This window comes from Alnus glutinosa, chromosome 14 (assembly GCF_958979055.1).
Source record: "Alnus glutinosa chromosome 14, dhAlnGlut1.1, whole genome shotgun sequence".
Taxonomy (NCBI): domain Eukaryota; kingdom Viridiplantae; phylum Streptophyta; class Magnoliopsida; order Fagales; family Betulaceae; genus Alnus; species Alnus glutinosa.
Window position 1 is genome coordinate 2060664 of NC_084899.1, and position 66425 is coordinate 2127088.

The 66425-nt window shown below is 34.9% G+C and overlaps 9 protein-coding genes across 14 annotated transcripts; 5 read left to right on the forward strand and 4 right to left on the reverse strand.

Moving 5' to 3' along the window:
- Positions 1-473: 473 nt before the first annotated feature.
- LOC133857983 (protein NDL1-like) lies at positions 474-4920 on the reverse strand. 2 transcript variants are annotated; one of them, XM_062293385.1, is made up of 11 exons: positions 4761-4920; positions 3202-3301; positions 2813-2868; positions 2586-2674; positions 2297-2357; positions 2125-2211; positions 1960-2037; positions 1807-1863; positions 1592-1647; positions 1335-1470; positions 474-990 (listed from the first exon to the last, which is right to left on the reverse strand). In XM_062293385.1, exons 1-11 carry the CDS (start codon positions 4818-4820, stop codon positions 769-771), a joined length of 1002 nt encoding a protein of 333 aa, XP_062149369.1. In that variant the 5' UTR covers positions 4821-4920; the 3' UTR covers positions 474-768. The 2 variants fall into 2 exon arrangements, with proteins under 2 accessions (XP_062149369.1, XP_062149368.1); XM_062293384.1 differs by having other exon boundaries at positions 2813-2910.
- Positions 4921-11616: 6696 nt separating this feature from the next.
- Positions 11617-14229, forward strand: LOC133857467 (pentatricopeptide repeat-containing protein At1g31430-like). The gene has a single exon (XM_062292742.1). The coding sequence runs from the start codon at positions 11617-11619 to the stop codon at positions 14227-14229; it is 2613 nt and encodes an 870-aa protein (XP_062148726.1).
- A 2652-nt stretch (positions 14230-16881) lies between these two features.
- Positions 16882-22322, forward strand: LOC133858001 (pentatricopeptide repeat-containing protein At2g03880, mitochondrial-like). 3 transcript variants are annotated; one of them, XM_062293405.1, is made up of 5 exons: positions 16882-20413; positions 20618-20758; positions 20866-20947; positions 21075-21442; positions 21542-22322. In XM_062293405.1, the coding sequence occupies exon 1, from the start codon at positions 17265-17267 to the stop codon at positions 20286-20288; it is 3024 nt and encodes a 1007-aa protein (XP_062149389.1). In that variant the 5' UTR covers positions 16882-17264; the 3' UTR covers positions 20289-20413; positions 20618-20758; positions 20866-20947; positions 21075-21442; positions 21542-22322. The 3 variants fall into 3 exon arrangements, with proteins under 3 accessions (XP_062149389.1, XP_062149388.1, XP_062149390.1); XM_062293404.1 differs by having other exon boundaries at positions 21075-22322; XM_062293406.1 differs by lacking the exon at positions 21075-21442 and having other exon boundaries at positions 21484-22322.
- Positions 22323-23038: 716 nt separating this feature from the next.
- LOC133856553 (uncharacterized) lies at positions 23039-26103 on the reverse strand. The gene is made up of 5 exons (XM_062291608.1): positions 25167-26103; positions 24823-24875; positions 24135-24301; positions 23905-24056; positions 23039-23814 (listed from the first exon to the last, which is right to left on the reverse strand). Exons 1-5 carry the CDS (start codon positions 25972-25974, stop codon positions 23363-23365), a joined length of 1632 nt encoding a protein of 543 aa, XP_062147592.1. The 5' UTR covers positions 25975-26103; the 3' UTR covers positions 23039-23362.
- Positions 26104-27336: 1233 nt separating this feature from the next.
- On the forward strand, positions 27337-30341 carry LOC133856469 (uncharacterized). The gene is made up of 7 exons (XM_062291502.1): positions 27337-27749; positions 27896-28006; positions 28317-28385; positions 28652-28783; positions 29632-29709; positions 29802-29930; positions 30010-30341. Exons 1-7 carry the CDS (start codon positions 27552-27554, stop codon positions 30196-30198), a joined length of 906 nt encoding a protein of 301 aa, XP_062147486.1. The 5' UTR covers positions 27337-27551; the 3' UTR covers positions 30199-30341.
- Positions 30342-30733: 392 nt separating this feature from the next.
- Positions 30734-34879, reverse strand: LOC133856467 (probable protein arginine N-methyltransferase 1). 2 transcript variants are annotated; one of them, XM_062291500.1, is made up of 9 exons: positions 34527-34879; positions 33996-34006; positions 33733-33888; positions 33534-33597; positions 33290-33432; positions 32355-32442; positions 32033-32148; positions 31718-31868; positions 30734-31169 (listed from the first exon to the last, which is right to left on the reverse strand). In XM_062291500.1, exons 1-9 carry the CDS (start codon positions 34747-34749, stop codon positions 30964-30966), a joined length of 1158 nt encoding a protein of 385 aa, XP_062147484.1. In that variant the 5' UTR covers positions 34750-34879; the 3' UTR covers positions 30734-30963. The 2 variants fall into 2 exon arrangements, with proteins under 2 accessions (XP_062147484.1, XP_062147485.1); XM_062291501.1 differs by lacking the exon at positions 33996-34006 and having other exon boundaries at positions 34527-34812.
- Positions 34880-36317: 1438 nt separating this feature from the next.
- LOC133856466 (uncharacterized) lies at positions 36318-45341 on the reverse strand. Its single transcript, XM_062291499.1, has 16 exons — positions 45034-45341; positions 44858-44907; positions 44458-44518; positions 42044-42139; positions 41824-41970; positions 41388-41519; positions 40882-41009; positions 40392-40434; positions 39992-40075; positions 39547-39588; positions 39336-39406; positions 38686-38739; positions 38475-38580; positions 38266-38334; positions 37140-37283; positions 36318-36705 (listed from the first exon to the last, which is right to left on the reverse strand). Exons 1-16 carry the CDS (start codon positions 45166-45168, stop codon positions 36568-36570), a joined length of 1500 nt encoding a protein of 499 aa, XP_062147483.1. The 5' UTR covers positions 45169-45341; the 3' UTR covers positions 36318-36567.
- Positions 45342-46018: 677 nt separating this feature from the next.
- On the forward strand, positions 46019-47906 carry LOC133857468 (1-aminocyclopropane-1-carboxylate synthase 7-like). The gene is made up of 2 exons (XM_062292743.1): positions 46019-46040; positions 47056-47906. Exons 1-2 carry the CDS (start codon positions 46019-46021, stop codon positions 47904-47906), a joined length of 873 nt encoding a protein of 290 aa, XP_062148727.1.
- Positions 47907-56153: 8247 nt separating this feature from the next.
- On the forward strand, positions 56154-59230 carry LOC133857344 (1-aminocyclopropane-1-carboxylate synthase 7-like). 2 transcript variants are annotated; one of them, XM_062292580.1, is made up of 4 exons: positions 56154-56172; positions 57210-57420; positions 57526-57815; positions 58151-59230. In XM_062292580.1, the coding sequence occupies exons 2-4, from the start codon at positions 57250-57252 to the stop codon at positions 59028-59030; spliced, it is 1341 nt and encodes a 446-aa protein (XP_062148564.1). In that variant the 5' UTR covers positions 56154-56172; positions 57210-57249; the 3' UTR covers positions 59031-59230. The 2 variants fall into 2 exon arrangements, with proteins under 2 accessions (XP_062148564.1, XP_062148563.1); XM_062292579.1 differs by lacking the exon at positions 56154-56172 and adding an exon at positions 56794-56974.
- Positions 59231-66425: the final 7195 nt, after the last annotated feature.

A 66425-nucleotide genomic window follows, 5' to 3' on the forward strand; every position in this document is an offset into this window, starting at 1 on the left:
ATACTATTTTTTTATAAATAAAAGATTCTAGAGATAGAGATAAAGATACAATACATTTACAACTTTTATACATTGACAAATTTGAGAATCGAATATGAAACAAAGATATGATAGGTTTACAACTTCTATACAAGACTGATTTGAGAATCGAATGCTTTGTTTATTACATGGGGGAATATGGTTAGGTCAGGCCATGATTCTAAAATGAGCTGTAATTTTAAATCAAACAAATGAGTCCTGAGATTCCCGATTAGAATTCATTATAAATGGGTTGGCTGGTAATTGGTATATTATTATGAGCCTCTGCCATCACAGCCGTTGCACTCATTCATGTGAAATATTAAACATATCTTTACAAAATGCAAGTGACCCATATCAGCCGCTGCCCTCATTTATAGCCAAGCCATGATTATTAGTGCCAAATAGTAATGAAAATTGAGGTTGCAAGAGAGAGAGAGAGAGAGAAGCACAAGTTGAATAATGGAGATTCGGAGAAGCTCCTCTGTTATTGATTGCTCGTCATCATAAATAAATCTCAGTCCATTATAGAATTTACAGGCACAACTCAATGATTCCTTTGACTACAAATGAATGAAGGAATGCAAGTCTGATCCCTATACGTATTCTGTAATATTCTTCCCTTCTCTATCTACAACCCCTCCAACCAATCTACTTTTTTTAATTGATTCACAAACAAAAAAGAACAAAAAAATTGAACATCTTCCGAATCATGAGTCAAATTAATTCCAATTCTACCTCTCTTCCGCCTTAAACATCGAGCGAAATACGCGTCTTTATCGGTTTTAGCTTCAAACCCATGCTTTCTGGAGAGAGAAGTTCTGGGGAGATGCAAGATGGGCTGAGCGGACTCCTCGGGCTGTCGCTGAAGTGGCACGGCCTATACAACCCGTACCCCATGAAGAAGAACTCCATGGGTATCAACATTGCATGCGGTTGCTCCTCTGTCACCATTGATCCACAAGCCTGGACCTGCACTAACAATACATCCATTAAAAAACACAGCCTTCGCACATTCATGCACATTTATTCGACTGAATCTGAAGAATAACATGTGATTAGGACATTGTGAACTTGGAATTCTGGATTTATCATCAAGTTTACAATAATTACTCTGGAAGGATATCATACATAGTTTCCAAAGATTAATCAATCAGTAAAAAAGTCCCAGCAGTCATTGTAAGCATTGAACCCTTGCTAACAAGACCCTAAGTGGTCCACCTATAAATAAGAGAGAAATTACCCTTCTAAGTGGTTCCTTGATAGTGTGCATTTGCATTATACAGATATTCCTAGAGATGCTTTGCAACACATACCTCAACTAAGGCACTAAATCTCCGGTCCAGTTTTGAAATCATGTCGAGAGCCTCAGAATGGAAAGGAGAGCTATCCCCAACAAAAATTAGCGTACGGCATCTTAGTCTCTTCAGCCCTTCAGCGATGTCTGGTCTCCTGCAAGTTGGCAATACAAAATTGCAGCACAGAAACATATACATTTAATATAATCTTTGAAGATTTTATACACGCCCACAAAGAAGTACGACTGGGGAAGCAGCTATGCAACAGTTTTTACCTATTGATTGCTTGAAGAAACCGGAAAACATTTATGCTCTGCCTCTCATCGAGTAACTGAGGAAACATATATGTCATGGGGATCAAACAAGTGTCACCTTTTGAAAAATCCACTATTTTAAGAACGAAAAGGGATGGGAGAAAGAAAGAGAATCAAATTCAAGAGAAGGTAACAGTTTTGGGTAAAGGAATTTAAAAATTAGCTTAAACACTGACTCTTCTGCATGCTTGGACTATATCTGATTCTGGAACTCCCGCATTACCACGAACTTCCTGTTAAAATTTATAGCAACACCATCACCCCGTGAACCTAATAAAACCATGTAGTATGAGCAAGTACACTTCACCACAGTTGAAGCACTAGAATACCTTGCTGAAGTACCGCTGAAGCAAACACTCTTTCAGCAAACCACACATGCCATAAAAATATAGCAAATTTGACATCACCTACAGACAATATGCAACTTTAGTTATAACAATTGAAATATATGCATGTTTACTTGTAAGAATAGCAATACGGCATCAAGAAGGAACCTTATTATATATCCATTCAGTCCAAGAGGGTGCTTTGCATAAAGGGGACACAAGTATTAAACCAAGAACACGTTCCCTATATTTCATCTGTAACATGAAACCTTGATCAGTGGACCAATAATTGAAGAAGTTTGAAAACATACAGGTCACAATATTCCAGAAGGGCACATACTGCAAATAGGGTAAGGATGTAGGCACCCGCTGTTACCCCCATGCACATCACTGCACCGAGCCTGTAGAAGGATATAATAATGTAATAAGAAAGCAAATTAAAAACACAGGATCTCATCTGAGAAAACACCAGTGAAGACATTTCATGCGTAAAATCCCCCACCGTCTTGTTAACAAGCATGACAAAAACTTCACCTTGCATACTATTACAACTTCAAATTAAGAGCTTCAAATATAAAAAAAAAAAATTACAATAAATCACCAAGAAGATTTTTTAAAATAATATTTACCCAAAAAAGTTGAGAACCTCAATGATCTGATCCGCTAAATCATCAACAGAAGGTACAGAATCTTCAGGACAAATTGCAGCAGCTCCTAACTGCAAGAACTCTTATGAAAGTTCCAGAAGAGAAATTATGTGAATAATAACATTCAGTCGTAATGCATGCAATACATTTTCCAAATAGTTAAATCAGCTAAATTATAAAAAATACAGTCAAGTAAACCAATTACAGACCTCATGCCCAGGGGGACTGATATGGTAAATGCAGAAGTTGTGGAGCAACAAAGAAGCTGCTTCAGGACAGAAAAATAATCCTTGAAAACAAGACACGTCTGCTCAAAAGTATTGATAACTAGATCAATAGCTGTGATAATGTTACATATATAAAGGAAAAAGATTTGCACATACTAATTTATGAAAATTATTACTGTAAATTAAAGGGTCGTGAACCAGATATTTACAAGAGCAACCAAAGGAAAAACAAGAAACTCGTGCACTTTTTTTTTCTTTTAAATTTTAAAAAAATAGATTTACAATTTTAAGCCTAGTTCCCAACCCCAGGACACCCACCCCATGCCCACTACAAGGCCACAGCAACTGACTCCATTGCAGATTGCACTTACGATTTAAAGCTAAATCAGGATAAGTAAGTAGTGCTGGCTTGTCTTGGTCTCCATAGACTATAACAGACACAGAACCACGGCCAGTTCTTATAAGATGTTCCTGTAGTTGACAAAATTATAATAAAAGTGTTACGAACAGAGAAATAAGCACAGAACTATATATACACACACATCAACATGTAGAGCAAAAATTCTAAGAAATCATCAAAGAGGTGCACTTTAAAACTGTTTCATCACCATAATATCTTCAATTGCGCAGGTATTTTGTGAAAAGAGTCAACCTCCAGTTAAGTAAGAGGAATCAATTGTTTACTATACAAGTAAGCGAAAAATGGCAGCTTTATCCAGAGAATTTAATTCCCCAAACGAGCTTCCCCATGTGCATTCACCCCTTTTTCAGACGACCCAAAACTAACTAGCCACATCATATTGACATAACTTCAAAAGATAGATGAAACAAAGAAGCAATTCCAGATTTCAATCATTGTATTCTTTTCTCTTTTTAATAAAAAAGGGGTGACAGTTAAAAAGGAAGGCACGGAATCTCACATATTTAAAGAAGACATTGACTAGACTGATCGAATGACCAATAAAAAATAGGAAAAGAAAGTGAAACATAAAGAAACAGCTAGACGTCTCCATATAATAAAAAGAAATAAGACAGAGAAAGGTGTAGCTTAGGTTTCTTCAATGAACTGTAACACAATTTGATCCAAAGAATGAATTCACCAAAGGATCCGATTTCTTTTAGGCTAAAAAGCATCATACAAGAAGAAAGGAATCTCAACCCCCCAAAATAAAAATCTACAAACAACAAGAAGGAATCAAGAAGACAAAATCCTCGTAACCCAATTCAGATTGAATACCTAATAAATAAAGGTTTATAAATCATTCTTTCCAAATTATCAAATTGAACCCAAACATCAAATACTTTTCCATAAAAGGGAACAAAATTAAAGGACACTATTTACGATATATATATATATATATATATATATATATATATATATATATATATATATATATATATTGACAGAGGAAACTGCGTCAGCAGCTTCACCAGAAGAATGGGATTTGTGAAATTGCAAAATTAGCAAATAAATATGAGCATACAACCTAAAAAAGACAACTGGGTACATTAATGGAAAGAATGACTCTTCCCATAATGCCAAAAATTAAAAAATAATAATAATAATAATAATAAATAAAATAAAATTAGGAAATAAAGAATGCCCAGATTCGGAAATCATAATTTCCGAACTTCTATACCCCAAAAATCAAATCTTTCCATAAGTTGGGAAAAAAAATAAAAACAACCCATCATTTGTTGCGAAGAAAAACCAATGATTCTCACTCTTTGATTTTCCAAACAACAAAACAAGCCCATTTCTTTTCCAATCTTTCTCGGCAAACAAACAAGGCATCACCCACAACCAATCCACTCAAATGCAGTACAGCAAGGTCCCGGAAAAATGCAAAAAACTGCTTGAAATTGATTCATAATAAGCGAAAAAACAAAAGCGGTAAAAACGAATACTTTCTTGCAGAAAAACACGAACCTTTCCACCGAGATAGATCTTCTCCATATCAACGGAAACGGAGTCGTTGGATTCTGCCATGGCCGTAGTTCTCTGCGTCTCAAAGCCCCACAGCCTCTCTCTCTCTCTCTCTCTCTCTCAAACTCTCTCTCTGAAATTAGCCTTTGGCTTCGATGGCTTATATACAAAGCGATTCTCTCTCTTAATTTATGTCTATCTCTCTCTCTCTCTCACTATAAAAAATAACCTACGGTTAACCACCACCGACGCTCTAACACCGTCCATACTAACTGAATTTTGCCCTGTGACCATGGTCAATTTTTTTTTAACCGCGCTAGCTATGTTGTTAACTTGTTATTGACCTCGAACCAGATTACACGGCGTCGTTTGCATTCACCATTCCTTATACAGTTATATATCAGAATATACCTTTTATGGTTAATATTAGATTTTATTCCTCATACATATTACCGCATAATAAATATATAATCCCATCATTTAAATTTTAAACAAATATAATACTATATAAATTATTAAATATAATACAATAAAATCTAAATCATAAAATAATTTCTTTTTAATTACTCGAAATGAAAAAAAAAAAAAAATCATATTTTCTTGTAGTCAACATAATTCTTAATTTTTAGTTACAATTTTTATTAGGCATATAATTCTCGTATACATTTAAAAAAAACGACAGAAACTTTTTATAAATTGATTTGTAAAAAATTCATAAAAACCAACCAAAAATAGTGATGTGTATCATTTGCATATGAAAAGCACAGTTTTTTTAATTGCATGTACACATCGAGTAATTCTAGACGTCATACTCATGTCTTTTTTGTGTTCCTCTAAAAATAATGTGTCTTTTAAAATTACAATTTGATCAAAATTTAATAATAATATAATAGACACACGTCATTTTTAGAGACTAATTTGTATGAATTTCTTACAAATAATTTTGTATGAAATTTGTGTCATTTAAAAAATACACATGAAAAACACTACTCTAAAACGACACCTCCCTAAACTTTATCCTACCATAAATAGATTGGGATTTGTAGTAATTATAAAAAGAAAATAGCATATATAAGATTCATTTATCTAAATAAATTGTGAACCGTCTGAAAAATTAAATTTCATATATGCCCTTTCAAATTAAGTGGTTAATTAGAGAAATGAACCGTTTGAAAACTGCGTTTTTAAAAAATTGCGATTTGAAAACGCAGAAAAGTGCTTATTCAAATCGCAAGCAATGTGGTGCTTTTTTGAAAACGCAGTATTTTAAAAGGCTAAACTACGATTTTAAAGGCCAAATTACGATTTTGCAAAACGCTTAACTGCGTTTTTAAAAATCACTTTTTTAAATCGCACATTTTAAAATCGTTATTTTTAAATCGCACTTTTTAAAATCGTAAATCTAAACGAACCCTAAAAAAAAATATCCGAATAACAGAGGATCCCTGCCCGTGGTGGGATGGCGTGGCCCCATGATTTTGGTTTGACTGCGAGAGTGTGTGGTGATGCCCTTGTGATGTGGACACCTGTATTGGATGCTCTTTTGGGGGGTCCCATCTGGGGGTCCACGTGGTTTAATTGGGGATTTGACGTGTGTCCCAAAGGGTGCAGGGGAGGGGGACTTTAGAAGGTACAAAAAAAATTGAATAGTGGGTTGGCCGGTTGCTTGCCTTTGATTTGACTCAATGATTACTCATCCCATCCTAATCATGCTGATTTATAATGTTGATCTCGTTTTTGGCAATTGTGTGGCCTTGGTTCCTCCTCCACCAACCACCATTGCTGTACCATCTCTGTACAAAAATGGACGAATTCATTTTGTTTGTTGTCAAAGAGATTGTCAAAATCAAAAAATTTTTTGATGCCCAAATTTAGTGTTAGTTGGTCTAACCACCAAATTAATGTCATGTTCTTTAGAAAAGTTTGTAAGTGTACGTGTATATTAAATTTAGAAGTGGATGCTCGTGAACCAAACTAGGTGTGCTAAGGTGTGTATAATCATCGATGAAATCAGCACTTTCCCCCTAAAGATTTGTATGGACCTCAAAACATTATATTGGTACAAAAAAAGGGACAAAGATCCTCTCTATTTGATCTTTTTTATTTACTGTAACAGTGATGACATAATTATCTTCTCACATTTTTATGGGATGTGAAAAAATAACTACATCTTCACTTTTACAATAAATTGAAAGGATTCAAATTTCAAAAAACAGATGTTAGAATCGGCAAAAATCCTTTATTCCGATTGCAGCTCATTCTATTACATTTGTGAGAGTTTTATTTTTATTTTTTAATAGAATTTACATGTCTAAATAGATGTCGGACAATTTGACATTTGTGAGACCCATCAAGAGCCTATCTCAATTACCTGACTAATTACAATACAATTGGTACAAGCAATTACAAAAAAAATCGGTTGGAAAAACACTTGCAGAAATCCCCATTCCTTTGCCTCTCTTCAATATAAGCGGCTTGAAAGTGATCAACTGATCATAAAGGACTTGACTCGGTCCCAAATTAAATTTTTTTATTTTTTATTTTTTTTTTAAAAAAAACCTATGAGCTTTGTCTGTCTTATTTCTCTTACCAGTGAACTTTTCCTCAATTTTTTTTTTTTTTTTCTACAACTTATAATTCAAATCTACCGCGCTTTGCCCACGTGCCTCTCGTACAGCATCACTAGCATATGCAGCTTCTATTGGCACCTCCCAATTCAGCATTTGCTCTCAACGTGCCACCGCGGGCTGCCACTTTCACCGCCTCTTTTTGGTCTCCACGCCAAATTGTTAGCTTTCTCCTTTGCTTCTAGACTAAATATCTAGAGCTGGTATCTTATTTTTGTCTCTGGATGACACAAGATCTGGATCCAGTTCCTGTTTTGGTATCCGTAATGCTTTCCGTGCTAGGTACCTCCCTCACTGGACACCGAGGGGGAGCTTCTCTTTGATGACTACTGTCCAACCAGTTTCAGTGCACTTTCCCCCTACTATGATGCATCTTTTCGTTTGCTACAGTAATTGCTGTGTAGGTAGTTTCGTTTCACGAATATTGCATTTTCGAACCGTCCCTCGCGGCGGCCAATCCAATGAGTTGAGTAATTTATTTGACCCATTTCCAATAATTTTAAGTAATTTCTAATAATTTTAAGACTCTTGTTTAGGTTGCCCACACTTTGTTTGCATTTAGTTTGTTAAAATCATTCCTTTCGCTTTTCTCTTAAATTGATTGTAAAAAAAAAATAAAAAGCTTGGACTTTTAATTTTAATTGAACTGAAAGAAATAAATAATCGCATTCATGATTTTAATAAATACATTTAAAAATAATGATTTTAAAATATATAATTTAAAAACACAGTAAAATATTTAGTAGAATTGTAGTTTGACTTTTAAATTTTTAATTTAACATTTAAAATCATACGTTTTTTAAAAAATATTCCTTCCTCACAATTTTTTAAAACACACTCTTAAACAATACATTTGTTGTAATTTAATTTAAATTTTACATTTTTAAAATCGGATTTAAAATAAATTAATATTAAATTTTAATCCTATATTACATCACATCTAGAAGAATAAGATTAAGAAGGGGAATTCTTTTATTCCAATTTTTTCTTTTTCTTTTTCCTGTGAGCCCTGGAATGATGTAATAGACGGAATTGGACGGCGAAATTTGCAACACCGCTTGTGAAGCACTTGTTAGGATCCTTCTAGAGTCACTTGGAAAGCTTTAAGTGCTTCCACGTTAAGAATTGGATCAACCCTGTTGAGGAATCAAACTATCGGATAAGTTTGTTTAGTGGATTGATGGGAAACCTATTCTCACTTTCCTACACACCCTTTGCAATTATTCTCCAACTTTTAGAAGGAAACATGGGTGATGGATCCCTCAAATTGTATGGCATTTTCACTTTTTCCCTCCATTAATACTTTTTTTTTTTTTAATTAATTTGGATGAAGAAAAATACATAGTAAGACTTAAAATGTTCTTTATACTCTTGTAAAATTATGAAGGCATCTCCCCATGTGTGATCCAACTTATGGGGGAGGCCTTGGTTGCTTCTCTTGTAGTCTCTTTGGCAATTTCTTTGCAGCACACGGATTTCATTTTGGAAGGTGACTCACAAATAGTGATTACGGCGTTTCAACACCCTTTCATTGTTCAAGATTGGAATAATACGTATATAATCTCTAATACCATCGTTGCTATTCTTGTTTCTTCCTTTTGGAATGCAAAAAAAGTTTATAGAAGTGAAAACTTCTGCGTCCATCATATGACTTATTCGGCCGTAGCTAAATCTCACTTTAGCTGCATTCCGACTCATTTACCTCATTCCCCTTTTTTTCCTATTTGTAGCGGCAAAGATCCACCTCCTTTTAATTAGCTTTGTAGTTTATGTTTATTTGTTTTTCAGTTATACTTACAAAAATAATAGTAACATAATTTTTTTTAAAAAAATAAAACTATAGGAAGAAACGTACAACTAGGTTAGAAACCCGCGATTTAGTTGTGGGTCTCTATGGTCAGGAAATATATATATATATATATATAAGTATATTTCTAATGGAATAATTGTATTTTTTACACATCTAATAGGAGTGTAATGATTTGATGCATCGTTATTGAAGTTAACTAGAAAGAGTGAAGTGAAAGTTCTTAATAATTTTAAAAGAATAATGATTCAATGCCACCTAAATATACAACTTTTTACCACCTTACCTATGTGGCAAGGTGGTCCCCCACAACTTTTTGAGTATTTTTATTTTTTTAAAATAAATTAAAGTGGGGGACCACCTTGCCACATAGACAAGGTGGTGAAAAGTTGTATATTTAGGTGGTAGTGAATCACTACTCATTTTAAAATGAATAATGATTCAGTGCCACTTAAATATACAACTTTTTACCACCTTGCCTATGTGGCAAGGTAGTCCCTCACTACTTTTTGAGTTTTTTTATTTTTTAAAAATAAATTAAAGTGGAGGACCACTTTGCCACATAGACAAAGTGGTGAAAAGTTGTATATTTAGGTGGTAGTGAATCATTACTCTTTTAAAATATTGATTTGTCACATTTTAAAATTTGGAGGTTGATTGCAAATTGAATGGTAGTTCAAAAAAATAGGTGTATTTTTTTTTTTTCCATGAATTTAGTGTATGTGTTGTAGCTTTTTTAAGGGTTCAGAACTGGTTCATGAAATCCATCTCCAATGATTTGAACTATTGACTTCATGATCAAAATCACATGCTAAGGTGACATATCTTTTTGTATTATTTTAGTTCCTAAACTTCTCAGCAACATGGAAATTTGGAACCGTCAATGAAATATAGAAGCCCATGTTGATCCCAGAAATAAGTATAATTAAGTTTGCATAATTATAATTACATAGATGATGTTAGAATATTAATTAAAATTTTAGACTAACGGGCGATTTAACATAATTTCATAATATAAGTCCTTAATGCAAACCATAATTCCCACTAGACTAAAATATCTGTGTTATGGTCTAAGTCTAAGTCTTGAAAAAAAAAATAGATGATGTAGTCAGTAGACTTATATTTGACTTTGTAGGACTAATATCTTATTATTATTATTATTTTCAAAAAAAGAGGAGCGGAGAAAAGGAGTCCAACGCTTTGTTTGATTCAAAACATTCATACTTTTAATATTACATTAAATTTATCGATCACTTTTTATTACTATTTAACCAAAAAATATATTAAAAAGAACATTTTGTTCACTTTTTGTTACAAAAATTTCATTTTTTCTTTTTCTACTTCATATTACATCGATCACTTCTTATAACTATTTAAACAAAATTTTTATTACAAGGTCATTTACCAAACATACCTATTGCCACTTATATTTTATATTGTATTTATGCTGTAAGATTGTTGGGAGGAGTGCAAAAAGGATAGATCGCTCGAGCGGTGGTCCACTAAAGACGAGTGCTCGACTGGTGGTCAACCATCGCTCGAGGAGTGGTCCATTGAAAAAGTAATTTTTTATGTTTTCAAATCGTAATTTTTAAAAAACGCAATTTTTATACGGTTAATTTTTTGCAATTTGGTTTAAAATAACATTTTTTGTCTACGAAAATCACAATTCCAAACACACCCTTAGACGATCCTCCAAGTTTGGCAACAATACAATTCAATCTTTTTGAGAAAATGATCTGTGGAGGACGTTTTACCGTCCCATGTATCAGCTCTCATCTTTTTGATTTCCTCTTTGAATTTTGTTTATTTTTGACATTAGACTTTCCATATTTCCTACCGTTGTACCACTTTTGGAGACTTTCCATCTTTAGATTATTTCTAGCATCAGAATTGTCTATATTTATCTAGTTTTTCATATTTTAGTGATTTTACAATCTTAAAAATATTTTATTGTTTTTTGAACTTTTAAATAATGGTGACAATTCGTGTTAAGTTCAAGTCACTTAATCATAATTTGTTAATTTTGTGTTAAATTCATAAATTACGTACAAAATTATTAGCTCTAATTATTGCATGTTAGGCTCAGATTGTATCGAAGCTTTGATATAAAACTAAAGATTAACCTTAATACGATGTATGTAATTAAACGGATGGAACCACTCAATTTTAATTCATTAATTTCGTATAAATTTAATTTTACTTTCTTTTTTTTCAAGAAACATTTGAAATAATTCATAATAAAATTTAGAATTTTTTCTCTTTATTACAAAGCTATTTGCTTCGTTTGTTTTAGAGCTTCCTCTGCGTCAATTTATTTCCTACACTCCAGTATGAATGAATCCCGTGGCTACGAAATAATCGCCGGAAGTTTGAAGTCTCTCGGTTGATCGAAGTTACAGAGGGAAGAAGTAAATGAACGGAAATGCTTCTAAAAAAGGAAGTGAAAAACCCATTTTTCAATAATCTCTTTCATTGTTCTTGTTTGGGATTGCGATTGCTAAAGCCTCGCTCTGTTTCTTTTGGTACTGCAATACCATACGAAAAAACCAGTTCTTGTTTCACTGATAGCAAGGAAAACTCGGCGGCTTGTTTCGATGGGCGCTTTCAAAACATACTCGGGAAGTTATCAAATCATAATCTTCTTAAACCGGTGCCTTCAATAGCTGATGCGAATTTAGATAGCAACGAGAGGCTAGGATTGTATTCTGAGGTGCTACGTAGCTGTGCTTTGAAAAGGGGCTTGAATGAGGGTAAGGCAGTTCATGGGCAGGTGATCAAGAATGGGATGGACCCGGATTCCCATTTTTGGAGATTGGTGGTGGAAGTGTATGTGAAAGGTGGGAGTTTGCAATGTGCACATCAGGTTCTTGATGAGATGCGTGAACGGGATGTTGAGTCTTGGACTGCGCTTGTTAAGGGGTGGATAGATAAAGGGTACAGCCGTGACGGTATTAGATTGTATAGCGAAATGCGGAAAGATGGTGTCAAGCCGAATGGACAAACTTTGATGAGTGTCTTGAAAGGTTGTTTAGAGTGCTTGGAATTGGATATTGTGTCACAGTTGCATGTAGAAGTCATTAAACTCGGGGTCTTTTCGGATATGTTTGTTGGGCCTGCTCTTGTTGACCTTTATTCAAAATGTGGGGAGATGGAGCTTGCAAGCATGGTGTTCTTTTGCATTTCTGAGAAAAGTGCTGTGTCATGGAATGCTTTGCTTGATGGATATGCTCAGACAGGTGACTGGGAAGAGATTCTGAAATTGTTTTGTGCAATTAGAGAATTAGAATTGAAGTATGATAAGTTCACCTTATTAGCTGTCGTTAAGAGTTGTGCACACTTGGGAAATTTGAGAGGGGGGCAGGCAGTGCATGCTCTGGCTATCAAGATGGGTAGTGAGTTTGATAAATTTCTGATTTGTTGCATTCTTAATATGTATTCAAAGTGTGGGTTGCCAGACTATGCACTCAAAGTCTTTGAGAGGATCAAAAATCCCAAAATAGTGGCCTGGAGTACAATGATCAATTGCCTTGATCAGCAAGGACAGAGCGAAGAGGCAGCGGAGATGTTTTGCCTAATGAGACGTAGAGATGTTACACCAAATGAGTATACTCTTGCTAGTATCGTCAGTGCTGCTACCAGTCTAGGTAACTGGCAGTATGGTGAAAGTATTCATGCTTGTATATATAAATACGGTCTTGAATCTGATAATTTCATCAGCAGTGCACTTGTTACAATGTACATGAAAACTGGATGTGTGCATAATGGTTGGCAGGTTTTCAATACTATGAATGTTCGAGATATAGCTTCGTGGAACGCCCTTTTATCTGGATTTCATGATAACAAAACTTCTGATCAGGGGCCAAGAATCCTCAAAGACATGCTTGTGGTAGGTTTCAAACCTGATATCTACACGTTTATCAGCATTTTAAAATCTTGTTCCAACATCTTGGATGTAGATTTTGGTAAGCAAGCACATACCCATATCATAAAAGATGGCTTTTGCAGTAATAGATCCATAGGAACTGCTCTGATTGACATGTATTTCAAATGCTGGTGCTTAGAAGATGCAGATATACTTTTGAATGAACTGACTGAAAGAGACCTCTTGACTTGGACAGTCATCATATCTGGTTATGTACAAACCAATCAAGGGGAGAAGGCTGTTAAGTGCTTCAGTCAGTTGCAACGAGAAGGCTTGAAGCCCAATGCATACACTCTCTCCTGCTGTTTAAGTGGTTGCTCCAGTTTAGGATTGCTCGACAGTGGCCGGCAGCTCCATTCCTTGGTTACAAAATCCGGATTGTACAGCTCCACGTATATTGCTACTGCACTTATTGATATGTATGGGCAATGTCGATGCATAGAAGACGCTGAGGCCATTTTTAAGAGCATGACTTCTCGGAATGCAGTCTTGTGGAACACAATCATACGTGGATACTCACTAAATGGGCAAGGAAAGAAGGCTCTCGAGGCTTTTAGGATAATGTTAGATGAAGGGGTTCTGCCTGATGAGATTACTTTTATAGGAGTTCTTTCTGCGTGCAGCCACTTGGGTTTGATTGAAGAAGGGGAAAAGCATTTTAACTCATTGAGCAAGGACTATGGAATCACTCCTACTATTGAGCACTATGCTTGTATGGTCAATATCCTTAGTCGGGCAGGCAAATTTAGTAAGGTTCAAAGCTTTGTTGAGAAGTGGGAGCTTACCCAGAATGCCTTGATTTGGGAGACTATTCTTTGGGCCTCTAAAATGCATGGAAATGTGGAAGTTGCTGAAAGAGCTGCAGAGAAACTATTTGAGCTTGAAACCGATATGGACTATAATTATGTAATGTTATCTCATATTTTTGCTACCAAAGGAAGGTGGGATGATGTTGTGAAGGTTAGGACATTGATGTCCAATCTAGGAATCAAGAAGGAACCAGCGTGTAGCTCCCTGGTGATTGATGCTCAAGCCCAGAAGTTCTTTGCTCATGATCTGTCACATCCAAAGATAAAGGAAATCTGTCTATATTTGGAGGGGCTGACAAGATGAAGAATAAGTACATACTGTTAAAGAAATAACCCACACAAGTAATGACAAGCATCTCAATGAAGACATTGAAGATGCATTCAGAATTGAAGACAATAATAATGAGATAGTTGAAAAGATCTCACAATACATTGAATATAAAACGTTAGAAGATGTATAGTGAGATTGGAGGTAAATAGTTGTAACCATTCATAATTGTAATAGAAGTTCAATGGTTGTGTAGTTTTTATAAATATCAATACAATGATCCTACAATATTCATGGAGAGAAATATGTAGTTCTAAAATCTTACACAGACTTCTTACGAGGATTGAGCATGCGTCATGGGTCTTGTATGCTATCGGGAAATCTAATAGAGAAGTTGCCACCTGAGCTAGCTAATGGCAGAGTTTGGTAGGTTCTTGAGTTCTGCTAAACTTCGAGGAGATGCTGATTTTGAACAACCTGCAAGGAGTTGGTTGCTCTTGACCTGTCCAATGCCATTGCTAAAAAGATCCACATACATCTAGGAAATTCTACAAATCCTAAATTTAGGGTTAGTAAGACATGAGACCCTAAATTTTTAATTTTTTAATTGAATCCTTAAACTTCTAAAAATCTTTCAATTCATCCACTTTCAACCAAACTCTGTTAACTCGTTTTAAAAACATGTGTGCCAAAAAATGTTGAGATTGAGAGATAATACACATTCATCTTTTGTCAAATTTTTACCTATCTTTTTTGTAAATCTATCATTGAATTTGTTAGACAGCATGTTGGTTCCATGGAGTAATTCTATAAGTCATTTTTATGTCCCTCCAAGAATGATGTAACTTTTAAAATCGCCACTTGATCAAAATTTAATAGTAACCAATCACAAGTTCAATGATAATTTTAAAAGTCACATTATTTTTTAAAGGATACAAGAGTGACATGAAAATGAGTTCTAGCATTACTTGGTTCAATGTGGTCCCATATATTAAATGGTGGATCTGCCCATTTCTTATATGTAAATGGACAAGAGATAGACAAAAAATGGAAACCAAACATTTATCTTTCTAAAAAATGTTTGGTTGAATAATATCGAATTTGATTTCTTCCAAACTAGTTTAGAGAAAATCTCTTTCCTTTCAAAAGCTGACCATTTAAATTTAGAATCAATTTTGAATCCAAATTCTTGTTTATAATATTGAGAGATCTTTGACTTTTTTTTTTTTTTTTTTTTTAAAAAAAAAGATCAATAATATTTAATAGACTGTTATATGTATCATACAACTGGAATAATGTGAAAGTGAAAATCTTGATTTTTTATTTTATTTTTGTAAGTTTGGTTTTTACTACCACATTATCAAGTTGTATGATAGTTATACCAATTTAACAAATAACATTGCTGAAACAAAAATGACATTCTAAACATAATTTCTAATTGAGATATGCTATTTAGTATTCTTTTGTTATTTTCTATTGACATGACATTGTCAATCCACCTTTATATTAATCTGAATTAAAAAGAAAAAAATCTAATATACTGCCACATTAGCATAAAATAATAAAAAAAGACAAAAAAAAAAAAAAACAAATAAACAAATAAACAAACAAAGTAACATTTATCTTTCGACTATATTCCTTGTTTTATTTTTCGTTCCCAAAATTTTGAAAACCCTCGAATGAGGTTTTTGACTACTACTCAGCAAATGGGAGATTGTTACATCATCATAAAAGTCAGTTTACAGTTACCTGTGCCAGCGTCACAGCAGATCTTTCACCTCACCTGGGCTTGACCATTATAATTTAGGGTTAAATAGAAAATTGCACCGTGGTTTAACTTTTTTAATTTTTGTTTTTTATGGTTCATTTTGTATCGTAGATGGTACTTTAACTTTAAGAAAAAACAAATATGGTACTTCTGTCTAAATTTCAGTAAAAAAACTAATGATAGTCCATATGTCTACTTTTAGGTGTTGACACGTGTCATATACATTAAAAAAAATTTAAAAATAAAAAATAAAAAGTTTGAAAAATTAATAAAAAATTAAAAAACTTAAAATAATAAAACTTAAAAAAAGTAAAAGTATTAAAAAAATTGAAGAAAAAAAGAAGAAGAGGTGGCTTTGGCCAAAATGGGGGCCATGGCCGGTATGGGGTGGTTCGGCCACCCCCAAAGAGAAAATGAGAGTGGCCAAAAGGCCCAAAACCACCGCCAAGAGTATTGTGAGTGGTTTCAGCCACCCCAATGGCCAAATTCCCTTAATTTTTTTTTTTTTTTTTTTTGGCTCTTTGGCCCTTGGGCCATGGGGGTGGTTTAGCCCTCCCCGTACCGACCAAGAGGGTGGCTTCCTCATTTTGTTTTTGTTTTTTAATTTTTTTAAAGCTTTTAATTTATTTTTTTTTTAAGTTTTTTTAATGCATGGGACACGTGTTAATACCTGAGAGTAAACACATGAACTACTGTTAGTTTTTAGACAAAAGTACCATATTTATCTTTTTTCAAAGTCAAAATACAATTTGCGATAAAAAATGAATTACAAGAAAATAAAAAATAAAAAATTAAACCACGCTAGACAAAAAGGTGATTAACCCAATAATTATAGGAAAAAATATTCTTGCACAATAACGTTGCCTTATTTGTGCATAACACAAGGCATATAAATTTCAACCATATATCTTGTATTGTGTACAAATTGTTCGATACTGTTGTAGAAGAATCACTTTCTCTAATTTATAAGAGGATACCCTCAATTACTCGAAAGATGACACTCGTATTCGCGCTTCTTTGAGAGCCACAGCCAGCCGACTCCACTCGCTGCCTCTCTCTCCTAATATCCGCGTCTCGTTGATTTAAGCGATTTTCTGTTGTTATTTTCTTTGTTAACCTGTTTGGTTCCCGGGAATCCGTAGAAAACGAAAAGAAAGTGGAATCGTGGGTCCTACCTACAAGTTTATTTTTCTTTGTTTTTGAAAAGAAAAGCTCTCAGTTAGGCGGAGTAGCGGTCTGAGTTTCAGTCTGTAATGCTTTTTCTGTCGCTAGTGATGCTCTTTTAGTTTTGGCTGTGTATTTGATGCGTTTGATGATAAAAAACTGCTTCAGAGCCGAAGCTTGGCGTTCAAATTTGATGGAATGCGACCTTATTGCTCTGATGATGCGTAGCCCACCGCCTGGTTTTCGATTTCAGTTCACCACTAAGCTTCGTACCAGTTCGAAGTCACCGTTGGTTTCTGTTAGATTGAACTGTTCGTCTTCTGCTGCTTTAGATGTTGTAGAATTGAACCCCACCAGTGATTCGGATTCCTCCGATACCCGAAACTCGCCGAGTCATTTTCATGAAGGGTTTCAGAGAAAACCCAGAAAGGAAACGGTTCGTGATTGGGATAATTCAGTCTCGTCGAGGGAGAAGATTGAAAAGAATGTAAGAAGTAGACCTCTGAGTTTGGATGGTAAGGAGAGGTTAAGACGTTATTCTGGGATGCTGCGTACTTGTGCTTCGAAAGGGTCTTTGAATGAGGGAAGAGCCATTCATGGGCAGGTGATCAAGAATGGGATAGACCCGGACTCTCATTTGTGGGTTTCGCTGGTCAATGCTTATGCAAAATGTGGGAGTCCCGTGTATGCGCGCAGAGTGCTTGATGAGATGCCTGAGCGGGATGTTGTGTCTTGGACTGCACTAATACAAGGGGTTGTGGCCGAAGGATTTGGTAGTGATGGTGTTAATTTGTTTTGTGAGATGAAAAGGGAAGGTGTAAGGCCTAATGAGTTCACGTTGGCTACTGGGTTAAAAGCTTGTGCTATGTCAATGGATTTAAAGTTTGCGACACAGGTGCATGCAGAAGCAATCAAAGTCGGGTGCTTCTGGGATTTGTTTGTCGGGTCTACTCTTGTTGACCTTTATGCCAAATGCGGTGAGATGGAACTTGCGGAAAGAGTGTTCTTTTGCATGCCTGAGCAGAATGCTGTCTCATGGAATGCCTTGCTTAATGGTTATGCCCAGGTGGGTTGTGGGAAAGAAGTATTGAATCTGTTTAGTAGAATGAGAGAATCAGAAATGAAGTTCAGCAAGTTCACCTTGTCTACTGTCCTTAAGGGTTGTGCGACCTCAGGGAGTTTGAGAGAGGGCCAGGCTGTGCATTCTGTGGCAATTAAAGTGGGGTTTGAACTAGATGAGTTTTTGGGTTGTAGTCTTGTGGATATGTACTCTAAGTGTGGGCTGGCATATGATGCACTAAAAGTATTTAAGATGATCAAAGATCCTGATGTAGTAGCTTGGAGTGCAATGATCACTTGCCTTGATCAGCAAGGTCATAGCCAAGAAGCCGCTCAGCTATTTTTGTTAATGCGATATGCAGGTGTCCCACCAAACCAATTTAGCTTTGCAAGTGTTGTTAGCGCTGCCACTGATTTGGGATACCTTCAGTATGGTGAAAGCATCCATGCTTGTATATGCAAGTATGGGTTTGAAAACAATACTTCAGTCAGCAATGCCTTAATTACTATGTACATGAAAAATGGATGTCCACAAGGTGGTGCCCGGGTGTTTGAGGCAATGACAGATCATGTATTGGTTTCGTGGAATGCCCTTTTATCCGGTTGCCATGGCTACAAAATCTGCAATCTAGGACCAAGAATCTTCTATCAAATGCTTGTGGAAGGTTTCATGCCAAACATGTACACGTATGTCAGTGTTTTAAGGTCTTGTTCTAGCCTGTGTGATCTAGGCTTTGGAAAGCAAGTACATGCCCATACAATAAAAAACAGCCTTGATGGTAATGATTTTGTTGGGACAGCTCTTGTCGACATGTATGCCAAAACCAAGTGCTTGGAAGATGCAGATGCTGTTTTCAATAAGTTGATTAATCGAGACCTCTTCACTTGGACTGTCATCATCACTGGTTATGCACAAACTGATCAAGCAGAGAAGGCTGTTAAGTACTTCAGTTTGATGCAACAGGAAGGTGTAAAGCCCAATGAGTTTACTATTGCCAGCTGTTTAGGTGGTTGCTCCCATATAGCTGCCATGGAAACTGGGCAGCAGCTCCATTCTATGGCAATTAAGGGTGGGCAGTTTGGTGACATTTTTGTTTCTAGTGCACTTGTTGATATGTATGCAAAATGTGGGTGCTTAGAAGATGCTGAGGCTATTTTTCAGGGCTTGGTTTTTCGGGATGCTGTTGCGTGGAACACAATGATATGTGGATATACGCAACATGGACAAGGACAGAAAGCTCTTGAAACCTTTTGGACAATGTTAGATGAAGGCACCATCCCAGATGAGGTTACCTTCTTAGGTGTTCTTTCTGCATGTAGCCACATGGGTCTAGTTGAAGAAGGGAAAAAACAGTTCAACTCACTGAGTGAAGAATTTGGGATTACTCCTACAGTTGAGCATTATGCTTGTATGGTTGATATTCTTGGTCGGGCTGGAAAATTTGATGAAATGGAACACTTCATCAAGAAGATGGAGCTAACACCACATGCATTGATTTGGGAGACTGTTCTCGGGGCTTGCAAAATGCATGGAAATGTGGAGTTTGGTGAAAAAGCTGCAGAGAAACTTTTTGAGCTTAAACCTGAGATTGACTCGACTTATATACTGCTGTCCAATATTTTGGCAGCCAAAGGTAGGTGGGATGATGTCAAAAAGGTCCGGTCATTGATGTCTATTCGGGGTGTTAAGAAGGAGCCTGGATGTAGCTGGGTAGAGATCAATGGTCAAGTCCACATCTTTGTGTCTCAAGATGGTTCACATCCAAAAATCAGGGATATTTATATAAAATTAGAGGAGCTTGGCCAAAAACTAATATCAGTAGGTTATGTCCCAAAAACAGAACATGTGCTTCATAATGTCTCTGACAGAGAGAAAAAGGAACATCTTAATCATCATAGTGAAAGGTTGGCTCTTGCTTTTGCCCTTATAAGTCCCAACCCTGTAAAAACGATTAGAATTTTCAAGAACCTACGCATCTGTGAAGACTGCCATGATGTTATGAAGTTCATCTCAGACATCACCAATCGGGAAATAGTTGTTCGTGACATTAATCGGTTCCACCACTTTAAGGGTGGCACCTGCTCCTGTCAGGATTATTGGTGATTTGGCCCCAGAGGTGTTTAGCAAGTTGACCCGTGCTGAAATTAAACTCTAATCCTTGGTATTGGAGTAACCATGCCCAAGTGCTAGTATCCAGGGCAAAAAAGACTTAAAAACTGAGAATCCAGGTATTTTCCTTCATGAATTAATATCCCATGTCATACACAGCATAAATGTTTGGACACCCCCTCCCCTCCTCCTCCAGACCTCCACACACACACACACACACAAAAAGAGGAAAAAGAGAGAGAAATAGGTCCATATGCATACACTACACATCCATGTCAACTTTTAGTGTTTGTTAGTCAATAATGTCCACATATTCCATCCAGGTTTTTGGAGCTCTCCTAGGTTAATTGAAGTTGAATATTGCAATGGCACTATAGTTGCCCCCTCAGTGCAAGTTCCCTATGACAATGGCCTGTCCTTGTAGGGACAGCCTTTTCATTGGATTGATGGGAGCAAATTGAAAGGTACAAATGCCTCCAGTTTTATAGAAGTCGGAACGCCTTTACAATCTGAAGTTCTTGTCCTTTCTTTTTTCTTTTTGGGTTTGAGATGTTCTTTCCCTTTGTTGCAGTTATTCTACATGATATCGTGCAGGCTGATGCTGCTGTTTTGGATTCTTTTGATGCAAATTTTGTTCAGAAGTCAGAACCAAGGTTAGCACTGTTTTTTTCGTGTTAAGGTAATTTAATCTGGTTGTTAAGCATGCATATCCATGTACAATACATACGTCCATGTATACTGTGATTCGATGTGGTTTTGACCAGTTTTTTTTCGGAACAGGGGCACAGGTCCAATATATTTGCATTTTCTTAGAAGTGAAGATATGTATTAGCAAATCTTTGTCTACTTGAAGTTCTATGAAACATGTGCATTGAAGATTGAGTTGTATTATTTGCTGGACTAAACAGAAGTTCACTCTTATTAAGTAACCTCTCTAACAGTTGACATGTAATAGATGGGTAAGATGAACGGAGAGAGAAGACAGCACACTCTAACATCACTCTGACAACCTATTACAAACTGTTGTTTATTTCAAGAAGAAACCATTGTTTTGCTGACTGAACTGAAAACTGCCTGGCTTCTTTGTCATTTGAAGCTTGACAGCTGCATGTGGATCTTGCAAATGATGTGGTAGACCATATGTGCAGGTATGTCCTGTCCAGAATTTGATTGATATAATTTTTCACAGGTGATATGATATTGCCCCCCTTGGTGCAAGTTGCCTATGAGATGACCTGTCTTTGTAGAGTCTTTCCATTGGATTGATGGGAGCAAATTGAAAGGTACCAATGCCTCCAGTCTTTCTATTAGATACTGGCATGACAAGTAGTTTAGGATAAGAACTTCAAGGAAGTTTTCTCAGATTTGTATAGTATAACTCGCGTTAAGAATCCTTCTATGGCGAATTATTTCAAGTTATGTAGTGGCTGGCATCCGTGGAACATAAGCTTTTATCAGAGCGGCTCAAGATTGGAGGGTGAATGTCTTTGCTTCGTTCTTCAATTTGTTGTACTCATTTAGAGGGAGACGGGGTGGTGAAGACAAGCTTTGTTGGGTCTCTTCCGAAATAGGGATATTTGACGTTAGATCATTCTAGAATGTCTGTGTCCCACATGATGGTACTTCCTTCATATTTGGCAAAATAAGGTCCCCATGAGAGCTTCATTCTTTGCTTGGTTGGACGCCTTAAGGAAGATCCTTACCATGGATAACCTAAAGAAACGACATGTCATAGTGGTTGATTGGTGTTATATGTGTAAGAGGTATGAGGAGTCTATAGATCATCTTTTTCTCTACTGAGAGATTGTTAGTGCCTTATGGAGTGCTATTTTCAGTTGTGTAGGGCTATCTTGGGTTATGCCTAGTCGAGTGGTAGACTTTTTACCTTTTAGTAGTCCTCATAGTGTAATATTGTGGAAAATGGTATTGTCCTGTCTTTTGTAGCGTCTTTGGGGGAAACGAAATTATATGAGTTTCGAAGACTGCGAGAGGACAATGGTGGAACTAAAGACTCTTTGCCTTTTTTTTTTTTTTTTGGCAATACTCTTCATCATTGGATAGCTACTTTAGACTATCCTAATTTGCTTGGTTTTCATGATTTTCTTGACATTTTTTTTTTCTTTCTAACTATGTATTTGTTTTGTATATTTTCTGTATGGTTGGATAATGCCTTTTGCGATTTCCAATGATATTTCGATTACTTACTAACAAAAAATAAAAAACAAAAAACAATGTATTTTCTTAACCCTTTTTTTTTTTCCTTTTATTTTTTGGGTTTGAGATGTTCTTCAGCCCCTTCATTGCAGTCATTCTATATGATATTTGGGCACTGTATTTTTTCATGTTTAAGGTAATTTAATCTGGTTGGTAACTATACATATGCATGGGTACATGCTGTGATTAGATGTGCTTTTTGCCTATTGTTTTCCAGAGGGGCACAGGACCGATATATTTGCTTTAAGATAGACGGTAACCTAATTATATAAATAGAAAATTTTATCAAAATTGACAAGATGCTTAGTGAGTCGACAATGAATTTTCTAAACATTTATCTAAAATAGCTAACCAAAGCTTCTTTTTCTTTTCCTTTTTTTAAAGAAAAAAAAAAAACTAATGGCTTTTTAAATTCATGCATTATCCGATTGTCTATTTTTTTTTTTTTTTAATATAATTTAAATATTCTTTTCTTATTCTTTCTTTATTTTTTAATCCAAACAACATAGAAATATGAGATAGAAATGTCATTGACGCAAAATCCTTCTCCAAGTTTAGCTCAAATGCAAAATGCACTTGGTTAGAGAATAGATGTACACATTTTTTAAGCTTTTGGTTAGCCATTTTACATTCAACTCTAAAATATATAAGCCACTGTAAATGATATAAGGCAGCTCAACGGGTTCTTTGTCAGCATCTCCAGCAACCTAATATAACTTCGAGTGGTTGCACATACTTGCATCATGAAATTGGTTGACGTTCTTATAAATACACATTAAGAAATGGTAGGGAGCACAACAAAAATTGAAGTTGCTAGAAATAGCATGATTGAGGTGTTCCTGCAGAGAACCTTCCTACTCCTTTGTTTCTGTATCCTCATCGGAGTGTGGATTCTCAACTTCACTCTCGCTACTAAAACCACCATCATTACTGAAAAATGAAGGCCTTGCTCTGGCTGAATCAGAATTTTGACAGAGGTCATACTTGACAAATTTGATCTTCTTCTGTTCAGCACTTCTCCCTTCTTTCCGTTTTCTTCCGCCATTTTCTGTCAACTTCATTGTGTGGGCAGCAGCGACAAATGCAGTGCTCGTGGATTCGTTCTTCATATCCTCATTTGCATCTTCGTCTTCCCCCTTATTATCAATGTAAAAGAGAACATCATCATCTAGTTTTTTGCCCTCCAACTTAGATGAAGGCTGTTCAAAGTCTGCTTTGGAGATATCAAGAACTAATTTGGTACGACATTTTGAAATGCTCTCGTCAAATACTCTTATTCCTCGATCCTCAAGGTTTAGAAGCCACTCTGAAGAATGAGATCATTCAAAATTAAAAATTAGATTTACAAGTTGGTCATAACTATAGAGTGCACCAAAAATGTATTAGAGCTACTCACTAATAAGAGCTTTAGGTGAGGATCCATTTGATCGATTCGCATTTTCCTCCAACCCATTCTGGCTCGTGAGCCATTTAATAATTTGGGAAGGTAAATGTGAACCGGCGAAGGCGTCTATGTAAGAGATGGCTCTCATCTGATCCCCAACTTCCCTGCAGCAAGGCCAATATTCGATGAGACTTTGCACTTGGGGTTTCATTAGAATTTCAACATCACTCATTCTTTAGTACCTGAAAAATTCTACAGCCTCATGTGTAATAATCAATCTCACCATGGCAAGACATTTCATGTGCTCAGCAGGTACATAAATTGCTCTCTCAGGACTTAGAAAAGAATACTCCACCAATATAACAGCATCATAGAGGACTTTTCTTAACAAAACTTCATCTTCAGAACTCTGCATAGACATATTTCCATGGGACGCTCTTTAGAATTAGGACCATCCTCAAGATATAGATGCTTACTTCCATGGTGAAATGAGAAACGTTTTACTAATAAATGTACTCTGCAACTAAAAGCTCAACATTCCAAGAAATATATGCCCAAGAAATAATTGATAACCTTTAAAAATATAGAAAATGCATAGGAGCTCAAAATAAATGCTATGACTTCAATGATTCTGCTCAAACTGATATTTTCCTCCAAAGTAGCAAATTTGTGGTATTGATAATAAAGGACAAGATCCTAAGAAAGATTGGCTGTGCTCTGAGGAGAAGTAAAACTTATCAATTCAGATCACTGGTTTCATCAACTCAAGTTCCTATTAGTTTAGATTGTAGAACGACTTAAACAATTTGCATACATAATTTGACATGCATATGCACTCACACACGCCGACGCACCTAGGAAGCGAGAAAACATACCAATTATAGGGAATACATATTAGTAGATTAAGCATTCAAAGAAAGACATACTAACCAATAGGGAAGTCACAGGTAAAACCGTCTCCAGCAGCATTCGGACAAGGGTCTCTGTCGACAAATAAACCGGTATGTAAGCATATCAAAGTTGAAATCAGACAAAATCATATTGTAATAGGACATGCTAAATTATTTCATCGAGTACAATGCATTGAGTTACAGAGAAGCTGTTCAACAGTGTTCCAAAAGTGAGACTCTACAAACAATCCTAAGTAAAAGAGGAACATCATAAACGTTAATGTATACCAATAAGAAAAACAGTATATAAACATATACAATAAGAATCTTGTTGTGAATTTTCCAAATATTAAGCCAAAAAATATAAAAATGAAGACTACTAACCGAAAAAGTAAAAGTTCCCAAAGCCAGTAATTGAACCAACAGCCCAACTCCTCAGCTTCTTCTCCAACTCTTCCCTCGCAATCCCAGCACGGAAGCTCACGCACAGTTCCAATAGAAACACCTCTGCAATGACAACTGCAGCCAAGTGACCAACTCCACATCCTCCTACACTAAGCCTTTCACAAACTTCACCGCTCACAAGCGGCAAGAAAGACTCTATTCCGTCATTCGAATCGATCCAAACGCGAACTAAATCCACAAAAGGAGTCATCAGATTCGAACCAACCGAACTGCATTGCTCACCATAATCCTTACAGCAAGACACATTTATGTACCCAAGAATGGCTTCCACCAAAGACTTAGCCTCCCTCATTGCCTTCCTCTCTCTCTTCGAACCCGAGTCCTTTCCCAACAACTCAACCACCACCCTGTACACCTCGAACACCACCGGAGCGAGCAATGCTATGCTCTTCGAAGCACCACACGAAACCGAACACTCCGATACCAGTTGAAACAGGTCCTTTGAGGCAGAAATCCGATCCAAAAGGTCATCTTTCGGTGAATTCCGGCCACGAAAGGTTAATCCGGCGTAGACCCAGATAGATTCGAGAGGTGGGTCAAGCTGGGCTTGCATTAACTCGTGGAATACATGAATGAAATGTGAGAAATTGGGGGCTTCTTTGTGGGTTTCGGCTAAGAGGTTTCGTATTGACTCGTTTAACGTGAGCTCGTAGTTTTTGCCTGTAATGGGATCGTTAGAGTTTTGTTGAGTTGTGGAATTTGTGGGTTCGATTAGAGTCAAAGACATGGTGCTTGTTGTTGGGATTGAATGGGAGTGAATTAGAGAGAGGAGCCAATGCTGAAAGCAAAAACCCTAACAAAGCATGACATTAGGGTTTAAGGGCCGAAAGTAATTGTAGCGGCGACCTCAAAGTTCGAATCATACTGCTTTGAAAACAATTTCTGCAGCGACTTCACTAGCAGTGATAAGAAAAGAAAAAAAAAAAAAAAAACCTTTTAAGTCGACATCTTTAATTGATTAAAGTGAGTATTGTCGCCTTTTAAGCGATTGTTTCGACCTAAAATATTTTTTTGAAAATATATTTTTTGTATTTGTTCTTATAAAAAAAACAAAAAAATTACTCAACAGCTATTTCTCAAAAATATCTACAAATATATGTAGTATGAATGTTCTTTAAATAAATGGATAACTTCACAAAAGGGTATTGAATTATACGTCGTTTTGAGATAAGGATACTGAACTAGCAAACATCTCAAATTGAAGTATCCACGTTTTCAAACGTCTCATTTAAGGGTATTCCGTTATATTTTTTTTAGGAAAAAAAAATGTTAGGATTTAGGTGTTGGTCAGAATTTAACGGATTTTGCTAAAATACCCATGCCTTAATCTTTGAAAAAAATTTATAATTTTTTATTTTTTAAAAATGGGTATTTTAGAAATTTTGACAGGATTTAACACAAATCCTAACGGAGTACTCTTAAGTGAGACGTTTAAAAGCATGGATACCCAAATTTGAAACGTTTGCTAGTTCAGTACCCTTATCTCAAAACCGTGTATAATTCGATATCCTTTTGTAAAGTTATTCCAAATAAATTAGAGAAATGCTTGGTGTCTCATTGTTTACGTGGACCACTAATATGAGAGATATTAGAAAGAATGATTTTTTAAAAACATTATTAATCCGCATAGATAGAAATGAGACACCGAACATTTCTCAATAAATTAACATAATACCAAATCTTTCTCCGAAAGCATTTAATTTTTCCTTTCACAAATAAAAAATCTATCCCTTCAATATATTGATCCTCTAGTTTTTCTCCATGTTATATCTTTAAGTGATTAAAATTATTAATTATATAAAGTTATGAAAAAAATAATTAAATAACTTCATAGCAAAAATTAATATTCCTTACACCAATCAATAAATTTTGACGCGGCTATTCTTTGGGTCAGGGTCAACTTCTTCTCCTACTCGTATAATTTTTGTTTTTTGTTTTTTTGTTTTTTAAATAAAACTCCAAACACGTGTTATCTCGCACCCTATTGGTGGAAAGCAAGGGATCCGCTGTGCTCCGCTCAAAGTAGCCAATCAGAAACAAATAAACAGCAAAACGTTTGTCCCCTTTTTTAAGGTTTTTTCTTGTAGGTACGTAGCAAAACATAACCAGAGAGAGAGAGAGAGCGCATATTGTCCGTATGATCAGTATTTTGGTGTCTCACCAAAAGATTAAATTTTGGTGAAAATTCTCTATAAATATCAAATTGGCTGTGTTTATAGCAGGTCTAACAAATTTTGTTCCCCAACTGTTTGTTGAAAGTCCCTGTTTTCTTCGAATCCTGGAGACTCTTTGGTAGTGGCGAAAATGAAGTCTCTGCTTTTCGTCGTAGTGTCTGTGCTGCTCGTCTCAGCATGGATACCAGTCTCTCGTTGTTCCAAGAAACCCGTGATGGGAGCCAGAAAGGAAGATATTCCGTACATCAAATGCCAGGTCTGTGAGAAGCTCGCAGCTCAGCTGTACCACCAGGTTCAGAAGAAGCAAGCTGAGATCTCTCCCAAGAAGGTTTTTTTTTTTTTATTATTGTTTTTGTCATTTGGGTTGTCCACTTATTCATTTCAATACAAGTATTTGAGAAGTGAGTTTGTGGGTTTTGTTTATTCTGTTGAATTTGATTCTGGTTTTGGTGTATCGTTTGTATTTGGGGTCAGATCTCAGAGTATCAAATAATTGAGATGGCGGAGAATGTTTGTAATCTGAAGAAAGCTGAAGCGGATTGGATTTTACGGATAGATATTGTGGAACAACGGGATAAGTTAGAGGTAAGAAGAATTTAATCTCTGGGTTTGTTTTGGTGCTGTTTGATGAATTGGCTGTTTGAAATTGTGATTTTACTTGGGTTTTATTAGTTATTGTTTGGATCTTTGTGGACCTAGTCTGGCAGGAACGCGTTTTCCATAAATGAAACTAATGGGGGATGGTATTTTGGTAGGAATCGTACATGGCATTTTCTTTATGATAAGCCAATGTCGCATTGATGTATTTCTACTTATTTTATGGGCAATCTGAAAGCATAATTTTGATTTTCAATGCCTTGAATTGCTAACTCATTTAAGTTTCATCTCGTTTCAGCTGGTGGAACAAGACTCTGAAGGACAATGCAATTCAGAGTGTAAGACAATTGAGCGGGCTTGCCAAGAAGTGAGATTTTGTCACTTGATCTGTATATTATTTGATGTCTTGGTCTGGTTGCTATTATGAAACTCTATAATGGCAAAGAAATTGACTGAGTTGTTAGGTTTTCAGATACTACCAAGCAAATCTAAAAGAAATGTTCAGCAATCTTTAAATTTCTTGTATTCATCTACCTCCTGAAGATTCTCTATAATTTTTGGTCCTTACATATTATTCTATTAACCTCAGTTCCAGATGTGTTATAATCATATCGCTACTTGTGGAATTTGCAGGTCATGGGGTATTCTGATACTGATGTTGCTGAATTTCTATATAAATCCAAGCCTGATATTGATTCACTGGTTAGCTTTCTATGTAACGACCTTACTAAAGCATGCAGTACCAAGCCACCTCCAGTTCCCAAGGTAACTGCATTCTGATTTCTGAACTGATACTTTTAGGTCATTTCTTTATGCATAATACATATTACATAGCTCTCCGTGGACCATTTTTCATTGAATAATTTGAAATGGATTGAGATTTGTTGACTTAAAGCTTTTGGAGAAAAACAAAATTGCAGATCATCTTGGAATCTAACGTAGACATTAATTTAGTCTTGATGATTCCAGTGCTGAAGCAATTTACTTTTTACAATTTTTACATATTCTTGCCAATATATTGGACATGGCAATGCTGCCCTTGATTTAAATCCCATATATTCATGAATGCTTTTCGTCGAGCAACACCTAATTCCTAGATACATTTTCAGACTTATCATTAAATGTGGTCTAAGCACCTCAATAAGTATTATTGTGAAAGAGGATGAGAACTTTCTGGTAAAAATGGTTTCCATTGATGATGTTTTTGTACTTCCTGACAAAAAAAAAATGATGCAAGAGTCCTAAGTAATGAAATCCTCCATAGACACAGCATATCTTCCGGCTAGAAGTCAGTCTCTGAACATTTTATATTCCCTTCCCAGATTTTGCTATAAATTACTACGTAGCTTTGCACTAGCATATGGCTATACACTTTTCATATAACTTAATTGTACCATATATGAACAAGCTCATTGTATCCAAAGGTATATTACTTGGATAAGTGGATGTCTTGGCATTTATTTCAAGACCCTCTCCCTGTCATTAGATATTTCAACTAGTTGGCTATCATAGTGTGTGACATTGATAATGAGATAATTGGTTTTGCACCATTGATCAAAGAACTAAAGGGTTAAATTTGTACCGCACTAAATTATATTCTATCTGTTGCACAGGATAGGACCCCTGGAGAACTTTTTGAGCCCAAATCAGCTAAAGAGGCTGAAATGGAAAAGATAATGAAATCTATGGAGGTGATTATTTATTATTGCTTTAGACCTTATGTTTTATATGTTGATTTGGGCTATGTTGGATTTGGCCTTTATTCTGCTTCTCTGTGCTTCAGGGTATGCCAGGAGCACCCGGCATGAAAATGTACTCCAGAGACGATTTGATGAACATGAAAAATTTCGGCAATGAAGGTGATGACGATGAAGACGATGACGATGACGAGGCACAATTCCCCTCCAAATTGGTACTATGAAAATCCCGTCTTTGATTATAGTTTCTGTAAGAATGTATTATGCTTATCGTTAAAGAATCCTTTTAAACAGGGAGAAGTTCTGAGGAAGAAAGAAAGTACGAAGGGCGATTGGAGACAGAAGTTCACCGAAGGGATCACAAATGTGAGGGACTCGCTAAAGAAACACGCATACAAAGTCTCCAACCGGGTAAGGCAGTGGTGGAGAAGAAAGAAAGCAGCAGGTTCAAAGAATTTGAAGGCCAGCAAGTCAGATCTTTAGCTCCCCCACTAATCACAAACGTTACAGGAGAAGTGAGGATCTGCTTGTTTTCGTTCGTTGTATCAAATATCTTTTGTTAGGCAATACAAAACACAAATTTTGATAGTAGGAATTTGAGTACAATAAAAGCTTATCTTCTGGAACTTTTTTGTTTTATTTTATCATTATCTATCTCCGTTTTTGTTCTTTTTTTTTTTTTCTCAAGCGAAGGGACAGCCTTCTTGCAATCACGCTTGTTAATATACACGAGCGAGCAGAATTGTCACTGGAACAAAATGAACTGTGTTTTGCAGATCTTGAAAATTCGTTTGATTTAGCCGGATAGAGGTCTCCAAAAAAGATTTGCTCCTGAGAAAGTCTCGGACAGCCCATCCCTTGTTTAAGCAAGTGAGCCTCATATTCATAGACTTTCTCGCATTAGAAATTCAGCAGCAAATTTTGGAAATCCGAATCCCCATTAGCCACAGGCAACCTATCATTGATAGCATAGCTTCATAATGATTTACTAGACTCCAAGCAGAAAATGATAAGACACTAAAGAACAAATTGATTGAGAAATGTTGATTATAAATCAAATTCAAAATTTTTCAGCATTACACATCAATATTATCCCGTGAAATCATAAGAAAGGATAATCTGATACAGATAAGTTGCAGTTTCTTCAAAACCAACCCCACTGCAATTCATGCTTCACGTACTAATTGTAGGCAGCTTTTAAATAGCGGCTGAGAAACAATAATGGAAAGCAAATTGGAAACATAAAACTCAGCGCATCTTATAGTTTTGAATTTTTGAGACCGAGCAGCGCCGACCATTCAATGAATATTTGAGCATTATATCAACATCTCGGGGATTTTTCTTGTTTTGATTCACAGTCATGGTCCCAACTAATGTTTCACCTTCGCATATGGTCAGCACATCTTCCAGGTACAGGACTGTTTGCTTCCAATGAGTAACCTTTGATCTAGGCCCTGCACGATATTCCAATCAGAAAAATATTAATTAACAGTTTAACAAGCCTGTATGGCTGAAACCAACCTGGCTTGGTCCAACCACCTTGCATATAATCATAGTAAAGACAGAAACACAGACAAAGCAATGCCAACAAGATGTCCCAAAAAGCTAAACCACAGGTTTTCACACTTGGTTTCCACTTCATAGTGATTCAGTGAAGGTTGAAAGAGTATTATAAGATACCAACTAATGACACCAAGACAGTCCAGAAAGACACACCAGTTAAACTACAACCTCAGTAAGTGTGTGCTGATGGCCGTCCAATCTAGAAAAGGTCCCATGGATATAAATTTGATTGACTTGATACTATAGTCAGATATGGAATTTATAAACCTAGCTTATGGGGCATTAGCAAGTGCAAGAATGAAATATGTTAAACCTCGGGTATAAAGAAATGCTTTTTCCTTTAAACCATAAACAGATTAAATCATTACATGTACTGCAACAAAACTTAATCCAGACAATAAAATTACCAAAAGAGAAGCACGTAAAGAAAGAAATCAACCTGTGGAGAAGCCTGTCAACTTATGACACTTGCTAAATGATACATCGAAATAGGCTACAAGAGCATGGATGTAATCATCACGTTCTGCCACAAGCTTGAAAGGAGCAGTGAAGGAAGCATCCCCAGGAGCCATCTTGGAGATATCCATTACCTGAATGAAGGGAAGCAAATGAACTTACATTAGCCAAAAAGCAAAGTATCCGCCTTCATAAGGACCAATCAGAAAGCAAAAACGAAAAGCAAACTAAATCTACCATCAAACAATATCTAATATTATTTCATATGTTTGTGTCAGTATGCCCCTGTAATTCCCACCTTAAGTAGCTCGCAGTTCGTAACAATTTGATTCTGATCAACTGTGTCAACAAGGGGCTCCATCAAGGCTTGCTTCTTGATGCAACTCATGTCAAAGCCATATACATTATTCCAAACTGGAGAATGAAATTGGCAACGGGAAAAAGTTAGAACAAATAAATTACACTGCACCATCATGTTGTAATTGGAAAAAAAACTTAGCAATTCATATTCCCACAACAGCAACAGAGTGAGTTAACAGGCTCCTGTACTATCCAGACAAAAAAATGGATCTTAAACCAAAAGTATCTGCTTTTGTACATGCAGAAGTCAATAGTCTTACATTCAATCTTGTCATCTTTGTACTCTGCATCCTCGATGGCTGTCAAGTATAGAGAAGTTTTGTCAGGTAGCACAACTCCATCCTCAGCCTGGATAAATGAAAAAGAATGAAAAAATAAAATTAACACTAATGATTTAAACAAACTGTAGCATAGTTAAATAACACAAACCATTGCACCAAGAAAGTTGAAAAAATAATCACTAAATACCAAATTATAGCATAACAAAACACAACCATGGAAGTGAGCATATGAACAGAAAAAAAGCAATACAAGGAATAATCTTACAACTAAATTAATTGAGTGTTCTAAACCTATGTTTACAGCCCACCATTTACTGGACATGATAGCCTAGTACACACCAAGGCAAAGATCACATTGCAAGAGAAGACCTGCTAAATTTGAAACCTTAGGTATAAAGAGAGCAAACTTTCAGGAACCGACTGCATATTTTTTCATGAAAGTTGATCACTATGAAGTATGAGAAAATACAAGATAATGACTCTCACTACTCTCTCCATCATAGTTCTCCATCCACAACTCTATGAATGATATAAATCTATAGGAGCCCAAAGCTCCCACCATTCAACAGAAGGTCCAATTCCAAGGCCGCAACAATCTGAAGCTTCCAACACTTACTTCATTATAACATGCATATTATATGTAATAGAAAACAATTATGTTTATCTGTAGGATAATAACAGATATAGATTTGAACTTGTAAATAAGTGTTCATGTTGTTGCAATTAAAAATATAAAATAAAAAGGAAAAGGTCTAACTTTAAGGCAACTTAGATCTGTAGAATACTGTAATATTGATCTGTAGAATAAATATGATTATTGTCGGAATTAATAAAGTCACTGGCATAAGACCAGCCAGTTTTAGATCTAGTAGAAATAAAGGAAATTTGGAATGTAAATGACAGCAGCAACTTACAAGCCATTTATCACGAGCATACAGGACTGTATTCAACATATTCTCAAACAATAAAAAGTAACCCATCCATTCTGAAATAATTATATCCACTTTAGTCACTGGAAGCTCAATTTCTTCAACTTTTCCCTTCAAAACCGTTATAACTGTAACAACAAATGATGAATGAGTAAATGCATAAAGCTGCAACAATCGAAGCAAATACTGAAAGAGAAAGAAAATAACATGTCAAAAACAATAACATCACCATTAGAATATCCGTTAGCTTCAACAATCTCCTTTGCCATGTCAGCCATATGGGAGCATTCAACCTGGGAATGGAAAATTTGTAAAGTCAGTACAATATTTAGCCTATGTGACCAAATTACATGGTAAAATAAGAAGAGACGCAACATATACTTACAAATTGATATATTTAAACAAAAAAAAAATATTGAAAAACATACCGCATAAACATGTTCTGCCCCAGCTCTGGCACAAAATAGGGACAAAATTCCTGTCCCAGCTCCCACATCAAGAACCACTTTGTTCTTGAATAGAAACTTATTTTGATAAATAACGTTTTGGTATGTCTTAGTTCTCACAACATCTTTCAGCATTTCCTGCAATGTAAGGAGGGTCACAAAAATAATAAAAGATTAGCAATACAATGTTACGACAACAAAATCTAACATTAACACTACCCTGCATCCAGGTTGTGTCAACTTACTTCATGAATACCTGAAAATACACACAAAGACCAAAATAAGCTTTTGCAGGACGCATCATCAATGCAAACGAAAAAAAAGGGGGGAAAAAGAAAAGAAAAAGCGAGAGACCCCAAATCCATTCTCGAACCTCATCATCCACACACAAGATTACAATGAGCAACTACAAATACTATTGTCACAGATAGCATTCAGGAATTAAGACAAAACCAATATAAAAACATTTACCCATTTAAGCAAAAACAAGAAAAGCCATTGTGTTTTTTCGATGAATAAAAAAGAAAAAACTGTCATAACTTGCTGTGAAGAAAAGAAAAACTTCCACTCAACCAATCCAAACAAACTTTCTACATTAGTTGATTCAAAGCTCTAAACTATCCACAAAACCGCGACAACCCAAAATCATAAAAGATTGGGGAAAAAAAAAACTTTCTTTTCCACAAACTGTTACGAAGGCTTTATTTCGAAGCTTTCCCTTTTCTTTTCCCCAGTTTTCTCGGAAACCAAATGGAAGGTCTGTCCTCGAGGCTTACCGAAGTGAGAGTAAGAATCGAAGTAATAGTCAGCGCTGGTTTTCTCATCGCCGTCGAGAAGCGAGTCGTCGTCGGGCTCGCACATGGACTCGTCGTGGTTGGAGCACTCGGTGGTCTCATCGGGGTCCTCGAAGCGAGCCTTGGCGTCGTGGAGCTGGTGCGAGCTGCTGAAGCTGCTCGAGCTCTGATTGGTGTCGTTATTGCTGTTCTTGCGGCGACCCATTTGAGAGCGAAAAAATTAGGGCTTTTGGTGTGGGGGTTTATGGCTTTCTACAGTGCTTTGCTTTGCGCAGCTGAGCTCTCTATGGGTATATGTGAGAGAGAGAGCGAGCACAGGTCCTTGGGTTTAAATAGTGGGAGCTCCATTTGGTTTTCAAGTTCAATTGCCAATTTGCCTATAGCGAAGGAAATCATACGTTGTCGTTTTGGTTAGCACATTCACATTGCAGTTGCTGCCCTACCCTGAAAACAGTGTTCATCGTCAGTTTTTGTCTGGACAGTGATTCCTTTAGCGGATTTGGATCCAGTGCCCTATCACCTAGGGTAATACATTTTTTTGACCGTTCATTTTCAGATCACGACAATAATACTAAATAAAATAAAATTAAAAAAAAAAAAAAAAAAGTGGCTTAGAAGACCCACTCGGCCACCTCCAAATCAGCCATTGGAGGTGGCTAAACCACTCCCATAGTCAAGGGGTGGCCGCCACCCAAGCCACTTCTCTCTTTTTTCTTTTTTCTTTTTTCTTTTTTCTTTTTTTAAAATAAAAAAATCATGTTACAATTTGGACTCTTCAGATAAAATGTAGTGCACCATATCTCCTCCCCTCTATGAAATGTTAGGGAATTGTAGAAGCTGTAATTTCAAAAAATCTATGAATAAACCGTCAAAATAGAACTACGTATACCTTCAATAAAAATAAAATAAAAACATAAAGTAAAATGGTGGCCGAATCACCTCGGAAGTGGCCAACCATCCACTTGAGGGTGGATACTTAAAAGGGAATTTCGTAATAAAATTCTTAAAGAAACCAAATTAGTAGTTTCCACCCTCTATCTATATAAGGTTGAGCCTTCGAATTTGATAGAACTTGCTTCGAAATGCTATATGTTGTTTTAGCTTTCGTGTTTTTAAAAACTTTTTCAAAATTTTAAGAACAAAAAATGAAAATTTTGTAACAACATAAAAAGTCACCTGTAGATTTTTTTTTTTTTTTTTTTTTTTTTTTTTTTTTTTTTTTTTTTTTTTTTTTTTTATGTCCAATCATTTTAGTTAATGCTTTCTCTATATTATCATGATTTTATTCTTTTAAAATAATTTAATTAAAAATAGTAACAAAATATTTTGAAAATTTTATAGTTAAATTATATCTTAAAATCTAGACTATGCTAATCCTCTGTGTCTTATCCTGTCACTTGGTGAATTCTTGGACCTTCTGTCTCCACAACCAATCAACACTAAAATATTTTCATGCTTGCCAATTGCTACATATCACCTATGGATCTATACTGTTAAAGTAATTGATATTAGGACCCTACACTATAAAATAATTGATATTAAGACCCTACTTATCATATGAATTATCAAAGATCATGTTCAAGTATGTTCATAAGATGTAACTTTTTGTTAATTCTAAGACACGATAATTTTTAGTTAAATTAATATTTTCAAACTAAAATTAGATTACGTGTCTCATCCTACTTAAACATTTATGTAAAATAACTCAAGATTAAAACCTACTATTTTTAGCACAATTGCACTTAATGCTTGGAGATATCCTGACCGTCCATCTTCAATAACAAGAGATGTCCTGTTATTTTTAACACGAGGGAAGCCAAACTCCCACTTCATTTGCCCTCGGACAATCAAAATTAAGTTCAATCAAATTCCTAGCCCAAGGAATCCATCCAGCTGTAGCATATTATAATGAAGAGAAACACAATGCACTAATGCAGTACCTTAAAATCGCATTATTAAAGCACAAAATCGACAACAGCAGAAGCCAGCCTCATGGAGAGCACATTATCAAGGACAGCAACTGTTAAACCTGCTCTCTACCATTTTCTAAATAAATAGAGGTCTTGTCAATCGGCCATGGTGCCCCTGCCATCACTGCTTCGATCTCCGATATTTCCCGGGGACACTTCGTCATATTCTTGCAACCACCGGCAGTGACATGCTGCAAAAAACAAAAGGATGAAAAAAAAAATGAAGCAAGAAAATATAATAGCCAAATACATGGAGTCATAAATTGCTACTATAGGAAGAAAAAACAGCAGCAGTACAATTTCAATATGGAAAAATTTGACAAAGCTAGCCTGCATATGGCCTGGCCAAAAAAAAAAAAATTGAAGGAAAAAAGAAAAAATGAGCACAGGATGAGAAATCACCAGAAATGGTTTATTAAATAAGTTAAAATATTCAGTAACTTGAGAAAATCTACTAATTCTGCATGTCCAATATATCAAAAAGTTCAAATGGGTAAGCCATATATGTGCCTTATACGGTGAGATTGCAAACATAACCAATATTATTATGCAGATACAATGTCAAGGAGAGCAAATTATTTAATCTAGTTTCAGGTGTAAAAGAATGGTTCAGTAAATGAAGTACCACGTCACTTTCAATTCGAACTCCACCGAAACCTTTAAATCTGCCAATTACTTCATGATTGAAGAATCTTGCAGTGTTTGAACTTTCCATGGCTGGAAGCAACAAAGCATCAATGAAGTAGCATCCAGGCTCTACTGTTATCACCTACATAAACAGGCCCCACAAAAATGGAACAATGATTATTCTAATATATTTTCTATAGCATATATTAAAGTTCTGGCAAACTTTATAGACATATCACAGAAAGGCCCAAGTACAGAAATCAAGCAGTTGAGCAAACCATAGTAGATAACTGTAACATCAATTTATATTAGTCTCAAAGCAGTCCTTCAGGCGCCAAAAGAAAAACTGATTAGTAATTAAATGAAAGAATCCAATTGAACACAGCAGAATAAAAGAAACGAATTCCTTCCAAATAATATGCAAGACATGACCTAACATTTCTATGCATTTCCACTCCATAGCATTAGGAGTTTACGAGTCTAACAGAATATGACCCTTATGATAAAGTATCTACCAAGGCAATTAAACAAATCATAGATCATAATAGCAATTATGTATCCCAGACAAACATGCTTGGCACGTGATGCGATATAAATGTAAATATTTCAGTTTCAACTTCCATTTAAATAAGTTAATCTTGAGAAGTTAGAACTTCTCATACCAAATACAAGATAAAACAATAATAAAAGTCCAAGGCATATTTTAACAAATTCTGATTTTGACCTATGTAACATATCTAAATGAAAACATGGTAACAAAAATCTGAAGGAAATCATACAACTTCATAGTTATCAAACGCAACACATGCTTTTAACTTGGGTCACAGATTTCAGAAAACAGATCAGCCCCCGTTTGGCCACCAATCCCTTTCTCTTTTCTCCTTTCTATCCAAAAAAGTGTAACTCCTTTATTCACATTAACAAACAACTTTCTTCACTTTTCACTCACAAAAAAAAAAAAATTCAAAAGTCATTCCACCTTTATATCATATCAACCCATTCCTTTCTCCTCTCACAAAGGTTGGCCAAACAACCCCTAATCTCCAACAAATATGATTTGATTCTGTTACCAAAAAGGAAAAGAAAAAGGACAATTCCGTCGACTGAAAAAATTCATTACTAACCATTCCCTCCTGGAGCTCTCTAATTGTACGTAATGCCCTCAATCCAGGTTCTTTTTGTCTCTCCATTCCCTGCAGAAAATGCCAAGTTTCCAAGCAATCAAGGAAAATATAATACTAAACATATATCATATGAACAGTACTTGATAATTATAAATTGAAACAAGAAATACAAACTGAAAAGCGTAAGCAGAAATATTATTCACAAAGACCTTTAAGTAGCCCCCTGGATCATGTGTGTCAATACCAAGGAAATGCCCTAGGCCATGAGGCATGAAAACGGCACCCAATCGTTCAGCCATCATATCGTCCACATTGCTAGAACCAATGACCACAACTAAACATGAATCGAAAACTTCCCTTCTAATAAGAATAAGAAGTTGCAAGTAACTGAAGATAAATCATTGAGAAAACAGATGCTACCCAACAATGATGGATCCTTTCTTCAATGACTCGAGGATAACTTTCTCTGCTAATCTGCAATTTTTTTAAGGAGGAAAAAAGAGAATGTAAGATGCAGAATTGCATGCCCAGGAGATGATCTAGGCAACTTGAACCAGGATCAAGGGAATATAGCGATAGATTATGACTGCATCTTTCTATTTAGTAAAGAATGTAGCTAACCTTGATAAAACAAATAGCTTTTTTCTCTTAAGAAATGAAATTGTAAATAGAATGAAAGTAACGCCTGTACACCAACACTTCTAGAAGATGATGTCCAGTTTCCAGAATACCACATCAGACCACAATGATCGATATTACATTGGAATCTCTACACTCAATAAGTAAAAGCTTCTTCGACATTTCTTGGCTACCATAGTTTGTTTAGGCTTTGATTGCACGAGGATTTTTTTTTTCCCCCTTTTTTTCTGTAATTCAATGTAAGGTTCTCCACACATTCTAATGAACAAAACAAACCACTCCATTTCAATCCTTTCATATATGCGGTATTTTCCTCGTGGTTCCCTAAAGTGGGCATCCCATCCCTCCTGTAATTTTCCTTTGTTAACCTTATAACACACACAGAAAGACATTGTAATTATTTTAACAGAAAATATCAGTTCCACACTTACATGTGCATATCAACCCAGTTTACGCCAGGTTTCATTGAAGATATGACAGCATTGTGTGCTTCAAGGACAGCCTGCGAAAAATAAAAAAATAAATAAAAATAAAAAAAAAAGAAAGAAGAAGAAAGAAAGAAAGAAAGAAACACACACAGAGAGAGGAGAAAATTAGGTCCAAATGCTTAGGTTGATACTGCTCTCAAAGTAAAGCACTTACATTATATATGAGTGACTGATCGCCAGTAAACTTCCCATTCACCTGCACAGAAAATTTAAAGCAATGAAAATTTTCTAACAATAGGGGAAGATCAAACAACTAGGTTTTGTTCCTAGTAGCATAAGGAGAATTTTCTACTTCTATACTATCTATTACTTCTCACTATTTAGATGACCTTGAATATAAATCTGCATCACAAGTATACTCTTCTACTCCAAAAATCCTCATCAAATCAAGACTCTAATTTTAAACCCTCTCTAAGATTACAATGGATTTCTTAATGAAAGGATCATTGTGGTTACTCATAAAATCAGAAGAAGTCAAAGAATAAAGTATGTATGATGATGACAATGAAACGAATAAAAGGATCATTATGGTTGTGTGATGGTTACTCGTAAAAACTAATATCTAACTTTAAACTTGCAAGTAAAAAGGCCAAACTCACAGGAAACGAACAAGTTATGTCAGAACCATAAAAATGATATTCAGCTCCCATATCAAGCAATGCCATATCTCCATCTTCCAAGGTCTGCACAAAGGAGATTACAAGGATTTTAAAACTCCAAAAAATACTTCTGCCAGTTAAGGAGATTTATTTAGACAACTTGAATTCTTTAATTGGCCCCAAGGAGAGGGGGAGGGGGAGATTTGAACTAATGACCTCCGCTTCATGAGGCGTAATCCTGAACCGATTGAGCTACCCATTGGGGTAATTAGACAACTTGAATTGAGAAACTCCAAAGAATAAAGACCTCAGTCATTAAGCAATTAAGCATAGTTTATGCATTAAGACAATATAAAAGGTTCTATAATGTATCAAGTCTAAAACCATTGAACCTACATACCCTCTCATTTGGAGCCGCTGCATGCCCATAGTGGAGCACAGCACTGTGTAATAAAACAATATGTCCGTTAACAAACATTTCTATGATGGATGTAAAATTCTATATCAATACATCTCTACTCATAATTTACTTTTCCATTTACACAACAGTTAGAATCTTCAAAAAAAAAAAAAAGACTCAATATGTTTGCCAGCTAGTCTGCAAAATTTCATAATAATATGTACAAACTCTAGTTCAATCTGTACTCAAGCAAAACCAGTTAAAAAATATTGGACAATATAGGGCATGTCCACATTTCAAAATGATCAGATATTATAACGAAAATTTAAATTCAGAAAACACAATTCATCTGTTTGTATTTTATTATTTTTCCTATAATAATGAGAAGTTATGTCCCTAACAGCATGCACCAAGGTTTCAGTAATGTGCAGAAGAGCACTTAGCACCACATGCATAGAAAATAAACCTTGAGAACTACAGAGACACTCACCTACTTTCACCAGTAGCACAAATACATGTGTATGAGCAGTGCCTACAGCCACCATACATGTAGGTGTGGTGAAGAAAAATGCTTTCCAACTGATACTCTTTCATTCCCACCCTAGTTTTTCTCATAACCTAGTCAGAATGTAAAGTAGCAACAAGTACATCAATTTATCTCAACAAGCATGCCCAAGATGACTCTACAGGAAAAATGAACAAAAAACATGTGCCCAATATTCAAAACACCTATCAAGAAAGAGCTTTCTGTTTGCACTTTCCATCATTTAAGTTATGGTTGTCTTGTGACAACAAACAATGTGTTTCACAACAATAGCAACAAACTGATAACGCATTGGTACTTTGACCCCTTTAATAGACTATTTGAGAATCATGAATGGCATGTGGAACAAGACATTAAAGACTAGATTTATATTCTTGGTTGTATAGTCAATTGAAGGTAAGGACTTTTACACAACCATGTTTAGCAAATAATTTTTTTTTGGAAATGGTTACCTCAACATGAGCTTCAGAGCTTATATCATTGGCATACTGAATAAGGGCAAGCTCGAGCTCCGACTTCAAAACACGGCATTCAGCCAGAATAGGATGCAAGTTTGTCAAATCCGTCTCTAACTTATCCACGCCCTAAACAGAGATTTCAAAAATGAAAGAAGAGGAAAAAAAATAAATTAAGTATCATTATTCTGATATAAGAATATGAAGGTATTCCATTTAAAATACATCTGAACCATGAAAATTTGTTGACAAATATAATGTTATTAGATGCATCATTGAGTTCAAGATCTACTTATTGCTAATGCACTAATGCTATCAGTACAGAAATATTTGAAAAATGTATTGAAACTTGAGAACTTAGTGATCCATTACTCTATGCTGAAGGCATAAACAAGTTATTTGTGAAGAGAAAGTAAGTGCGAGATGTAAGGACCTCAAACTCTGCTGGTTTTGCATATTTATTGCTGTCAGTGTTAAGCCCATGTAATAGAAACAAGGGTTTTCCAGATCCTTGGAAATGGTCATGCAAAACCCCAGCAATCTCATCGGTGTAGTATACCATGCTAACCAGGTATCTTTCCTGCAAAAGAGCATAATCATGAGCTAAAATATGAACAAGGCACACTCTTAAAACTACAAATCAGTTTAATCACCTTGAAGTAGGATAACGGCTTTATCTCTCCCAACCAAACAGCATAGTCGGCAGATAACCGAGGAGCAAACAGGATAGATTCCCCAGTTGCAATGTCCTTCAGGGAAAAACGATGGCAAATTAATTCTAGAATCTGTCAATTAAATATCTTACACTAAATAGATGATTTGTACAATTACAAACACGAGCATGTATTTAAAAATAAAATAAAAAAAAAAAAAATTGGAAATCAAGTCAAGATCCCTTGTGTTTTTTGCCATTTCTTAATCTAAGTTTCAATTTGATAAATTTGAGACCTGAATTTAGACATATTCTAAATTTGAGACCTTTGTCAACATTTCCTTCAAATTGATAATAGACAAGTATGTGAACAGACAATTACAACCCTCAAATCAAAAAATATTTAAAAAAAAAAAAAAAAAAAGAACCAAGAAAATACCAAACCGAAAAAGGAAGTTGTTGGGCCGGCTCATCCAGCCCAGCCATGGCTGTAGACATGGGTGGCACGCTTCAGCCAACCATTGCTTAGAGGGTGGCCACCTATGTTAAGGAGGTAGCCCTGTTAGGGATGGCAGGGGCTTGGCTGTGAGCCACCTCTGTGCTAAAGGGTTTAGGGGTGAGCACCAAATCTGACCGTGTCGGAAATGCCCTTTCTGGCTTTTGCCTCCACCTATGTAGAAGGCATAAAAAAACCTCTGACGCCACCTCCAATGAAAATAATTTCCGAGCTGACACTGACTCTGAAAGGCGGTCGGAAGTCAACTCAGAAAGTTGATGGCCTATGAAGGTAGCCATCACAGATTTAGTGGTGGCCACTATCATCAAGCGGTTAAAACTCAAGCAAGCATAAAGGGGGAAGAGAGACCCAATAGTCGTGGCCTTCTTCTTCAAGCAAATACAAATAGAGGAGGGTGGGGACAGAGACCAGCAGTCGCTGTAGCCGTGGTCTTCTTCTTCTTCTTCAAGCAAACAGAGAAAGAGGGAGGGGGGAGATACTAGCAGCCACCATGGTTCTTCTTCTTCTCCGCCTTCTGGCTCCTCTCTTCACTACTCTTTTTAGACCAAATGAATGCTAGCATGGCAAAAGGAGGGGGCTAATATCTTCTTTCTTCTACTGAAATAGGGGAAGAATTTCTTTTTTTAAAAAAAATGCATACTTTTCAGCTTTTCTCACCAACACATTATGTCCTTTCCAATTAATATTTCACGCTTTACTATGCCTGCAGCTCTGCCTCACTTGAAAATCTAGGGAAAAAAAAGCTTTCTTAACGGGGCTTGTATAGTGCACTATTCCAACTAATAGAACACCTACAGGATCGATTGTATTGCTGAATGATTTCTACCGTGCTCATCAAGGTGAGTGTGTATTGATATATATATAGATGTACAGAAGTTTAGGATAGCTACAACTCTATCTCTAGATTTGAATACATTCCTATCTAACTACAACCGCATCCTGGACCTTATCATCACAGCATGCGTTTACAAGAGATGTAATTCTAATATAACCCTAGGAACTCTAGGATCTATCTTTATCCAATCTATCTTTATCCCTTGAGTTCCATTTGTGCAGTATCTCTGGGATCCCTAGACTCACATGTAGATTGTGAGTCTTTAGGGGATACGGCAGATACGTTAATACAAACTATGCTTCCTCTTCTTTAGTAGTGTCTCAGAACCTCTGTTATGTGTTTTAAACATAAAAAGTTGGGCCGAGTAAAAAATTAAAAAATCTAAAATACTATCTGACACCGACTTCAACTTTTGTTGGAAAACTTAAACCATAATAGGCTCAGCCTCCGCCTACCATCAGAAGCCGAAGCGTGCATGCCGAAATTGGGTCGACGGTCAGAAATGCAAAAATTTGCATAGCACTAAAGGGGGTGACCTAACCAGGGTGGTTGGGTTGTGCCACCCATGCCCACTGCCGTAGTTGCACAAGGTGAGCCCGCCTAGCAACTTCCTTTTTTCTTTTCTTTTAAAAATAAAAAATAAAAAAATCGAGTGATATAATTGTCTTTTATCAACTTGGTGGAAATGCTGATAGAGGTCTCGAATGTATAATGTACCTAAATTCGGGTCTCCAATCTATCAAATTGAAAATTAGGGTATTGAAGTCAAAATGACAAAAGACTGAAGCGCTGATTTCCCAAAAAAATGCGTAAAGCTTCAAAACTAAATTTTAAAATTTTGAGCATGCTATCAACAACATATTTTTGGTGATTTCTAATTCAGAAACTAAATAAAAATATATACTATCATTGTTCCGTTAATGGCAGTGGTAATTGGATCCTTATTGTTAGTTTTACTCGGATTTCAGCAAGATTAACAGTGGAGGTAACTCCACAAGAAGGAAGTTCACAAACTAAGAGTAAACCAGAACAAAGAAACATGTTGTAGACGCAATTTACTTACTATAGCTCCATAGAATCCAGGTTCTCTGACTCCGAACAAGTAAGCAAAGTAGCTCTCCTGCCTATAAATTAAAGAACACATGGATTATCAATAGTATAATCCATTTGATGCCAAGACCATATTCAAATGAAAATTGCAACATGAAAAAATGATTCAAAGAAAAGTTCAATCAAGTAAACAATTCACGAATTTCCTAAAAAACAGAATTAAAATGAGAAATGATACACATACATCCTCTACACATTTCCATACAACTAAGTTTCAAATCCATTATTGAATTTGTGGGACCAACGTGGGTTCATAAATCTAACGGTGGATTTGAAAATATTATGTCATAAGATGTATGTATATCATTCTCAATTAAAATATTGGAAGAAAATGAGAAAGAGAGATCAAGTACCTGAATAGTTCGATGTGGTCAGTATCGTGGCGCGTTTGTTCCTCGCCTCCCTGAAAACCGAACAACAACAACAAAAAAAAAAATTCAAAACTAAATTTCAAAACCTCGTGTGTGTATATATGTGTGTGTATATATATATATATATATATATATAGAGAGAGAGAGAGAGAGAGTACCTGAAGGAAGACGAAGCCGTGGAGAGGACGAGAGGACTCGGTGAGGTGGTGGCGGAGAGACTTGAGGAGCTTTTGTCGGTTGGCGACGTATAGCTCCATTGGCACATGGGGAGGAGAGGGCGATGACGAAGCCATGGAGACGGCTTCAATCGACTCCGAGACTGATGTTGATCCTCTTTCCCTATTCAATCGCCCTTTCTTCAATCGCAAAAGCTAAAATATAATTTCCAACTTATCGTCGGAGGAGGAAGCGTCAAATAGAATGTCTCATAAAGTTCCCAAAGATCATTCGTAGCTACACTGCGAATAACGAATAGTAGAGAAATTCGGGTTCATGTCGATGAAAATTACAGGAGAAACTATTGTATTTAGGGTAAATTATATTTTGTGCCCAAACTATATTTTAACTTATTTGTACTTATACCCTTCTAAACCTATTAAATCATGAAACAATATTTAAATCAAGGGAAGTAAAAGTAGTTCCTTTAATATTATTTAAATATAAAAAAATTTATCTTTCATCTTTGATTTCTCTAACATTTATTTAAAATAATATTTAAATAATTTTTTTTTTCTCTTTTTCTTACTATTTAATTTAAATAATATTTAAATAGTATAAGAGGATATAAAAAAAAATACTACATATTAAAAATGTGATATGTTAACAACAAAAATTAAATATATTTTTATTTAATTCTTACACGTACCAGTGGGGTTTGACCCACCCATAGACATAAAGAGATTTTCCCGCATGGAATGTAAGCGGGGGATTATTTGCATGATGTGGAAAATAGCTCTTCAGTTCAGTCATGGGTTTTTGTGGATTTAAATTATTCATTTCAAATCTTCTAATCAATTGATGAGGAATCATTTGTCTTTTCAGACAATTCTACCCAACCTTGAACAAATTTTTTTAAATTCTTCCAGATTATGAAAATGGTACGTCTAGCTCGTTTTTTTTGCAGCTATGAATCGGATGCTAGCAATGACGGATTTACGGGTAGCTGGTATAGGCCATGGCCCCCCTCAATTCCAAGAAAAAGAAAAAATTAAGTAAAAATAAAAAATTAGCTTATTGGCTCCTACTAACAAATTTTTTTAACCCCTTGCTCCGATCCATACGAGTTTCGGGCTTCATCCTTGGATGCTAGTGGGTTTCTTTTATGAGAAATGACTAATTTTTTTTTCCCATCCCGAGTATATTTTCTATACATATCTGTACAACTTTTTTTAGAAAACTAATCGTTGATTTTGTATGACCCATGTGAGTTTTATAAATTCAATAGTTAATTTACAACAAAAAAAAAAAAAAAAAAACTGGACAACGCTTAATTAAGTTCGATAGTTAATTCAATAGTTTTATAAATTAAGTTTTATAAAAAAGATTCCTTAATTAAGCCCAACGTAAGCTTAATTAAGTTCGATGATTGGGATTTGGGACCAACGCTGAGCGTGCGTGGGAGCCTGGTTGGCGAGGAGCTGGGTTATGCATAATAAATTAATAATAATAATAATTAAAGGTCAATATATAAGAAAGTGAAATAATTGGATAAAGAAACAGAAGAATTCAAGTAGACAAGACAAATAAAAATCATGGTCTCTTTTATAATATTATGGGTAAGCAATCCCATCTCTGAGCCTGTGTGAACGTTCTTGGATCACAATTTAGGGAGTGCAAGAAGCTATTTTAATTATTAATTATAAAACCAATTCAACCAATAATGAAAATGTTTTTTTTTATTTAACGAGAGAGCACATGGCTTTGAGATAGAGATATATATATATATAGAGATAAATATATCAGCTTTAAACTTTTGGGATAAGTGGTGATTTAACACAGTGTGACGTTCCACATCGTCTTGGTATGGGAATAAGGATGTGTTTGTATGTATATTCGCACCCTTATTGATACAACGCGTTTTAAATGCCTGATGAACCCATCAGAACTCCGTAGTTAAGCATGTTTATGTGAGAGTAGTACCTAGATGGATGACCTCTTGAAAAGGCTTAAGATTTTGTGAGTTATCGTATACATATTCTTGAACTTATACCTGTCTATATTCTTTTATGGTAGATTTGATTTAAGGTGGAAAATTGGTGCAAAAATTGTACCAATTCACTGTGACAGCTCAAACAATTTTCAGATTACTCCAGAAGCCGCCTACAACAGTGCAGAAGCCATGAACATCAAAGTGAGAGGGGTGCTAATCACAAACCCTTCCAACCCATTAGGCACAACAATCCAACGATCAGTTCTTGAAGAGATTCTCAACTTTGTCACTCGCAAGAACATCCATCTTATCTCCGACGAAATCTACTCCGAATCTGTTTTCTCGCCGACCGAGTTCATAAGTGTCGCAGAAATCCTTGAAGCCCGAAAATTTAAGGATTCAGAAAGAGTTCACATTGTCTACAGTCTATCAAAAGATCTCGGCCTCCCGGGTTTTAGAGTTGGCACATTATTCTCGTACAACGACAAGGTTGTGACAACAGCGAGGAGGATGTCTAGCGTCACCTTAATTTCTTCGCAAACACAGCATTTGTTGGCTTCCATGTTGTCTAACAAGGCATTCACAGAGAATTACATCAAGATAAACGGAGAGAGATTAAGGAAGAGGTATGAAATGATCATTGAAGGGCTTAGGAGTTCTGGTATTGAGTGTTTGAAAGGAAATGCAGGGTTGTTTTGCTGGATGAATTTAAGCTCATTGTTGGATAAGCCAACAAGAGAAGGTAAATTGGCTATTTGGGACTCCATGCTTCATGAAGTGAAGCTAAATATATCTCCAGGCTCTTCTTGCCATTGCTCTGAACCAGGTTGGTTCAGGGTGTGTTTTGCTAACATGAGTGAGCTCACACTACAAGTTGCATGATGTGGAAAATAGTTCCTCAGTTCAGTCATGGGTTTTTGTAGATCGACTTTCAAAGTGGGAAATGGATTTAAATTCTTCATTTCAAATCTTCTAATCAATTGATGAGGAATCATTTGTCTTTTTAGACCATTTTAGCCAACTTTGAACACCTTTTTTTAATTCTTCCGGATTACGAAAATGGCTCGTCTAGCTCGTATTCTTTTTAGCTATGAATCGGATGCTAGCAGTGACGGATTTAGGGGGGACGGTATAGGCCATGGCCCCCTCAATTCCAAAAAGAAGAAAAAATTAAGTAAAAAATAAAAAATAAAAAATTAGCCTAGTAACTCCTACCAACAAATTTTTTAGCCCCTTGCCCTTATCCATAAGAGCTTCTGGCCCTATCCCTAGATGCTAGTGGGTTTCTTTTATGAAAAATGACTATTTTTTTTTTTCCATCCCGTGTATATTTTCTATACATTTTCGTACAGTTTTTTGTTAGCAAATTAATTGTTGATTTTGTATGACCCATGTGAGTTTTACAAATCCAATAGTTGATTTGCAAAAAAATGGACACAGATCATAAATGACGGGTGTTAAAGTAACCTTTTAGTTAAAGTGGATTTGAATACTCCAATAGGATGTTTAGATGGAAGAAATCTTTTAGGATTCCCGAAGATTACTCCACTTTATTGTACTTGAGCGGAGGGAATCGAAATACCTAAAGGAATGCCGATTCTCTTTGAATTGTCTTTTGTTAAGAACGTGAATTCTCTTATAGAGGAGTAATATTATTAAGCAAATCATTATATGATTGACATACAATTGAGATAACATAACCGTGAAAATCAACAATTTTTTTTGTAAGTGCTGATTCAGTGACTGATTTTCACTAACACATCATCAAATTATATGACATTCTACTAAATAGAATTATTATTCAATTTTTACCCTTTCCTTACTACACACACAAAAGTGGGCCTTAATGGGCCTGTTTTATTGGAGTGTGGTTTTAGTGTTGTTGATGATTGATTGTGTTACTTTGCGTGGGCCATGACTGCTAATGGCCCGAATAATTAGGCTTGTGAGCTCGATGGGCTCGACACGAGACTCGAGGTCCAGTTCAAAAGGTTTTTCTCGTCACGTTCAAGGCAGGCTTTGCTCATTTCTCTTTCCGTGCAACGAGCAAAGTCTCTTTCTAGTTGTTTTTTTTTTTTTTTTTTTAAAAAAAAAAAAAAATATATATATATATATATATATACACACACACACACTTAATTAATTAATTAATTAATTTTAGAATAGAGCAATCCAACACCACTAGTTTGGGACTAGAATTTCAAGTAAAGAGACGATTTTTTTAAGAAATTAAAATAAAAAATAAAAAATAGGAGGGTAAAAAATTAATTTTAAGAGGGTTTGTGTTACAAACCTAAATATTAAGTTTGTAATGGTATAATTTAGGTAGGTTCCTACTTTAAACATACATTTAAGAATATATAAACTCATTTTTATGATTTTATTAGCACTAGAACAATCTTTAACTATACTTACAACCATGATAATTTATTCATAAACCCATATTGACTCAAAGATTCCAATTCTAAAACATCTTAAAGATGTATTGTTATTGAAAGATACAACTCTTACCTGAATTGAAAACAAAGCTAAATTACTATTTCCATGACTTATTTGAAAATAAACCCCCTAACCATTTGTGTAGTTCCACCCCCAACACCACCATTGAGTTCATGTTATTTTAACCCAATGTTTGGTTACACTACAAAAATACATGCTTTTTGTGACTGATTTTTAGTGGCCGACCAGAAATGGTGAAAGGTCACTAAACATTAGTGACATTTGATCAGTAACCTTCCTAGAAGGTCACTAATCAATGGGTCAGTATTTAACTGTTAGTGACGTGTCCGATCGACGCACCACTAATATATAGTGTGTTTAGGAGTTATGTTGTCTCTTGGTTTTTTCTGTTTGATACTAGGAAGATGTGTATATTAGTATATTCCTTGTCAATTCATGACATCGTTAATTAGTTACTTCATAATAATGGCCAAAGTGTAGCTTTGAGGTGTGATTTGAAGTCAAAATGGAACTTCTCAAACTCTTGACAAGCCAAGCCTGCTTCTATTTGGTTTGGAGTTTGGACCATTTCTTAATTGTTATATATTTTGGTTGGATTATATATGCCTCTTTGGAAAGAGCATTTTTAGATGGTGACCCTTGGAAGAGTGGGTTGCCAATACCTGCAAAATGCTTTAGGTTTTGGTTTTGGTTCAGTCTTCCATTTAAATTTTCATTTTTTTTCAAATCCAAGAAAAGTGTGTGTATATATATATACACACACGCACAAGGCTATTAAGCGGTTTTCACATTAATCATAAATTTATAAAAATTACATTTTTATCTCACAAATATTTCACAATAATAACTTGGCAGTTACAATCAATCATTAAGTTAAACAAATATTGATCTAAGAGTTGCATTGTTGAGCTAGCATTACTCAATTTATATTAAGTCCTCCCTACTATAATAGATGATTCTCTTCAACAAATGAACTTCAATTAACAAATTCCAACTAAAATGTACCAATATTTATTGTGCACCATTACAATGTAATTGTAATTGTAGACAGCCGTAACCGTTTAATAACCTTCTCTATTCACCCTTATTTTAATTTGTTTTGGATTATGTAGAGATTAAGGGCCTCCCAAGGAAGCCTCATGGCTTGTGATCAGTTGGTAACCCAACCAACCTAACTAGGTCACTGCCCGAGGATGCCTAATGGCCAACAGCCATGGCTGGCCTGTTGTCATTGTTTGCGGTCGTTCGGTAACCTAGGTGGCCTGTCTAGGCTACCGCTTAGGCTATCTAGCAAAGGGAGAAGGTGTTTTCGGGCAAAAGGTTTCAAAATTAAACCAGGTGCAGAATACATTGACAAACGGTAATGTTTTTGAGAAGTGGTTTTTAAACAACAACAAAAAAAATGATTTAAAATTAAACCATTAGCAAATAGCCAAATATGACCAAAGTCTTACATTAATTAGCTAGGTGGTGATCATTGGAGTGGGAGATTGATATAACACAAATATTATTAATCAATCTAAACTGATCATAGATTTAAGTTAAGTAGTATCTTAATATTATATATTATATCAAAATCTCACTTGAAGACCCAAACAAAGTATTCACCTTTAATTATCAAGTGTTGAAGTGAAGATGGTGGTCAATCCATAATATGGATCTATATATCTAATATTATCTTTTTTATTTATCTCCCCCAACAAACCAAAATTATGCTATACGTTGCCATTTATCATTGTTGCCCAATCAGGTCTGGCAGGCCAGGGAGAGAGCGTTAAGTGTCCCCCCTTCTCTTAAGGTGCCTTTTGTGGAAGAGTAAGGCCCATTGGACTTTTACATAGTATCAAAGCAAGTTCTTTGAACGATGATGGGCCTTTCCCTCCCGATGTTGAACATGTGTTTGACTAAATTAAAGCACCACAAGTGAGGAGGCGTGTTATTCCTAAGGCGTCTTAAAGAGAAAGGATTGAGCCTTCCCTCCCACTACCGCTTTGATGCAATGCATGTGTTTGAACAATAGTGCCACACGTGAGGGGACATGTTAAGTGTCTCCCTTTCTCCTAAGGTGTCTTTTATGGAAGAGTAAGACTCAATGGACTTTATCATGTTAAGTGTCCATCTTTCTCCTAATGTGCTTTTTGTGGAAGAGTAAAGTTCAATGGACTTTATCATGGTATCAAAACATCAGGGCTTTGGCCAATGTTGGGTCTTCTTTTCCGTTGTACACGTGTTTGGACAATAGTCCCACACGTGAGGAGGCGTGTAAGAGTCCCACATTGCCAAGGTATACCTAGGTTGTGGGCTTTATAATCCTTAAGAAAACCTTTTCCCTTAAGATGCCTTTAGGAAAATGATTGGGACTTCCCTCATTCTGCTACTCTGATGCAATACACGTTTTTAAACAATAATATCACACGTGAATGAACGTTTTACGTGTTTTTCTTTCTCTTAAGGTGCATTTAGTAAAACAATAGGCCCATTAAACTATTACTGAGGGAGAAGTTGCAATCACACTTCTTTCTAGTACGTGCTACAGGCTATAGCCATGTGTTTGAATTTACGAGGTACCGTCTTGTCTCAAGTCTGATTGCTGAAACAACATTTTTACATATAATCTATTATTAGACATGAGTTCCAACGTAAGCTTAATTATGTTCGATGATTGGGACCGACGTTGAGCGTGCGTGGGAGCCTGGTTGGCGAGGAGCTGGATTATGCATAATAATAATAATTAGAGGTCAATATATAAGAAAGTGAAATAATTAATTGGATAAAGAAATAGAAGAATTCGAGTAGACAAGACAAATAAAAATCGTGGTCTCTTTTATAATATTATGGGTAAAGCAATCCTATCTCTGAGCCTCTGTGGACGTTCTTGGATCACAATTTAGGGAGTGAAAGAAGCTATTTTAATTATTAATTATAAAACCAATTCAACCAATAATGAAAATGCTTTTTTTTTTTTTTTTTTTTTTTTTTTTTTTTTTTTTAACGAGAGAGCACATGGTTTTGATATATATATATATAGAGAGAGAGAGAGAGAGAGAGAGAGAAAAGTCTTCTAGAAAAAGGCGATTCTTGGCGCATACATAGAAACACTGGCTTTAAAATTCATGATAAAAAATACATATAGGTGTATTAATTGAAAAAAATCAACTACAGCAAGTGGAGAGAAAAAAGAAAAAAAAAAAAAAAAAGGGAAATAATTAAAGAAAAATAAAGAAAACTACAGAATTAATGTTTAAGTTCCAAACGGCAATTAATATTAATTTGAATAATTTTGAATGGTGGTGTTGATGAATTGTTGGTGGTCAAAAGACGCCGGTGGATGATTTTGCATTTCAATGCTTTACAACTAGATCGACCAACAATATTAAGAAATTTAATTAACAAAGACATCTTTTGGCTTTTGCTTAATATGATTCGGGTCTGGTCGATTAATTTGTAAAGCTGATATCCAGTTTTAATTGGGATTTGCATAACCTCGCCAATAGGTCCCCTCCACTCCACTCCACTGCCATTACTGGAAGACTGGTTCTCATTCTATCTCTCCGAGCGACACTTATCTCCCTTAGTTTGCAGTTGTAGAGTGTGTTTGGCTACATGATTTCGTAGATTAAATGTGTGATTTTAAACTAAATTATAAAAAATATATCATTTAAGAGTGTGTTTTTAAAATATTACAATAAAAAAAGGTAAAAAAAAATTGCATTTTCAAACCAAAAGAAATGAAACCTGTTTTTTGAAAGAGTAAAAATTTCAAAATGCAATTAATGAAAACATAAATTTTAAAAACATACTTTTAACCGGCTCCATGCCATGCGAGTGTAGAACTAAACAGAGTCTAAGACTACTGTCGGCGACAACAGTAGCGAAAAGAACACCCTTGGTCCATGGATGAGATTTGTTTCTCAAAAACGTGTCTTGTACAAACACGCTAATTAAGATTAAGAATCATTAATATAAACAAGTACTTGGAGGCATGGATTTGTGCGCGTTGAATATATATATATATATATTCAAGATAGATGCCTGAGATAGGGAGGGTAGGAGAGAAAGAAAAGCATGAAAAAATTGCATTCCAATGGAGCCTGCAGAGTCAGTATTACCAACTGACCGACCTACCCAATATTCTGACGTTATCTCTATTTCGAACATGATTACTATAATGTTTTTCCACATGGCATCTCCCTATTGGTATTGTATCTTCCAAGCAGATTCATATGCCCTCAACATCGGATACAAAATAACATGCGCCAATTCGATCGATCCCCTTTAATTAGTTGCCTACAAATTATACGGAAATCCCACTTTATCTTAATTAATTACCTCATTATTTTATCTTGGTGGTAATTCATGCTGTGTGCTACTAATTAAACAAGCTAGTGTGCATTAGTTACCTGCCTACGTAACGTGTGTGATGAAAAATTTACAAGAAAATGTATTTTTAGTAAGAATAATTTGAAAAATCTTAGGTATTTTTATTTTAAGATAATTCGAGGAACCCTAAACCTCCCAACAACAAACATAAATGTTTGATATCACACTAATTCTAAGATTTTAAGGAACCCTAATTTTAAAAGTTCCTCATACTAAGCACGTAACAACATTGGTTAAAGACTCAACTTACAGAATCTTTGAGTATATTTAGTATGAATCGATGGACTCTCCCGTTATGGTGAAAATCCAAGAAGAAATCAGGCTGATGATGGCAGAAAAAAGTTGGATTCAAATTGTTGCCCTCTATAGCCTATTTTCTAAGTACCCATTCAATAAGATCTTGCAATCTTGTGAACAGGGTGGAACCATTTTTTTTTTTTTTTCAACAAAGATTGATTTAAAGATGGATTGACAATGATACATTAACGTAATGAAATGGTGAATTAACATTATAATAAGTTGTGCAATGATGTAATTAATGGAGATGGAGCATTTGGGAAGAGAATTAATTTGAGGCCAATTCTGCAGTAGTTATATATTCTTGGGGCAGTAGGGAAAACGGGATGCAAATTAGGACAAAAAACACATTCCCATTGGTTGTAGTCCATATGAAGAACATGAAGTGACATAATCCTGGCCCCCCGTACATCCAAGATGTTGACAAAGTGAGCTGTTGACAATTAAGAAAACCCCATCTTATGTATGTACGTAATCCCCGTGACTTTGTTAGTTTAAAATATATAGTATATGTTTGGAACAAGACACATAAATATAAGGAAGACCAATTGGCCTGTCATATTCATATGTATGTGTAAGTCCTAACCTCGAGGGTGCTTCCATGACATGCTCCCTCTCTCTCAGTTGGACTCCACTTGGGACATCAACACTTTCTCGGCAATGAGCTTTCTTAATTTGCACCTACCACACTTAACGTATTCATTATCTTTCAACATATGGCTGAAAGCTGAAAAGGCCAGCTTTGGTTATCCCCACACCGCCACATATGATAATTAACAGATTAATTCAGCTTAATTAATTATCTCTTTGCTTTAACCATGAAACAATCCCTTCTTTTTCTTTTTTAATTATTATTATTTGGTAAAAGACAAAGCTTAAACAGTGCTACTTCTCAAAATAATTAATGTTTTGGTTAATTAGCTTTAAGGCGTAGCTCAAGGAGCATGATCAGGGGTTTATTTTATTCCATCAACTACTACATGCTTTCCAACCAATGATTTGGGTTCTTTCTGGTGAGTTGAAAAAGGCCTAGCTTCCATATATGCAGTAAGAAATGACATGCCCATGACTATCATGATTTGATGCATGATGAAAAATCAATAATTGGATCATTTGGTTTTATATTTTAAGAATTAGTGTTATTTTGTAATCCAATAATAAGCTTGGCCGAAAGTCGATCAAACTAGGGTTATATTTTTTTAAATTAATTATTGCCAAACTAAGTGAGATAATTAAGCGTGAATCCTCTTCCTTTATGTGGTGAGAGTACTCGATCGATCTACTAGATTTCATTATTGGCAAGTGAGATCTTGTTTAATTAACATAATTAAACTTTATTTTTATTTTATATTTTGTGAAGGAAAAAAAAAAAACCCCATCCCCGTGCCGTACGTGTCAATGATACATGCCATTATTCAAAAGAGATGAAACACTAGAAAGAAAAAAAAAAAAAAAAAAAAAAAAAAAAAAAAAAAAAAAAAGAATTTTGATATCTGGTGAAGACCTTTGGTTGATACTTGTCCCTCCCTTACAGGCTGAAGTCGCCGAGCAGTCGTCATCTGATCAATCCATTCACGTTCTCCTTTCGGCATTAGGGATTCAATCTATGATCAATTGCAAGATCTCATGCTATTGATTTCTTGCACATGGATGTTCATGATCTTGAGCCCCACGTCGTTGATCTAAAGTAGCATATATATTCTCCGGTCCTCATAATTAATTAATTATCAGTTTACCTTATTGCATTCTTTTTCTCGTCCTCAATCCAATTCTTTATTTATTCTCGACGCCTTTTAGTTGAAATATATCCACAAAAATTGCACAATCTTGACAATTTTATATCTTAACTCCTACAGATACCATGCACATTGCACACATAAACAGCAACACCCTTCGATCCACACATATATAATATAGTATTATTCGATTACATTATCGGTTTACCCTAAACGAGTACTCCCTTGACCTCAAACAACATTATTTCACGTTGTTTGAACAGTAAACGATGCGGGTAAAATTTCTTGACCCTACGTTTATTGTCATGTAGCAAGCGATACTATTCAAACCTCACTAAAAACTTGTTTATTTATTTATTTAACGTGTATATATATGCACTAGAACTTACATAAGAGCCAACGACTGCATATGATATATAGGATCAATAATTAATGAACAAAATCTTGTTAAGTATGCCTAGATTATGAGAAGAAATTATAGTTTAATTTCAATCCTCAAAACCCGATATAAGTGATAAGTTTTGTTGTTTGGAATTAATATATACATACGTGGGGCCATCAGATCGATCTTCGTTTGTCATAGCTTTGTTCGCAAATCAGAATCTTAATCTTGAGTAAATTGGTATCTTTCTCAGGTCACCATATATATCTAACTTAACTACTCTTAGATCTCTTCAAATATTTGTAAGCAATTAATATGCATATTCTTAATTAATTCATGATTTCGTTTCCAGCAGGGAATTTAGAGCTTGTTTGGCGAAAATTTGATTAGTCATAGGTTGGGAATCAGTGAGAATTTTTAGAGAGATCGAGAACCTAACCACCATTATAATGATGGGAAAGTAATTACATGAAGATAATAAAAAAAAAAGAACATATATACACTTGGTCTATTCTGACAAAAGAACTCGAAGAAATTAAATTGGAGATCGACTATAAAGAATAACACCCACCTCCTCATCAACCACCATTATTCGATCCGTATGGATCTTCTATGAAGATTGAGATAAAGAAAGCTTTGAGAAGATGACAGAAGCAAACAGTTGTCACGAGATTAAAACTATATCTGTAAAAAAGGTGACCTTTTGATTTTGCTTACACCACAGAATCAATCATTGATATTTGCTTGTTCTTTTTTATTTATTTATTTTTTTTAATTTTCTTAGAGCTGTGAGGGAGGTATTTTTGTGTCAGAAGCCTCTTATATATATGGGGGGTCTTTGACAAAGGTTTCATTCAACAGCTCTTTCTGCTCTCTCCTCTTTATATCTTCTCTGTCTCTCATCTCTCATATATACCCATTATATTGCAGCCTTTTTGGAAAAAACACTCTTACAAGACAGCTGCTAGTTATGGCTATAGAGATTGAGCAGCCCTCTGTTGGGCTATCAAAAGTTGCAGTTTCTGATACTCATGGGGAAGACTCTCCATATTTCGCCGGCTGGAAAGCTTATGATGAAAACCCATATGATGAACTCAATAACCCTTTGGGAGTTATACAGATGGGGTTGGCAGAAAACCAAGTAAGAAGGGATCATTAATTTATTGATTTAGAATTTCTCAGTGCTTCATAGAATCTGCATGTCGATCAATTAATTAACGTTGTTTGTTGTTTCCTAATTAAACAGGTTTCATTTGATTTGCTAGAAGAGTACTTGGAAGAGCATTCAGAAGCCTCTAGCTGGGGAAAAGGAGCATCTGGCTTTAGAGAGAATGCTTTGTTTCAAGATTACCACGGACTTAAATCATTCAGAAAGGCAATGGCAAGTTTCATGGAACAAATAAGAGGGGGGAGAGTAAAGTTCGACCCTGAAAGAGTTGTCTTAACCGCCGGTGCTACAGCTGCTAATGAGCTGTTGACCTTCATTCTTGCCGATCCTGGCGATGCTTTGCTTGTTCCAACCCCATACTATCCGGGGTAAGAAAATAGTCCGTTAAAATATAAATTAAATGATTAAATTCATCTCTCCCGATCAACTTTAAACTTTTGGAATAAGTTGTGATTTAACACAGTGTGACGTCCCACATCGTCTTAGTATGGAAATAAGGATGTGCTTATATATATATATATATTCGCACACTTAATGACACAACGCGTTTTAAAGTCGTAATGAACCCATCAGAACTCCGCAGTTAAGCATGCTTATACAAGAGTAGTATCGGGATAGATGACCTACTGAAAAGGCTTAAGATTTTTTGAGTTATCGTATCCATATTCTTGAACTTATGCCTGTCTATATTCTTTTATGGCAGATTTGACAGAGATTTAAGGTGGAGAACTGGTGTAAAAATTGTACCAATCCACTGTGACAGCTCAAACAATTTTCAGATTACTCCAGAAGCCTTAGAAGCCGCCTACAACAATGCAAAAGCCATGAACATCAAAGTGAGAGGGGTGCTAATCACAAACCCTTCCAACCCATTAGGCGCAACAATCCAACGGTTAGTTCTTGAAGAGATTCTCGACTTTGTCACTCGCAAGAACATCCATCTTGTCTCCGACGAAATCTACTCAGGATCCGTCTTCTCACCGACCGAGTTCATAAGCGTTGCAGAAATCCTTGAAGCCCGCAAATTTAAGGATTCAGAAAGAGTTCACATTGTTTACAGTCTATCAAAAGATCTCGGCCTCCCGGGTTTTAGAGTTGGCACGATATACTCGTACAACGACAAGGTTGTGACAACAGCGAGGAGGATGTCTAGCTTCACCTTAATTTCTTCACAAACACAGCATTTGTTGGCTTCCATGTTGTCTAACAAGGCATTCACAGAGAATTACATCATGATAAACAGAGAGAGATTAAGGAAGAGGTATGAAATGATCATTGAAGGGCTTAGGAGTTCTGGTATTGAGTGTTTGAAAGGAAATGCAGGGTTGTTTTGCTGGATGAATTTAAGCCCATTGTTGGATAAGCCTACAAGAGAAGGTGAATTGGCTCTTTGGGACTCCATGCTTCATGAAGTGAAGCTAAATATATCTCCAGGCTCTTCTTGCCATTGCTCTGAACCAGGTTGGTTCAGGGTGTGTTTTGCTAACATGAGTGAGCTCACACTACAAGTTGCGTTGAAAAGAATTCATATTTTCATGGAAAAAAAAGGAGGAGAGAGAAATCAACAAATCTTTTCTCAGTAATCTCTTCCCTTTTTTTTATGGTTCTACCCATTTTGATTCTTTGGATGACATGACTGAGACCAGAGATTTCATTGATTTCTATCTCCTTCTCGTTTTTCCATGAAACCATGAATTCTTTTCAACGCAATTACACTGTAAATCACATTGAATTGGAAAGTAGTTTTGTTTGCTTGCTTTGCTCTGAGCAAGTTTTGCAGAAATTCCTCCTTTTTTTTTTTTTTTTTCTTTTTTTCTGAGTTGCAGAAATTCCGTTTGTAAGAGTACTGTAGTAATAATGCTGAACTTTCTAAGCATATTTTGTTGGAATAACATCATTCCAGCTTAATTTTTTTAAATAAATAGTGGTTTAACACGGTGTTGATAAGAGCAAAGATGATTTTGAGTTTGAACTCTAAGCCTACAATTCACCTCATTTCAATAAAGTATTTTACGTGTTAGCTATACCAAATCACTAATTAAAATATTAATTAAATTCACCGCTTTCTATAAATTTAAGCTTTTGAAATAAATAATTGTTTAATATACTTAGCGGGAGCGGGTTTGTTCGTTAATTCTCAACTAAACATAATCCGACTTTGAAAAGACATGATTAATTAAAATTAATTAATTAATGTGGGGCAGAAGTTTATACAATATTAATTCAACATGTTTCCGACCAAACTTCTTGGCTAGGTTGGAATCTAAACTGGAACTTATTACTTCTTTGACATTTGAAGTTGATGCTGTCATCGTCATGTCAAGCTCACATAATTAAGCCGGCTTGATTCAGAAGTTATTGGATAAGATATGCTTAATTAACTGCTTTGCTTTCCATAAATACACTATTATGCTTAACTTACACCAAACATTGTTCCACCACGTGATATCGTCATTTGAAATTGATGCGGCAGATTAGAATGAATAAATCTTGATTATATTAATGTAAAGACCATTGTCAAATCACCAATAATTCCCATATAATGATCATTATTGTTAAATCACCAACTTATGACTTCTGTTATAATGCCATATTAAATCACCAATCATCTTGTAAAAGTGGATTTCCGCACAGCTGACTAGTTGATGGCCGGTCATATATATGCAAGACGATAAAATCACCACCGACCCCAAACTCTTTTTATTCTACTTTTTCCTACAAATAATCTACTGACTTAAACATCGGAGGCTCTCTGCAAGCCTCAGGCCAGCACGACTCCGATGGTCGTTTTCTTGTCTTGCAGGTGGCCCGTCGACTAGTTCGAACGTGCATCGAATAGTACTTCAACTAAGATGATTTCAATTAAGAGTAATGCTAAATATCACCCTTGTGTCTCTTTTTTGTCCCCTCAAAATTGATGTGACTCTTAAAATTACCATTGAAATGATTAAAAGGTAATTAAGCATAGGAGGCAAACACAAAGAGGGTGTAATTAATAAGCATAAACTTGGATGTATCTTAGCAGCAGCATCCATTCCTACCACCATAGAATATATGTGGAATTTTCGATGCAAGTCGATGATCACTACTACATTGAGATTGGAACATATTTTTCTATTAAGTTTCCTTACAAATTTTTAGCGTTTACTTTTAAAGCATGATTTGACTTTAATTAACATCTCCTTCTAAAATCAACAAAAATATTGCAAACTAACCCTCATTATCACAATATTAATTTAATTAAGACTCGATTAGTAGCTAGCTTTTTTCATATTTCAAAACAACATTTGGCAACCAAATGCTCTTCCATAATAAACTAATCACCTAACTTCCTCACGCAATTAATTAAACTTCGTTTTAGCCTCCAAATTTGCTTAAGTTTAGGTTTAATTTCAAGAATTAGGTTAGACTTTCCTCTATTAAGTCCAACTTCCTTTCAAACTTTTAGGACATGTTTGGGTGAAAAGTAACAAATACTTTTTAAATACTGTTTTTTTGAATTCAAAGTCTACTCAAATTTTATCAATTTTTTTCTAATTTTGTCTCATATTTTTTAAATTATCCAAACATAATTTCAAAAAAAACAAATTCTTTTGGTATTCACAATTTTAAATATTTTTTTAAAAAAAATCGAACACCTAAACGAATTCTTAATTATTAGATAAACTTTTTCTTTTGGGAAATACTTTCTCGCCCGGGTTCACATTGTTCAACTCGTTTTACCCCATTTGACTAAATTCAAATTAATTAAAAACAAATATTGCGCAATTCTACATCAAATTATGTTCAAGAACCCATAAAATGTAAAATGTAAGAGAATAACGAAAGCAGAAAGAGAAATAGAACAGAATATGGCTAGATCTTGATCTTCTTATTGACTTCATTTTTTGTGTTACAAATTACTCTATTTATAAGAAAATGGGATAAATGAAGTAAGCTATTAAAAATAATTTAAAAAAAAAAAAAATCAAGTTGTGCATCCACCAATAACGTAATAAACAGATCGAATGAATAACTTTATTTTGATAACACTTTTTCTTTTCCTTCTCAAAACAAACATTCCAAATTACTTTTAAAATCTTAGCACTTATTTTTTTCTTAAAAAAAAAAAAAAAATATCATTCTCTTAAAAGCATTAACAGACCAATCTACATCAAGCACAACAAAAGAACAAAGAACAAGAACAAATTTTTCTCGGAACGAAAGACTTCAAAGACATGCGCAGATCTCTTTTCAAAGAAGAGCAGGAAATCACATGCTTCGTGTTGACAATGAGTAATGTTTTCTGTATGAAAGACATGCGCAGATTTCTCTAACACCTACACCATTTAATGCCCAGAAAGTCAACTTGTTCCATCCGCAACGTGTAATGTTTTCTGTACGACAAATGTAAATATTTTGTAGGATCAAGATCTCTTACGGTTTAAAAAAAAAATTGAGATTCTTAAATATTTTTGAAATTAAGTCATTTTTTACGTGAAAAATACTATATATTAAATATTTGATATGTTAACAATAAAACTAAAAAAAATAATATTTTAAAAAGTTTTTTCTTTACTTTTGAAAATACATTTTTTATTAAATTGAAAGACAGTTTTTTGCTCAAAGCTTTTATATGACATAAAATATAAGAAAAAAATCTTTTAAAATGATTTTTTTATTATTATTAACATATCATGTCTTTAATATTTAACATTTTTTACATCATTTTAATATAAAAAAAGGGCTTATTTTAAAAAATATATATTTGAAAATCACAAATTCTTTTGAAATCGTTGACAATGAGTAATATTTTCTGTACGAAAGACATGCGCAGATTTTGCGCATTGCTTTAACACCTACACCATTTAATGCCCAAAAAGTCAAATTGTTCCATCTGCAATGAGTAATGTTTTGTGTATGACAAATGAACATATTTTGTACAATAAAGTTCGTATGTATAGTATTTTATTTTTAAATAAAAAATGAAAATTATTTTTACATCAGCTTTATTATACAAAGTGTGTATATTTGTTGTTTAGGAAATATTACTAATCTGAAATAATGATCCTTTCTATTTGATTTAATAAAAATAATATTATCCATTTCAAATGAAAAATCATAATTTAAATTAGTGTATCTAACGATATATATGAAGTCAATATCAACACGTCTTTTAAAAATTTAAATAATATAAAATTATGTACATCGTAAGATGTATCAATTTTAAATCATGACAATAAAAATGGATAGTATCAATTTCATTTGAAATTGAGAGGATCCTATTCTATTCAATTCCATCCCGGTCTGTTGGCTCCCCATGACACTTTTTGTGTTACAAGCAAATCCACCCATCACACATTTGGAACCTCTCCGAATCAAATGAATTGGAAGGGGATCTAGTTAGTATTATTCGAGGATTAAAGTTGTCCACATAAATGTAAAAAATACAATTTTGTCCCTTAAATAAAACTAACTAGAGATGATCCTTATCCACCCATCACAGCCGTCAGATCGATCACCTACTGTGGCTCATGAGGTCAATCATGAGCTGCCACCTAAGTGTATGAGATGAGAAATGATTGTTATATAACTCTTGACACAAATCTTGTCCAACTTCGCTTACGTGTTATTTTATTTTTATTTTTTTTAAGAAAATAACTTAGCATTTTTTCCTACAATGACTTCATCATTTTTTTTTTAAAATAAAATAAAATAAAATGCTACGAAGACAAAATTAAACAAAAATTGTATCATGAGTTGTACTGTAACTATTTTCAATACATTAGATCCGTAACGGTCAACGATCCGAGTCATCTAAAACAAATTTAGAAGTCGGCAGAATGGCGTGTAAGAGTAAAGCAATTGGTTGCGTCTTGCGTGATTGCCGTGGTGAGATGGAGCCAGTGGAGTGTTCCCATTTGAGCAAAAGCATGTTCAGGTGGTATATGCCAGGGAAGATGCCCAAAATTTAGATATGGTTTGGCAATGCTTTTTGTCTTTTGCTTTCTTTAAAAATAAAAAATTAAATTAAATTAATTTCAAATTTAAACACGCAAAAATATTTTCACTTTTATATCACATACGAAAAAACTTTCAACTAAAAAACAAAATAATACCCTCTACAAACTATTATCAATCCAGACCTAGTATTTGTTTCTTTAAAGGACTATATTTTTATCATATTATACTGACGTGACAGAGTGTAATAGTCATTGTATATAAAATAATTTGACGAATAATACTTTTCGCACCCATATATCACACTCACTTTACACTAGTTGATGTAGCTTGTTTTGAGTTACTTTCGCAAGCGCGTGCTTTCTAGTATTCTCCAATCATCCCATTTTGAAAATCAACTATTGAATCTGTATGACTTACACGTGAGTCCTATATATGTCATACAGATCGAATGGTTAATTTTCAAAATAGGAGAATGTGAGAAGGACCCAAGTGTGAAATTGACTTTCCTTTTTAAGAAAGCAACTCAAAACATGTTATATCAACTTGTGTGAAATAAGAAATTTGTGTGAAGATCGAGTAGCATGACTCAAATACTTTTTCAAAAAGTTTATCAAACAAATCTTTTAAGTAAACCCCTCTAAAAGCTCTTCTCTCAACTTTTTATCACATAATAAAAAGAAAAAATTAAAAAATGTCAAAACAATTAATAAACATACCCTTTGTACTCTTGGTTGTTTATCGCAAAAACTATGCTTATAGGAGTGACATCTATAATATACAATTTTGTTAAAATAAAAGTTTTATTTTTCTCAAATAAATTTTGTTTTGTAATTATTAATTGAAAAATGTTAGATTTACAACACCATCACAACAACTGTACAACAACCCCTCACATGATGGTGTGCCCCACACATGAGGGTGGATCCCACACACTGGGGCCCACCCTCATGTGAAAAGTTGTTGTGCAGTTGTTGTGATGGTGTAGTGTAAAATCCCTAAACCATGTAATCCGATCTAATGTAATAGATTTTGAATATGTAAAGCGAAATTTTGTCACATAGTAAGCAGTATCACACCACATGTACAAAGCCTTATGCCTTTGTTGCTGACTTGCTGTTTTCAAATGCCTTGGTTCTCTAATGACTGGTTTTCTCATAATATTTTAAAGAGAAATGCTTCTCTTTTTTTTTCTTTTTCTTTTTTTATAATTTTTCGCTGACAAGGTATTGCCAATTTTCCTTAAAAAAAAAAAAAAAAATCAATAATGAATCTACAATGCCACGTAGATATGCTTTGATGTCAAAGATGTGATAGTTTAAACTGTTTTGTGTCACAAATTTATGAGATTTTTTCTTATGGCTTTTAGCATCCTTTTTTTTAAAAAAAAATGTTATACCTATTATTCTTTTACAACTTGTTGACACGTGTTAACGTGCGATTGGAGAATAGTTTTTTTTTTTAGTAGTTGACGTGGTTCGAATCATATGTTGACACATGTTAACATTCAAATTGCAAAAGACTCAAAAGAGTTATAGGTGGATTATTAGTGTTGGTTGAAACTATGCATCAATTACACTAATTACCTAAGGTTGGGAAGAAGTATGGTTATGGTTGTGAGGAGAATGAAAGAAAAAATAAAAATAAAGAAGAAGAAGAAGAAACTTCACTTAATCTTCCATAAACTTTTATTACTTTTGCAATCTCTTTCTCAAACGTTCAAAAACTCTTAATATATTATATCCAACTTTCAACTTTTTTGCAATCCCATCCCTTCCATTAGGGTTTGAAGTTAAAATATAAAATGACCATTATACTCTTGTAAACTTTATGAAATTACAAATTACCCTTAAATTACAATTAATTTTTTTTAAAAAGAAAAGAAAAGAAAAAAAAATATAGGGGTATTTGGTAATTTTCACATCCTCGGTTATGATTTAACAGAGGACCTGAGATTGCAAAAAATTGAAAATTTAATACACAAAATTGAGAGATTTTGAACTTTTGAGGAGGGAGGGGGGGGGGAATTATAAAAGCGATGAAAATTCATAGAGATTAAGTGAAATTTTTCAAAAAAAAAAAAGAAAGTTTCTAACATGAATAACTCATAGAATAAAATTCTATTTTTTTTTTAAAAAAAAAAAAAATCAGAGGATAAAAATCATGATACTTTCTTCTAATGCCTAATTCTTACTTGAATATATTGTATACAAATTTAGTTGAAAATTTCAGTTAGATGAATTTGTAATTAAATAATATAAATTAGACTCTAAACAAATATAATATTATAATTTAAATTTAAATTGTTTTCATATATACTATTGTGCATGGCATGGTTTATAAACGGCAATAAGTCCTCTTTATTTCAAGTTAAATAAAAAGGATCTATTTTACCGTAAATAGTTTATACGGTGCTACATTATTTAAAATTTGAAATAGCATGTCAATATATACACTATTAAAATATTAAGTCTATAAAATTTAATCAAATAAATCATATCTATTTAACTTGAAATTGAAATGATGGTTAAGTTGTTTGTCTTCTTCGAAAGGGGTGATGAAATTTAAAATTGGGCCTGGTTCTAGTCCATCAAAAAACAATTGGGCCCAGTTCTTGCTTAATATTGGGCTCTATAGCCCTTTTGACATGGATAATCCCCTCGGGTCTTGATAATGATGGGCCGGGTTGAAGGGGATTGCCAATGCACGAAATCATGGACTAATGCTTGTCCACACCGTTAAATAACTTTCCCCTTGTTAAGTAACTTCAAAAAAAGGAGAAGAATGCATCTGATCTATTAATAATAATTTTAAAATTACCTCAAAATAATAATTTTCAAATCCCTTCCCTTATCTTAAATCCATTAGCCTTTGAGTGTACGTGGTAACGTGGGCTTGATATAGCGAGTTCAAAACGGTAATAAAAATATGATTTTTAAAAGTATAATTAGTTATTTAGTAAAATTGTAATTTAACCTTTAAAATTATTATTATTATTTTTTTTAAAAAAAAAAAACACAACCCTTTTAATTTGAAAG

What these genes read in the sequence shown, in the direction of transcription:
- LOC133857983 (XM_062293384.1), bottom strand. Translation starts at nt 4,820, where the DNA reads ATGGCAGAATCCAACGACTCCGTTTCCGTTGATATGGAGAAGATCTAT. An exon ending in AGATCTATCTCGGTGGAAAG is followed by an intron (nt 3,302 to 4,760) that starts GTTCGTGTTTTT and finishes TGTCAACTACAG; the next exon opens with GAACATCTTATAAGAACTGG. An exon ending in TCAGTCCCCCTGGGCATGAG is followed by an intron (nt 2,675 to 2,812) that starts GTCTGTAATTGG and finishes GAGTTCTTGCAG; the next exon opens with TTAGGAGCTGCTGCAATTTG.
- LOC133857467 (XM_062292742.1), top strand. Translation starts at nt 11,617, where the DNA reads ATGCTTCTAAAAAAGGAAGTGAAAAACCCATTTTTCAATAATCTCTTT.
- LOC133858001 (XM_062293404.1), top strand. Translation starts at nt 17,265, where the DNA reads ATGCGTTTGATGATAAAAAACTGCTTCAGAGCCGAAGCTTGGCGTTCA.
- LOC133856553 (XM_062291608.1), bottom strand. Translation starts at nt 25,974, where the DNA reads ATGTCTTTGACTCTAATCGAACCCACAAATTCCACAACTCAACAAAAC. An exon ending in TACCTGTGACTTCCCTATTG is followed by an intron (nt 24,302 to 24,822) that starts GTTAGTATGTCT and finishes ATGTCTATGCAG; the next exon opens with AGTTCTGAAGATGAAGTTTT. An exon ending in GAGGCTGTAGAATTTTTCAG is followed by an intron (nt 24,057 to 24,134) that starts GTACTAAAGAAT and finishes GCCTTGCTGCAG; the next exon opens with GGAAGTTGGGGATCAGATGA.
- LOC133856469 (XM_062291502.1), top strand. Translation starts at nt 27,552, where the DNA reads ATGAAGTCTCTGCTTTTCGTCGTAGTGTCTGTGCTGCTCGTCTCAGCA. An exon ending in CTGAGATCTCTCCCAAGAAG is followed by an intron (nt 27,750 to 27,895) that starts GTTTTTTTTTTT and finishes ATTTGGGGTCAG; the next exon opens with ATCTCAGAGTATCAAATAAT. An exon ending in AGATAATGAAATCTATGGAG is followed by an intron (nt 29,710 to 29,801) that starts GTGATTATTTAT and finishes TCTGTGCTTCAG; the next exon opens with GGTATGCCAGGAGCACCCGG.
- LOC133856467 (XM_062291500.1), bottom strand. Translation starts at nt 34,749, where the DNA reads ATGGGTCGCCGCAAGAACAGCAATAACGACACCAATCAGAGCTCGAGC. An exon ending in ATGCTCGTGATAAATGGCTT is followed by an intron (nt 32,443 to 33,289) that starts GTAAGTTGCTGC and finishes TCATTTATCCAG; the next exon opens with GCTGAGGATGGAGTTGTGCT. An exon ending in GTTGACAGGCTTCTCCACAG is followed by an intron (nt 31,170 to 31,717) that starts GTTGATTTCTTT and finishes AATATCGTGCAG; the next exon opens with GGCCTAGATCAAAGGTTACT.
- LOC133856466 (XM_062291499.1), bottom strand. Translation starts at nt 45,168, where the DNA reads ATGGCTTCGTCATCGCCCTCTCCTCCCCATGTGCCAATGGAGCTATAC. An exon ending in ATCAGTCACTCATATATAAT is followed by an intron (nt 39,407 to 39,546) that starts GTAAGTGCTTTA and finishes TATTTTTCGCAG; the next exon opens with GCTGTCCTTGAAGCACACAA. An exon ending in AACTGGGTTGATATGCACAT is followed by an intron (nt 38,740 to 39,335) that starts GTAAGTGTGGAA and finishes AAAAAATTGCAG; the next exon opens with ATTAGCAGAGAAAGTTATCC.
- LOC133857468 (XM_062292743.1), top strand. Translation starts at nt 46,019, where the DNA reads ATGACGGATTTACGGGTAGCTG. An exon ending in GACGGATTTACGGGTAGCTG is followed by an intron (nt 46,041 to 47,055) that starts GTATAGGCCATG and finishes AGATTTTGTGAG; the next exon opens with TTATCGTATACATATTCTTG.
- LOC133857344 (XM_062292580.1), top strand. Translation starts at nt 57,250, where the DNA reads ATGGCTATAGAGATTGAGCAGCCCTCTGTTGGGCTATCAAAAGTTGCA. An exon ending in TGGGGTTGGCAGAAAACCAA is followed by an intron (nt 57,421 to 57,525) that starts GTAAGAAGGGAT and finishes CTAATTAAACAG; the next exon opens with GTTTCATTTGATTTGCTAGA. An exon ending in CCAACCCCATACTATCCGGG is followed by an intron (nt 57,816 to 58,150) that starts GTAAGAAAATAG and finishes CTTTTATGGCAG; the next exon opens with ATTTGACAGAGATTTAAGGT.